This window comes from Notolepis coatsorum, assembly GCF_963971535.1.
Source record: "Notolepis coatsorum genome assembly, chromosome: 19".
NCBI classification, from domain to species: domain Eukaryota; kingdom Metazoa; phylum Chordata; class Actinopteri; order Aulopiformes; family Paralepididae; genus Notolepis; species Notolepis coatsorum.
The window spans coordinates 36,414,484-36,486,572 of record NC_140183.1 but is presented as its reverse complement, the minus strand read 5'-3'; the positions used below and the strand labels follow the sequence as shown (position 1 = coordinate 36,486,572).

The 72,089-nt window shown below is 42.7% G+C and overlaps 1 protein-coding gene across 1 annotated transcript; it reads right to left on the bottom strand.

Annotated features, from left to right (window-relative positions):
* Positions 1-15,490: 15,490 nt before the first annotated feature.
* Positions 15,491-63,515, bottom strand: LOC311245852 (cathepsin K-like). The gene is given in 9 exon segments (XM_084335865.1): positions 15,491-16,286; positions 16,660-16,768; positions 21,051-21,216; positions 22,491-22,685; positions 22,687-22,716; positions 27,092-27,241; positions 32,748-32,870; positions 62,592-62,718; positions 63,353-63,515. Coding segments are annotated over 8 exon segments (999 nt in total). The 5' UTR covers position 62,718; positions 63,353-63,515; the 3' UTR covers positions 15,491-16,186.
* Positions 63,516-72,089: the final 8,574 nt, after the last annotated feature.

The following is a 72,089-nucleotide window of genomic DNA, read 5'->3' as shown; positions in this document are numbered from 1 at the left end:
CTATGCTTGCACCTCATGGTACCAAAGCACCTCAAAGGCGCTAAAAACAAAATTACAAACATCTCAAAACAAACTGGTCAGACTACTGCTTGACCTTACTCCTAGAACCCACCTCACCCCTGCCCACTTTGACAACCTAGGATGGCTTAGAGTAGACGACAGAGTACAGCAACTTGCAATGGGCCTGGTCTACAAGATACACTACACGACCAAGGTACCCATGTACATGTCAAAATACTTCCCAAAGGTCAGTGAATACCACGATCACAACACCAGAGGGAGCTCCACAAATCATGTTAAACCCAGATTCGGCTCAAATAAGGGACTAAACACGTTTCGCAATTATGCCACATCAATGTGGAACGCCCTACCCAAAGCTGTAAAGGAATGTGGATCACTACCCACTTTCAAAACCTCTCTCAAGGGACACCTACGGGAGACTGCAATTCAACACTGGCCCCTGTAAATATCCTAACCCAACCCCCTCCAATGTACAGTCATTTACCTAGTATGGTTTTGTCAATAGTCCAATGTACAATTTTGTTTGTTTGTACAGTGTCTCCCCCCCCCCCTCAATGTACAGTTTTGCTTGTATATACAGTGTGCCCCCCCCCCCCCCAACCACCTCCAATGTAGATTACCCAGTATGGTTGTCAATATCCCAGTGTACCCAACCCCCCCCCCACCCAACCTCCTCCAATGTACAGTTTCTACGTCAAATGTATATACTCCCTTTTCCTGACTCCTTCTGTATCACAAACAGTACTGTATTTGCAAATCTGGTATGTCATAAATGTATAGATGTAGCAGTACTGACTATCTGTATGTCATGTATGTCATATATGTCCTGATGAATTGAAAATGGGGGACCCTGATGTAAACAAGACGAAAGTCTTTCTCTGGTCTGCATCCCCTTAACAATTGTGTGTATTGAGCTGTACTGTATTGTACCCATTCTGCAATCTGTTAATAAAGTTTTCAATCAATCAATCAATCCCCCCAGAGCAAGATGGCAGCATCCCCCTTGTTTGTGCTGAGAACTGAGAAGCCGTCGGTCTTGCTGAGTTTGTTATTTGAACCGAAGAGAATAGACTCTGTTTTGCCCATGTGTAATGATAGTTTGTTATCAGTGAGCCATATGCAGATGTTGCTTAGTTCTGAGCTGAGGGTTTTTTCAACCTGTAACTTGTTCTTGTCAGAGACCAGCAGGGCTGAGTCGTCCGCAAACAGGAACAAGTTGCAGTCATAAGCTGACGACATGTCATTTGCATAAATTAGGAACAGTAGCGGTCCTAGTATGCTTCCTTGTGGAACACCACAGCTCACTGTGAGGGGGGGGGGGGATGGGGTACCGGTTACCTCTACCATCTGTTCTCTCCCCTCCAGGTAGGATTGCATCCAGCTCACTGATAGACTATCAAAACCAATTACTTTTAGCTTGTCAATCAGAATGGTGTGATCGAAGTGGAGTGGGATGTTCTGAAGCCAGATTGGAATTCGTAGATTAGATTTTTTTCCGCAAGGTATTTTTCTACCTGTTCGTATACAATTTTTTCCATGACTTTCGAGATGGAGGTAAGGATAGAAACAGGGCGGTAGTTGCCTGGGTCTAATTTACTGCCTTTTTTGTGCAGTGTTACTCTCGCTATTTTGAAGTCCTTGGGGACGTGTCCCTGTTTTATGGAGAGGTTTATTATGTGTGTGATGACTGGGGTGATGGCGGCTGCTGAGTCTCTGAGGAATTTGGAGGGGATGTTGTCATGGCCAGTGGCCTTGTTAGGTTGGAGGGCGCTCAGTTTTTTGAGTACCTCATCTGTTGTTACCATTTCCAGTTTGAAGTCGCCTTTGTGGACCCCTAGGTTCTTGTAGTATGCTACTATGTGTTCTACCCCATAATGCCCTGAGTGGGAGGGTAGTTTGTTTACCAGTGTTGTGGCTGTTTGTGAAGAAAATGTTTAAGTAATTGGCTACATCCAGCTTGTCTGTGATGAGCGTGTTGTCCGTCTTTATGTTTATGTTTATGTTTGAGAATCTGGTTTTAATTTTTTTTACTGCAGCCTAGTTGATTATTGAGTAATTTCCAAAGTTCACGTGGTTCGTTTTTGTTTTCCTCAGTTTTGTCATTGATGAAATATTTTTTTGCAGTTTTGATCATGGAGTTTACGTCATTTCTTAGTCTGTTTCTTTCCAGTTTGAGTTCAGTCACGTGGGCTTGGAGTTCACTGCTTGTGCTTTTGGTAAGCTTTGACTGACTTTTACGGAACTCAGAGCATTTTTTGTCTCTGGTTTTCATAGCGGTCAGTATTTCAGTGTGCATCCACGGCTCAGCGCGATTTTTTACCCTGGTGGTTCTTAGGGGGGCCATGTTGTTTAGTATTGTTGAAAATTTGGTTTTGAAACCAAGCCATGTTTCTTCAACCAGTCATTGAGCTCATCTGACCAGTCCAGACTCTCCAGTTCAAGGTTAAAGGCCTCGCTAGAGTAGGTTTTGAGGTCTCTAGATGTGACTGTTTTGTGACAGCCAGCCTTTTGTTTTAGCTTTTTGCGGGTACAGAAGGGAGCATGTCTATGTTCCCCGGGTCCTATGTTCCCCGGGTTCTATGTTCCCCCCTTTGATTGATTGATTGACAATTTTAGACCACCAGCCCTGATTCCAAACTCTAACCTTAACCAGTTCGAAAGAGGGCCTAAGCTTAACCAGTTCGAAACAAGGCGGACATTAATAATTAATAAAATAATAAAAATTAATAAAATTTCCAATCTATTAATCAATCAAGCGGGGAACATAGGACCCGGGGAACATAGGGATGATCCCGTACAGAATATCATATAATGATCACTTAACCCGCATGCTATAACCCCTTTATTGGAGATCTTGGACTTGTCAGAGGTCAGGATGAGGTCAATGGTAGTCTGAGTTGACTCACATACACGTGTGGGTTGGGTGATTAGCTGGCTGAGGCCGTGCAGATCACAAAACCTATTGAAGGATTTGAAGACGGGTGCATCTTTTTGTTGCATATCCGTGTTCCAATCCCCAATAAGAATCTTTTCTGCATCCTCAGCTCCAGCTAAGCACACATCCAACACATCATAAAAGCCATTTTGGTCTGGCGGTCTGTAAATTGTGCCGACTAGAACAGATTTAGCCCTTTCAAATAGAATTTCTACAAATACAGTTTCAATAGCCTCATGATCTAGGTCTGTACGGTTGATACATTTTCTGTCTTTATGAATGTATTGTAGTTGACTAGAGAATTTGCAATGTAGCTTGGTCCAGTTCCATTTAGTGCTTTGTATATAAGGAGGAGGTCCTAGGGCGGTTTGGACTAGTGGTCGGCGAGTATCCATGGACAGATATCCTCCACTCTGTTGATGCACAAAAGTCTTTTACTTTGTTTTCTGAACGTATCTCCCAGGCCTATGACCTATGTTTTCCCCTTGTACAGGCATCTCCCAAGCCTCATCATAAACTGATCAAACCATGGATAACCCCAGCTATTATCAAATCCCTAAATACTAAACGTAGATTGTATAAAAAATATCTTCTCAATCCCACTCCATTTTATCTTGCTCAATTTAGGAACTATAGAAATAAATTAAACCACATTATCAGAGGAGCTAAAAAGCATTACTACAATATGGAATTATCTAAAAACAAAAATAACATGACTCTCTTATGGAGAACAATTAACTCTATCCTCAACAAAAAAAATAAACGTAATCCGTTGCCTAATGAATTTAAGGTTGATGGGGTTATTATCACTGACCCGCAATTAATTGCCAATAACTTTAATAACTTTTTCTCAGAAGTTGGTCCAACACTGGCTGCAAAGATTCCATTTAGTAACCATAGTCCCCTTCAGTTTATGAATCCTCCAATCAATGACAGTTTTAACTTCTTGCCGGTTACAGAGGATGAGGTTCGGGAGATCTTGATCAACCTGGGGGACTCTTCTCCGGGTTATGATGGTATTGGAGGCAGATTACTGATATCCATTCAAGAATCCATTGTGAAGCCATTATGTCATATTTTTAATACATCACTGGAGAAGGGAATCGTCCCACTGGAACTTAAAATAGCTAAGATCATCCCTATTTATAAAGATGATGACCCAGCCGTCTTCAACCATTACAGACCTATATCCATCCTTCCTACCATATCAAAAATACTTGAAAAGCTGGTCTATAAAAGATTAATTGAACATCTTAATAAGCACAATATTATTTACACTCACCAGTACGGGTTCAGAAAGAAACATGCAACATATATGGCAATAACACATCTAATTAATGAAATATACAAAGCTAAAGACAGAAAGGAAAACACTATAGGTATTTTTTTAGACTTATCAAAGGCATTTGATACAGTCAATCACAATATCCTCCTGCAGAAGCTCTCACATCTTGGAATAAAAAACAATGCACTGCTATGGTTCACCAGTTACCTTAAAGATAGACGTCAGTCTGTATCCTATAATGGGATAAATTCTCCTTTTCTTCCTTTACTTTGCGGTCTGCCCCAAGGTTCAATTATTGGGCCTTTGTTATTTTTGTTATATATCAATGACCTCCCTAACGTCTCAGACAGGCTGTCGAAAATTTTATTTGCAGATGACACGTGTGTATTCTATTCACACAAAGATCCTGATACCATCATTAGGGTCATAAATGAAGAACTTAACAAACTATCAATTTGGTTTAAATGCAACAAATTATCACTAAACATTAAAAAAACGAATTTCATTTTTTTTTGTCTCAAATCTGTGATTTTTAACTCTTCATCTAAAGTAGTGATCAATGACATCCCCATAGCTAGGGTGTGTTTTACACGATTCCTTGGTGTTCTGCTTGATGAATCCCTATCATGGAAACCTCATATCACAGCCATAACTACAAAAATGGCCAAGAGTATTGGTATTCTTGGAAAAACACGTCACTTGCTGAGCACCGAGGTTGCCACAATGTTATATTACTCTATGGTTTACCCATATATCAATTACTGTAATTTAGTTTGGGGTAGTACGCATCAGACCAAACTTGAGCCCATATACCGTCTGCAGAAACGAGCTCTAAAAATAATCAGCTGTGTACATCGAAGTCATTCTTCTCAGCCTCTATTCCATAAGTTAGGTATCCTCAGTGTTTATCAAGTGAATCATCTTCAGACTGGTTTATTTGTGCATAGTTCTTTAAACGGAGCCCTTCCCCCTTTTTTTCATGACATGTTTGCCCACAATCACCAAATTCATAATTACCCCACACGTAGTTCCTGTTTGCTTAGACCACCCTTTTCCCGCACTTCCCAATCTCAGTTTTGTTTGCTCTACCGAGGGTCAAAGTTGTGGAACTCTTTGCCTCCACATATTTTGGAATTTTCTTTTCTGAAATTCAAAAGAGCACTGAAATCTCAGCTCCTAGATCACCAATATTTCCCATATGGACTTCCTTTACAAACTGTAGTCTGATGGCTTGCTGTATTTTGTTATTGTATTTTCGTTTTATTATATATTCTTACTGTCATTGATTGTTTTCTCTATACCAGAAATCGTATGGCATGGGGTGCCTACTTCGGTGTCTATGTAGGCCTGCTTGTGTGTGTTTGTTTGTTCAGGGGGGGGGGGGGGGGGGGGGATTTTATTTTATATTTTATATTTATCTTGATATAATGTAATTTTGCTTCCTGGTGAATGCCACATGCAAGCCCCTTGAGGGTTTTTAGGCAATTCTCCTACACATCCCTTGTGGACTATATTGTATTATATATGTAACTGTTTTTATATGTGTAAATAAACAAACAAACAAACAAACAAACAAACAAACAAACAGCGACTCCTACAGTTCGGTCGGGGCGCCTGCTCAGCGCGGATAGGATCTAAGGGGGGTAGTGTGATCCTTCCACACGTTACACCCTCTCAGTGAGAGTCCGTGCTGCCAGGTGAAAAGAAGCGGTTGATTGGCTAGACGTGTCGGAAGAAGCACGTGATAGCCTCCACTCTCCCAAACCGACTGTGGGGGGTAAGTGCGCAGCGACCAGGAAGGGGATTGGGAATTGGCATAATGACTAACATTGGGATGGGAGAAAATCGGAGGAAAAAGGAGGGGGGAAAAGATCAATAAAAAATAAAAAGGAGGAGGTCCTTGAAATGTATTCTAAATGTTACCGGAAGCCAGTGCAGGGTAGCTAATGTTTTATATCTCTGCTGTCCAGTGGCGGACTGGGACACAAATTCAGCCCGGGACATTCAGACACACCAGCCCACACACCGGCCCACGCACCGGCCCCGAAACCGGGCCCACACAACGGGCGTTATGAAACACTTGTCCAGTATTAAACAACCCAAGGCTGTGGCTAAGGAGTCAACATCAGGGAGACCAAATCTACACACCGCCCCTAGATGTGCACTCATGCACAGTGCACACACACACACACACACACAGACACACACATACATATACCGTTACTTCCCGTCATTGGCATATGTTTTTTTTTTTACTAACATCTTAGTGCCTCATTAGCCTAGGGATTAAGGATACATGAAGTATTAACTACACCATAATAATATTGAGGTTTTGATCCATAGAAAGTAGGGATGTCCGATATTATCGGCCTACCAATATTATCGGCCGATATCGGCATTAAAATGTGATATCGAAAAATATCGGTATTGGTTTTTAAAAAATAATATTTTATTTACATTTCTATAACCTTTATTTACCCAGGCAAGCAAGTAAGAACCAATTCTGATTTTATTTATTGTCAAAAGTATGCATAATGTTGTGTTAATTCCACAACAAGAGATATGTAATGTTAAAGGATAACTCCACTTTTTTTTTTAAATTAGCTTATTTAACATCTTCCCTGGAGTTAGACAATATACGCCTATACTACCTAAGGAAGCTGAAGCAGGCTGGCCTGCCACGAAATCTCCTTGTCAACTTTTACCATTGTGCGGTTGAGAGTGTGCTGACCTACGGTGTGTCTGTGTGGTTCTCCAGCTGCACAAAGGCAGAGCAAGAGGCTCTACAGAGGGTGGTGAAGGCGGCAGGCAGGATCATCGGGACTCCTCTACCAAACATCACCTCCGTCTTCACCTCCCGCTGCCTCCACCGCTCCAAATGTATCATCAAGGACCAGTCGCACCCAGCACATCACCTCTTTCAGCTCCTTCCCTCAGGGAGGAGATACCGGTCAATACATGCTAAGAGTACACGATTTAAGAACAGCTTTTTCCCCCAAGCAGTTAGACTGTTAAACACTCATTGACTGTCCCCTCACGTGCACCATGCACTTACCACTGCACTTGATAATCTCTGATTACCACCCATTATGCACTTTATTATTTAAAATATTCTGTTATGTACAGTGTTATGTGTTATGTGTTCATGTATGTATTATGTACTACGGTCTGTGGGAGCTCCCCTGAAATTTCGTTGTATACTGTGCAATGACAATTAAAAGTCTATTCTATTCTATTCTATTCTATTCTATTCTATTCTATTCTAAGATGCATACCTTTTTTGTCAACTCCTGAAAAGGGGGTCAATGTCAGACCTTGCAATCAAAAGTTAGGGGCGCACTGAAATTATGGCAAGGGTTATTAGCCCCCTAACTTTTGATTGCAAGGTCTGACATTGACCCCCTTTTCAGGAGTTGACCTAGAGCCCACCAAGGTCATGCATATCAAGTTTGGTCAATGTCAGACCTTGCAATACACTGTAAGGCACTGTAAGGCTACTGTCCTGCCTCACTTCCAGTGATGAAGCTAAGCTATGCTAACGGAGCGTCTATTCCCAAAGCTAAAATGCACGCACAGAGACAAAAAAGGTATGCATCTTCTTGTCTAACTCCAGGGAAGATGTTAAATAAGCTAATTAAAAAAAAAAGTGGAGTTATCCTTTAATTACCTGAAATTATTCCATTTCTTGGGGCGGGAAACCCTGCATATATCGGTATCGGTTGATATCGGTATCGGAAATTAAGAGTTGGACAATATCGGTATATCGGTATCGGTAAAAAAGCCAATATCGAGCATCCCTAATAGAAAGGTCTGTGCTACACAATTTCAGTTAGATTGGATTTATTGTCCTTTAATTTGGCACTCATGACATTAGTTGCTTGCCGTTTAATCAACATTGAAAGACCCCCCACTTCCTCCCAGACACCCATTCCAAGAGCCTGTTTTCTCTCTCTCTCTCTCTCTCTCTCTCTCTCTCTCTCTCTCTCTCTCTCTCTCTCTCTCTCTCTCTCTCTCTCTCTCTCTCTCTCTATCTCTCTCTGTGTATGTGTCTCTCTGTGTGTGTGTCTCTATCTCTCTGTTTCTTCCTCTCTCTGTGTGTCTCTCTCTGTGTCTCTCTCTCTGTGTCTCTCTCTGTGTCTCTCTCTCTCTGTGTGTCTCTCTCTGTGTCTCTCTCTCTGTGTCTCTCTCTGTGTCTCTCTCTCTGTGTCTCTCTCTCTCTGTCTCTCTCTCTGTGTCTCTCTCTCTCTGTCTCTCTCTCTGTGTGTCTGTCTCTCTGTCTCTCTCTCTGTCTGTCTGTCTGTCTGGACTGGGCTCTCTCTCTCCCCTCAGGGTCAGCTGTGCTGGACTGGGCGCTCTCTCTCCCCTCAGGGTCAGCTGTGCTGGACTGGGCGCTCTCTCTCCCCTCAGGGTCAGCTGTGCTGGACTGGGCGCTCTCTCTCCCCTCAGGGTCAGCTGTGCTGGACTGGGCGCTCTCTCTTTCCTCAGAGTCAACTGCATAAGAAGAACATCAGCAATCAATAATAATGGCTTGAATTCATACAGCGTTTTTCAGCCTTTTGAAAACACCCAAAGTAGTAGTAGTAGTAGTAGTAGTAGTAGTAGTAGTAGTAGTAGTAGTAGTTTATTCAGTCATCATCTCACACAATACAATATACCCCATCATTTAACAATATTTGATTTTACAGTGACTGAAAAGGTACAGACTGAAGCATAATGCTTATATATGCCTGTCCTATATTATTAACAAAAATTTAAAAAAATTGGCGGCTACGTGGCGTAGTGGGCAAGGCGCTCGCCACAAATACTGGAGACGCTGGGCTCGCCTGTTCGAGCCCAGCGCTCCACATTGCTTTCAGTTTAGCTGGTCGTTCATACTAATACACATTGGCCGTATTAGGGGGTGGGAAACTGATGGGTGGGGATCGGGCGTTGTGGACAGCGACTCCTACAGGTCGGTTGGTGCGCCTGCGCAGTAGAATCAGGAAGTGTCGGGGGCAGCATGAGCCTCCCACGCGTTACTCCTCGCCACTGAGAGATCGAGCTGCGCAGGTGAAAAGATGCGACTGCTGTTACCTCAAGTACCGGAGGGGACTCGTGCTCTGTATGACTTAGTCCACATTGCAGCCGGCTTGTGGGAGGCAAGAAACAGCGTTCGTGACAGGGGAGGGTTGAATTGGATGATACGAAATTGGGATGGGAGAAAATGTAGAAAATGGGAGAAAAAGTGGATAAAAAATTAAAAATTAAAAAAATTAAGACTCCAAAACAGTATTCTAAAAGAAAATAGCAAAAGAAAACAGTATTATTCACCCTTGTAGTTTTCAAAAATAGCTTTACAACCCATTTTCTTAAAAACCAAAAGCGAATTACTCATTCTTAACTGTATATCAGCATTGTTCCACAAAGCGCTTCACAGAAACCATCAAGCATTCACACTCACACAGTCATACACTACTGGTGGTTGTGAGCAGCATCAGCAAACACAGCTGCCCTGTGGCAGACTGACGGAATCATGTCTGCTAATCAGCGCCAACCACCATCAACAACCTTCATAAATACATTCAACATTAATGGAATAGGCTAACTACCAACTTAGCTGTAGCAGTTAGCTGTTATATGCAATCACATTTGTTTAACTACGAGTAGCACATTTAGTATAGTATTGCAGTTTATCATAACAGAATATAGCAAAGCATTACAGTATAGTAATATAGTAGTATATATATATATATATATATATATATTCTTTCATTTATTTGCATTTATTTTAAATTTGTTGGACCTTATGGTGTTCTTGTTCTGTTCTTGACTTATTATTATGTTTCTTCTTGACTTGTTTAAAGAAGACATGTACGGCCCATGGGGACATTAACGTGTGTTGTCGGGCCTTACAAATAAATTTGATTTGATTTGATTTATATATATTATAGAATAATAATATATTAAAATAACAGTATATAAAATAATATTGTATATTACTGTATACCAATATAATATAGTCTAGTTACTTTAGTATAATATAGTATAATTTAGTTATAGTATAATAAAATAAAAATAATACAATTATATAGAATAATACATGATATAATAGAACAGTGTACTATAAATATATAGATACATGTGTGTGTGTCTGTGTGTATAAATGAATGAACCTCAGTAAATATGTAATTTAACTGATATACACAACATTTATTTATTTATGTTAATTTAATTGTGTTTATGTTTTAATTTCTGCAAAATAAGTATGTACATTTTGTTTGGTTTGGTAAACATTGCGCTATGAACAGTCTATCAGTGTACTGTATGTGTGTAGGGGCAGGTACAATATTGAGCCTTCTCCTTCCTGTTCCTTTCGGCCATGGAGTTTAGTGGATCATATTAAGTCAATATGTACTGAAGACACTGTTGGACTGTAACAATTCCATGTACAAATAAATAAAAATTAAATGAAATGAAAATGAAAAATAGCTTGATCATTGATTGATGGAGTAATATGGGGTTCTTAACCTGATAAATCAAAAGGATTTATCTTAAAATAACGTATATTTTTACATCTATGCAAATGCATATTGTGGTGGAATTTTAGCAAAAAATTACCCAGTTGGAACTGTGAACGAATGCTTACTTGAATCAAGGATAGAAGCTGATAAGCTAAATGTATTATCTGTGTACAGAGTCTCACTTCAGTTTACAAGGTGCAGCTGAAAAGAGTTTAAATGCAGAGACAGGATACCGCATACCGGGGGTGGGGGGCAAAAATGCAAACCTGCCATTTCTAACTGGAAACAAGCTTCCTGTGTTGCCCTGGCAACGGGCAGTTTTATCATTATATTTGACGTAGCAGGATGTGTAGGGGACTGGAAGTAACACCTGTGTATCTCCTTGCATCTTTACGAAGAAATATAGAGCAGAAAAACGTAGGCAATTTCCACAGAAGTGCATTGTAGACATTTTCTGAGCAGGGTTAAAGAGCAAATACAATTTTTTCCTATCACAATATGTAATATTTGTAACTTGAAGTAATAGAATAGAAGTAATGAATACAGAAACAGTTATTTAACAATATGTAAAGGAGTAGTTGCATTTATTTTACATTACATTATATTTACATTTATACTTTGGCCCTTTGAGGGCTACCATGCTGATGTGGCCCTCTGTGAAATATAGTTTGACACCCCTGCCCTAACCCTATCAAAACAGCAGTCAAAGTGTATATTTTCAGCACTGTTTGTTTACCAATGGATTTTAAAATCTTCACGCGATGTACCGGTAAACGGACGTTTTAGACGTGAGGACAGGAAGCCGCCATGAAATCACTGTAGTCGTATTAACGTATTAACTAAATCATTTGAACAAAATAAAAAGCAGCAGCACTATTGCATAACTGAGTCATGTGTGCTATGGGGGGGGGGGGGGGGGGCGGCAGTATCGGATGGGTATCGCGGTATCGTGCCATCCCTGGAACTGATACAACTGTGTTGTAGTTGTTTATTGTTGGATTGTTTCATCCATGCAACTATGTTGGTGGTTATAGTCAACGGGGTAGTAGTTGACCTAGTTGTTAGCTTAAGCTAGTTAGCTGTGGTTATTTACAAACATGTAGATGAGACTAATCATATACAGATCGAGAACATGGCTAACAGTTGGGAATTCTAAGGTACATCTTATTTAAGCATGTAAAATGGCAACTAATCAATTCAATCAATTAGATTACCAATATTATATCAACATGAAAATTTGGAAGGGAACATAATAGTATTTTATTTTAGTATATACTATTATAATATTAGTAGCCGATTAATTTGCAGCCCGTCCTAGGTTCTGATTGGCTCTCTAGGTTAGCACTTTAGCTTCTGATGCTGTGGTGGGCACTAGTCCTAACATTGCTAACTAAACTTTTAGTCAGAGAAAAAACGTCACGACGAGTCACAACTATTTACGTCCACGTGCTGTAAGGAACATTGTCTTGTAATAGAATGACTGAAATCACTGCAAGAGCTAGTATAGGCTAGCTAGCCCTCATGAACCGGCAGACACCAACAGTAGAATATGCACTAGGCTACTGCATGCACCTGTCATGTTACTGTTGGTTCCTTCCACTTGAACTTCATCATCATTAGCAGCAGCAGCGGGTAAACATGTCTGTAATTTTAGAACATTGTTCTGCGTCTTTTACTAGCAATTTTAGTTTTTTAATTCTAGCTTTTTCAGCTCCACCCTTTCTTTTTTTGCATTCTCCATTTCTGCGCTTCTAGGCCTACTCGCGGTTGGGAGGAAACGTGAATCTCATTCACTGATGTCTCATGTCTCATTCAAGACTCGCTAACAAAAGCATGTCTTTCACTTAACACCAAGAAAACAGTGTGTATGATGTTCACAAAGTCACCAGTAGAGGTCACTCACTCTAATGTGTTTCTGGGAGAGGCGGAGCTGGACATTGTACATTAATTCAAGTATCTTGGGGTCACATTGGACTCTACATTGACCTTCAAAAAGTCATGTGAAGAAAGTGACAAACACAGTCAAGTTTAACATCGAAAACTTCAGGCAGATCAGGCCCTGCCTGCCAGTTAATGCTGCAAGGATGTTTCTGCATTCAATGATTTTATCACACATCGAGTAGGCCTATTGTTTTATCAACTGGTCTCTTTTATATGTCACTACTCTTACACCAATATAATTACTCTACAAAAAAGCCATAAAAGTATTTGATAGGAAACCAATTTCATTTCATCACTGTAATGTTTTAGAAAAACATAACATGCTAAGTTTCGAGAATTTCCAAGTTTTCAAATATACTTGCTTCATGTACAAGGTTCTGCATGGACTTGCCCCTCCCCCATTGAATGAGTTCATCCAACAGAAAGCAGACACTGGCATTACCACCAGGGCCATCAGTAGAGGGGACTGTAAGGTGCCTTTTCGGTATACTACCATTGCAAAAACTGTGTTCTCTGTTAAAAGTGGTAACTACTGGAATAGCCTACCAGTTGTGATTAGAGAGTGCCCTACATACTCCATGTTCAAGACCCATCTTAAACTGCATCTTAAGGCAAACCAGAACTGTGATCATTTTTAATCTGATTTAGTTTATGCAACTTGTTTATTGTTTTATTGCCGGCCCACACACTGGCCCACACACCGGCCCACATAATGGCCCACACACCGGCCCACATACGGCCCACACACTGGCCCACACACTACACCGGCCCACACACTACACCGGCCCACATTAGTGGCCCACACACTGGCCCACACACTGGCCCACACACTGGCCCACACACTGACCCACACACCGGCCCACACACTGGCCCACATACTGGCCCACACACCGGCCCACACACCGGCCCACATACCGGCCCACACACTGGCCCACATTAGTGGCCCACACACCGACTCACACACTGGCCCACACACCGGCCCACACACTGGCCCACATTAGTGGCCCACACACCGACCAAAAAGTAATTTTTTTTTTTTTTTTTGACCAGCCCACTTTGGTCCCGGCCCATCGGGATTCGTCCCGAACGTCCCGATGGCCAGTCCGCCACTGCTGCTGTCCCTCCTGGAAATATCACAACTAATGGCTCAGTTCCGGTTGAGAGAGTCAACAGCTCTGTGACATGGACCACACACATTGACAGTGTTGTGAAGAAGGCACGACAATGCCTCTACTTCCTCAGGCGCCTAAGGAAGTTCCAAGTCAGTCAGAAGATCCTTAAGAACTTCTACTCATGTACAATAGAGAGCATCCTGACTGGCAACATCACCTCCTGGTTTGGGAATAGCACTGCACAAGACCGAAGCAGACTACAAAGAGTGACACGTTCAGCCGAACGCACAATTGGAGGGGGGCTCCCCACCCTCCAGAACATTTACAACAAGCGGTGCAGGGGCAAGGCTAAGAGAATCATTAAAGACTCCAGTCCCCCGAACAACTGCCTCTTTGAACTGCTGCGGTCAGGCAAGCGATACCGGAGTCTCAAGGCGAGCACAGAAAGACTCAGAAGAAGCTTCTATCCCCAGGCCATCAGGCTGCTCAACGAACAATGAACACTACACAACAACCATCAAACGCACATAGCACACACATCCACACGCACACACTCACTTTAAACAAACACACTGTAGCACCCACTCCCCACACTTTATAGCACACACTCACTTTAAACAAACACACTGTAGCACCCACTCCCCACACTTTATATTTATTGATGAAGGATTGCACTACAACTCGTACACCTTACTGTAAATTGTACCTAAATTGTACCTCATCCCATTTCTGCTTTGCACTATATAGTATTGTACATTATTACACTGCATAGTATTGTATATTATATGGTAACTCAGTTACGTCTATTCTGCATCGAACATTGTACATATGTCTATACTGAACACTGGGACCTCATTTTCTACTTCTAATTTACATGCTATACTATGTTATTTGATACTATCTTGTCTAGCACAGTCTCTGGAGCGTAACAGTAAGAAGCATTTTGTATGAAAGTATTCTGTACTTCTGTATGACAACTATTAAAGAAACTTGATAAATACCTTATATATATACCTTTCACTTATAAATACCTGGGTATCTGTTTAGATCATACACTTTCTTTTTCTCAGCATGTGTTACATCTTCAATCAAAAATAAAAGCAAGACTTGACTTCTTGTACAGAAATTGCTCCTGCATTCTCCCATTGTTGACTATGGCGATGTCATTTACATGCATGAAAGCAAGGGTGTCTTTGATCGCCTTAATGTTTTGTATCACTCGGCAATTAGGTTTGCTACAAATTGATCCCCCTCACTACTTCTAAGGACTATATCGCAGAGTTGTTTACACACTGCAACAGTCACCCAGCCTTTTAACTGCTTCATGTATTATACCTTGTCATTTTATTTGGTTGTTTGTTTTATGTGCTTTAATTATTTCCCTTACCTCTGTGATGTCTCTTCGAGTATCTGTCTCTTTAAAAAGAAAATGCCAGGCCATCATTGTAAATTATGTAAAAAAAAGAATTTGTTCTTAATTGACCTGCCTGGTTAAATAAAAATTTATAAAAAAAATGTTTGTGACATTCTCAGACAATGGAGCAAACTGGCCAGCATTATTTTGACTTGATATTTCAGAAATCTCCTATTTTTGGTGCCTTTAAATCAACTAGAGAATAAAAACATTTGGTGGTGGTGTTTACCCATTTGTTTACATTTGGATCACTGATAACTATTAAAATATTCAAATGACATGTTCAAAATTCTAAAAAGTTTAATTTCATTTCATAGAACACATACGGTTACGGTTTAATCAGAAAAGTACCACAAAAAAAAAATCAAGATGCTGATGAACAACAGAAACCTAAAATTCACACCGCTTTGCATCAAAAAAGAAAAGAGGAACTCCCATTGACCAGCAATGTTACCTGATGCACTGAGTACAACCTGTGTAGAGTGCTGTGGCTCTAATCAATACATTTTCATTTTCATAACCAGGGCTATATCTTTGGTACATTTTGGCTGTGGCTTTTACAGTATGTTTGTCAACTCTACCAGAAATATTGGCAGATAACCAACCAAGTGCTCCGTCGATCTTTTTATACAAAAACATTTCTTTTATTAACTGGCTGGGGAAATTTGAAATTCAACAAACAAAAATTATATTTCATGCCTTGATTAAGTTCCCTTGTGGATCAGACTACAATTGTCTGGTAGTTGTGAGATATAACCTCCAAATCAGTCATGTGAAAGAACACTTAAAGCAAAGACTCAACAGTACTTTCACCAACCCTGTGATTGGTTAGTTTAATGCACTGTACTTTTCCCAAATAAACAGTGTTGTATTTTCTTCTTCTTGTCGAGTGTGGTCAGCATTGTGTAGTCGAGGCAAGGGTCCTTTAGTCCCTGTTTCCGTCCTCCCTTGTGCTCTCAAGCCTTGATACTGGTCTTCTCACACGATGGGGTAGCTGGCGAGGTTGGCAATCCCACAGAGGTTACCGCGGTTTCGCGCCATCAGGATATAGCCTTTGTGGCCCCAGGTATCACTCCAGCTGTCAGGGAAAGAGAGAGGTAGTGACAGAGATGGAGATAGAGAGAGAAAAAGAGACATAGAGAGAGAGAGAGAGAGAGAGAGAGAGAGAGAGAGAGAGAGAGAGAGAGAGAGAGAGAGACAGAGACAGAGACAGAGAGAGAGAGAGAGAGAGAGAGAGAGGAGAGAGAGAGAGAGAGAGAGAGAGAGAGAGAGAGAGAGAGAGAGAGAGAGAGAGAGAGGTCGCCAGGAGTCAAATGTCTTTTCAACTCATCAACTTGTCAGACATCGTATCAAATGTTACGGGCAGAGCTGAAAGTAGACAAACGACCTGTCCCATCTCTGGTGAACACATGTGCCACCTGATGCCGTAAAGACTGGGAAATATGTCCCACCTGTTCTTGACAATCCAGAATTTCTTGCCCCTGGCGTTCACTCCATAGCCCACTGCCAGCACAGCATGATTGATGTCCTCTGCGTTACAGTTGCGATCGTAGTAAATACCTGGGAGAGATAGAGAGAGAGAGAGAGAGAGAGATAGATAGATAGATGGAGAGACACAGAGAGAGAGACAGAGAGACAGAGACCCAGAGAGAGAGAGAGACCCAGAGAGAGAGACAGAGAGAGATGGAGAGACACAGAGAGAGAGAGAGAGAGAGAGAGAGAGAGAGAGAGAGAGAGAGAGAGAGAGAGAGAGAGAGAAATGAGACAGACAGATAGACTGTTATGTACCAGGAGCCTGATCACTCCTGTGTCACTGTGCAGGCAGGCCTGATCACTCCTGTGTCACGGGGCATGCAGGTGAGGGCTGCCAATTAGCCAATTAGTGCTGATTGGTTACCTGCTGGGAGCTTTAAAGCCAGCCCTAGTAACACACATGCAGTGTCTGTGCTTAGAGGAAGAGCTGTCAGGTTCTTCCAGTCCTTGTCCGTTGGGTTTACATTAGTACATTAGTTTACATTTACATTAATAGTTCCTTGATATAGTAGCACTTTGAGTTAGAGGACGGGGTTTTGGTGTTGGTTTGCACATAGGTTGCGTGCCCATGAGCCAGGGTCGTAACATAGACACACAGACAGACAGAAAGCGAGAGAGAGACAGACAGACAGAGAGAAAAGGAGACAGGCAGCATGAAGAAAATCAGAAAGGATTTTTGTAAATGTGTTGATACGCAATCTTTACCAAGATATTTACAAAGGCACTTACGAACACGTTCGAGAATGAGGATCATTGTCTGTATGACTGATGCCACGTCCCCCTCTGTACACTATGCCAGGCTCTGTACACTATGCCAGGCTCTGTACACTATGCCCGGCTCTGTACACTATGCCAGGCTCTGTACACTATGCCAGGCTGTGCACACTATGCCACTTGCCTACGTTGCGACACAACACAAAGACAAATCTTGCTGTCTAGTCCATATTCAATGTGATGATATACCCGCATATGCTCCATCATGTCTGGCGAATTTCTCACTCAAGTTGAAAGATTTTCTACGCAAGCAAAGGCAGTTCGCACTACCAAGAGCGAAGCTGCGTCAGTTCATCGTGTCTTTCCATAGACTTTAAATGGGGGCCTCTAAATTTCAATTTGTGTTGTATTTGAACATTATTATGCTCAGGTATTGTACAAAAAGTTGTATAGGGAGGTGTAGTGGTTACGTGACGTCATTGTTGTTTCCGGCCGGTCCACCTCGCTTGAAATTGCAATGTATTTCCCCATTGCCCATTTCTAAATCGTCTCGTTTAAAACAAATAAAGCATGAACATTTGCATGGTGTACCTTTCTGTGCGTATTCATCCACAATCTATAGCTCAACATGAAAATATTTGCAATTAATCATAAAATAATTACCGGTACGTAAAATTTTATTTCAACCAAAAATGCTTAAACAATAATGTTAGTGATAGAAGGGAACTCATTTTGTGCAGAAATGGAAAGCTTGCCAATGTTCATGAGGCAGAATTGTTACAATATCCGATAATCCATTTCCCCAATGATGAATCCCTAAACGGGTGGACCTCGCGGGCGGTCCAAAGTGACGTCAGACTACACCTCCCTGTAGTGGTCAGACTAACCATAACCCTCCGTGAAGATAAGGGGAAAGCTCCCATAAAACCTTAACATCTTAAGCCATATTTTCAGAAAATCCGCCTAAATGTACATACCAAAGTAAATGGAAGATTGCTCCACTTCTACAAGGTAAGTATTCCCAGTGTCAGAAATAGTGTGTATGTTACTATGCTTCAGTAAATTGTAATGAAACAAAGGAGAATATAAATGATTATTATTACGGTATATATATATCAGTTTAAGTTTAAGTTTATTTGGATCCCCATTAGCCACAGCAGTGCTGGGGCTATTCTTCCTGGGGTCCATAACACATAAAATACAGTTACAGACGTATACACTCACAACATTTACATGTCATACAGACAATTAAAACAACAATAAAAACCCTTATACACTCATAACATTTACATGACATACAGACCATTAAAACAACAATAAAAACCCTTATACACTCACAACATTTACATGTCATACAGACAATTAAAACAACAGTAAAAACCCTAATCAAATTCATAATTCAATATAAAAATACAAAATTATACAATATTTTAATAATATATCCCTATCAGACACATGCCTTTTCATCCATATATACCCATCTCTTTATCAGACACATACATTTTAATTTACGTACACACTATCTATTAGGGAATGTCAATTTCTTTGGTTGAAAATGTTGTTTTACCACGATTTTGAAACGGCATTTACTATTCTCCTGCTTAATGTCTGGGAAGAGAGTTCCATTCCTGCATACCACGGAACATGACAGTTCGCTTCATTGCATTCGACCTCACTTTTGGAAGTGTAAAACCTCGTGCAGAAGCATGTCTGGTGGAATGGTTGTGTCTGTCAAGACTTATTGATAAATTGTTATATAAAATTGAGGGGATCTTTGTAACAAAAATATTCCTAGTGAATACAAGGAGTGAGCAGAGTAATTTATGTTTGACAAGTAACCAAGTTAAACAACTGTGCATCGCTGCAACATTAGTTCTGTACTCACAGCGAAGCGCTATACGTGCTGCTTTGTTTTGTACCATTTGTAATTTTTTCAGTTTACTCGTCGTTACATTTGACCATACTGCAGGACAATAGTCAAGATTTGACAAAACCAGAGCTTGAATGACCTGTTTGATAGAATTTAGTGGTAACAAATGAGCACATCTTTTAACAACAGAAATCCCTCTTCCCATTTTCACTACTATATTGTTTATATGGTGTGACCATGATAATTTACTGTCTAATGTTACCCCTAGGAGTTTAGTCTCCTGGACTTGATTAATTACCACATCACTTATCAAAAGTTTCAAGATCAGTGGCGGTTGCTGACCAAATTCTTTGGGGAAGCACAAATTATTATATTATATATTAAATTTTATTTTTAAAACATCCCCCAATGTGTGTGTCAGTGGTGGCTGGTGAGTTAAAAAATTGGGGAGGACGGGAGAGATAAAAAAGAATGTAATAAAGAAGAACAGACACACAGTGTGGTTATGAAGACAGCAGACAGACACTACAGTTAAAGACAACAGGCACTAGTAGTAAATACCTTGGAGTAACTATTGACACACACGCCTCACTTACAAACATCACATCAATAGCTTAGTCAAGAAGGCAAATCAAAAACTATTTGTTTACAGCCAGATCAGACCATTTCTCACCCTCACTGTTTCAAACACATATCTACATGCAATTTTTCTTTTACCAATATCTTACTGTCTCCCAATCTGGTCCCTCACAACAAAGATTGGATTATACGCTCATATTTAGCTAATAACACTTACGTTGGTAAACAAACGTAGTGCTGAAAATATACACTTTGACTGCTGTTTTGATAGGGTTAAGGCCCTCCCATAGTCGGACTCAAAGCGGACTCCAAGTGCGAAGCTCCAATTTTCTAACACGTCCGCGCCGCTCACTTGGTGTCACACAAAACGCTGCTCTGCGTTTTGGTTGACATCGACCTGCATTTAATGTGACACCGATCTGCATTTTACTCTGAACACTCGTTCCGTGCCAAGTGAGAGTAGGGCAGGATCATGATTAAATAGGTAGGATTGGTCCGGTAAAACGTTGGCAGGTAGATGGCGCTAAATTTAGTTTTACTGTCGCTAATCGTCATCCATTCCAATTCATATACATTTGGACGATGTCTTTTTTCATCATCTGAAGAAACTTGAGAAGTTTTAATGGCTTTTCTAAATGAAGTGTGTAAAACTGCCAGTTTTATTTAGAAATATTGGAAACGGAGATAACCTAGACTCTTTATTTTGACATCAAATGACGACGACATGACAAAAGTCTAAACAGCGTGGGAAAAATTGTGTAAACTGGCGCGAGACATGTAGGAAATTGGTACGCGGAGGTCCGCTCGACTATGAAAGCTCAAAGAGTCCGCGCGGACCCCCGCGGAGTCCGGCCCGCGTACATTCCGCTCGACTATGGGAGGGCCTTTAGGGTCTTTACTCTTGGCTACATTTGAAAAAGAAACGCAACCTTACTTAATACAGACTGTATTGATCTATTTATGACGTGAAATAAATCTCAACCCGGTACCGGGCCGATCGGGCTTAAGGGGTTAATAGGAAAGAATAAGAGCAAGAAACGTCTTTCCAGAAAGGTCAGGCGTGCAATGGGTGCCGAGTCTGCTGACGTGCCAAATTTGGCGATTGACAATAATACAGGGAGAGAGTACAGTGTGTGAGTGGCTCACCTCTCTGGTAGAACTGAAAGGTGCCCAGGGCGGCGTCAATGCCCACAGACACAGGACCCACTTTATACAGCGCCACAGCGAGGGCCCGTTCATTGCCTTCCTCAATCTCCTTGTAGCCTTTACACTGGGCAGTCATGCCTGACACATTGTAGCGGCACTGCTGGTCCTACAGATAAGAGAGAGAGAGGAGAATCAATCATTAGTTTCGATCAAGGTCAACATTGATTATTTGTGTTTGACTTGGCTCAACAACTTTATTTATTACAGAGAAGTGCCATTTAGAAACATGTTGTCTTTGTTGAGAGGGCTTCCTATGCACAGAACATTGTGACTTATTATTGTTCCCATTGTGATGCATACAAATATGCTTTGTTATTAGAGAGAAGGTTTAGTTCAATATTCAGTTTCTTCCCTTTAGTAAGTTGTTATTGGATATTCTATACATATTCAAATGTCATGTCAATCTAATTTATTTCACTCTATGAAACATTTGCTTCTGTATGACATGTTACATTCATGAGGCTCATATTATTGGTTGTGGGGTTCTTTAAAGAACCAATCCAGATGTTTTTTGACCAAAAACATTTTGGGTATATTCACAGATTTCTTTACCTATTAGGCTACAGCTCACAAGATGCATCCACAAGTATTTACAAACATTTCAATTACGATCAAAACGGAATAGAAAAAATACTAGAGTCCATTATTGTGTTAGGGATGAGCATGAGTAATCGATTACTTCAGTAGTCGCCGTTTCAACTGAACTCGTTTTTGAGGGTGCTCGTTTTCTTCTTTTTTTTATTCAGTTAACATCAAATACGTCCACCAAAAGTGCCTGTTTGTGCCAATGAAACAGAAAACTTGCTTTGAAATATCGCTCTGAGATCCCGTGAGGCGTGAGTTTTTGCAAGAAGCTGGAAGCAGGAAGCTGTGGAGCATGGATACTACACTTAACGTTACCTTAGCGTTAAAATAAAAAACAGCAGTTTGTGTTTGTGCATTTCCCACTTGTGCCAACAACATGCCGCCCCCTTTGCGTATCATTCACTATTGATACGGACATTCCATGAGTGGAGAGACTGACTGTTTTGACTGACAATACGCATTAAGTATCGGGTGTATTACTGTGCATTGTTATGTCCGTGGAGCGAGACATAATACAATCGGTAGCGCGCGCGTGTGTGTGTGTGTTTCCACGCAATATGTCCTGATTGCTGCTGCCATACGCTTTAAGATGCATTCTAAAAATAGATTGAAGTGTTAGTGGGTTCCTGTTGGTTCACAGACATGAGACTTAGTGTGAAACGGCTGAAGTTTTCCCCCTTAATACTGGACAAATTCCAAATCTTTGTCCCTATTAGTCATTAGTCCCCAAATTAAGGTAAAATATGGTCCAGATTTTAAAAATACTTGAATTTCGCTTTAATACACATCCATTACCTCGCCAAGATATGGGTAGGCATCCTCTGAGTCAATGCCTCCATTCTCTTCCACATATTTAAAAGCATTGGTCATGTAGCCGCCTCCGCAGCCGCTGTTCTCAGTGACACAGTCCACCAGGTTCTGAGGGCTGAGGTCCACCAGTTGCCCTGTGGTCTTGGCCAGCTGGCCCTCGAGGGCCCCTGACGAGTGACGAGCTGAAGGCCCAGCAGGAACCACAGGAGCCCTGTATGTGGGAGAGAGGAAGGATAGAGAGCAAGATTGAGAAATATGTCTTCTGTTGTTCCACCACAAGGGGACACTCTTGGACCAAGATTTAAAGGGGAAGCTTTTTATTTTATCAGTTGGAGCCAGAGAATATCAGTATTGTGTTATATTGTGAAATATAATTTCTTATTCATTTGATTCATTCATATACAAAGCCAACCTTAATGTATTTGATACATATTTTCATTCATACTGTAAGACTCACCCAAAGCTACCAAGCATATTTTCATCTTTATTTTTTATAACTTTCTCTTCCTCTCCCTCTACTCCTTATCCAATAGTCCCTGTTTTAATTATATTTGTATTGTATAGTCCTTGCATAATATTGTTCGTTGTGTTAATTTATTTAATGTAATAATAATAATCATGTATAATAATGTATAGTACATTAAGTGTACCACACTGGTTATCTATAGTGGTCGGTTGGGTGAGAGAAGGGACACAGGTGATTGATTGAATGAAAATTGTATTAACAGATTGCAGAATGGGTACAATACAGTACGGCTCAATACACACAATTGTTAAGGGGATGCAGACCAGAGAAACACTTTCGTCTTGTTTACATCAGGGTCCCCCATTTTCAATTCATAATGAATTGTAAGTAAGGGTGCAATTAGCACCGTGCAATCCATTCTTTGTGGATCTAGCCCACAGTGGAAGAGAATATGCATATATCTTGTAATACATTATTTATTAGTTCAGGGAATATTATGGTGGGCTGCCACAAACACGTCTATGTAGGAAAGGCTCAAAACCTTTTTAACCACCTTCTCAAAAAAATATTTGAATCATCCCCAAGGTATACATTGACTGTCCCAAAATATACATGTATATTTTTTTGGTCTAGACTCTAGACTCAGGTAATATGATACTATTCGTATACTCAATTGAGATGAAAATTCAATTGAAATGAGGAAAAAGCTGACTAATGAAGACAAACGGAGAGAGTATAACTGATGCCTTCTGAAATAGAAAAGTTAGACTGTGTGCCTGTTGACCAAATTCCAATAGTGTTGCAACTGTTTGTTGACAGACTCAGTTACAAGCTAAAAAGTCAACCTAAGCAATCAAACACAATACAAATAATAATGTTGCTTGTGCACGGCCATCTTCACTGTGGACACACTATCTCTCTTTCTCTCTCACACACACACACACACACACACACACACACACACACACACACACACACACACACACACACACACACACACACACACACACACACACACACACACACACACACACACACACACACACACACACACACACACACACACACACACACACACACACACACACACACACACACACACACACACACACACACACACACACACACACAATCTCTCTTGCTCTCTCCCTCTCTTTCTCTCTTACTCTCTCTCTCACACTCTGTCATCTGCCAATCAGAGCACAGATGAGCACTCCCCTGCCTGCATTGATTCATTTTCAAAAACTCTGCTACAAGGACTTTATGATTGAAAGTATAGAAAGAAACATTTTGTTCATGAAAAGACAATGTAGGTAAATGTTATGCTAACTGTGGGAGCTTACCAGCCTGCTCTTATGATCTACCAGTAAAGTGTCAAAATGTGTGACAGAGTGGAGAGGCTGTGAATAGGCCTGAGGGAGGTTCCACCCACTGAAGATCAAAACTAGAGGTATTACAGCCAAACTGTTCTGTGTAGGTTCATAATATTTGACAAAGGTATTTTATTTGATTCCTATTTTCTTTCACTGTCTTCATTCTGGTTGTATGTAAAAATGCTAATAAAATTATGTTTTGCGAAAACATACAAAACATACTAAACTACTGGTAAACTACTGCATTTAAAAACAAAGGAATCAGGTCATTATGAGTATATAATATTGTATGACGTTTGTTATTTAGACAATTTTGGTTTCATAGCTTCATCCTTCTCAATTGTTAAATCGCAAATGTCATTTGATTATTGCTCAACTCTGATCCCGTAACATGCCCAGGGATGTTGGAACACCGTTAATTTCAACACAGACTGAGTTTCACAGTTAAAAAATATCTGCTGTGATATGCTGAGTCTTTGCACTTTGACTGTAAGGTAGACACCATGGCCCTCATTTATCAATGCTGCGTAAGCACAGACATGTGTGTAAACCGTGCGTATGATAATTTCTAAGCAAAGTGTGGATTTATCAAAATTAACGTGTGCTTGAGATTGTGCGTATATCTACGCACAGCTCAGACCATGCGTACATGTCACCAAGCGGTAGAATATGAAGACTGCAACAGACGTGGAAATAAACGTTCATGCCATTAGTTTCAACACTGACGTGTTTGGACCCGTAATTCATTATAGTTCATTGTAAAATAGAGACATGAGTGTAATTATTGTCAAACCCTATAAATAGCATTTAGAATAGGTCTTTCCAAATGAATGCAGCATGGATAATCTTGCGTTATTGGAAGACTTGTCACGGATATGGCAGTCTATTTGCAGAGAGAGTAGAGTCTGCTACCCGGGACACAAATTGGAGCATGAAACAACGCGCACGAATGCCATCACATGCACATTCAAGTCCTCTCCACCCTGGGATTCTTCTCAGCGTGAGATTGGAGATCGCTCTGGCTTTTCCCATCGGAGCAATATAATGTGTGCCCATGTATAGCTGCCAAAGCTCCATCAATCAGTTATGTGAATAGTTATGTGAATAGAAAGAGATTCTACTCGGTCAATGTACAGATAATCTGCTGATAGTGCAGAACAGTTCTGTGGACCTTTGTGTCCATGGAGACGCTGTTGAAGACACGTGGCTTATTGGTGAGCGTTACCCATTCAGGCCTAATTTTATTTAATTCAATTGTAATGTTATTACTGGGGTAACTGTAATTAAAATATCACCATGCAGGTGATCAGGGTTATCCACTGAAGCCATAGTTAATGACTCTGAACGACCCAACCGGAGCGCAATTATAACGGGCTCACGCGCCGCACAAGAGCCATTTAGAGCGCAGTTGGCCTGCTTGTTTGGCACGGGGGGGCAGACGCAGAACACCCACCTCCAAACCCGATTAAATATTGTTTGAAATAAAAAACTAAATACTATTATTCTGTGTGTCATGTTTCCAAATAAGATTGTTCACAACGGAAAATGCTGTATACGTTCAATTAGACCTCCGTGATCAATCTCGCTCTGTGAAGCTTCTCATAGTTCGCTTAGTCCATTATTTCACATTTCATGGGGGCGTTTCATTACCATATATGGTTAATTAGGGGCGGTTCTGTATGCAAATGATTACAATCATGCACGAGCATAGACGGTAAGAACATTGGTATTTATCAACATGGAGTGTGCGTACGACCTGTGCACGCACGGTTGATAAATCCTGAGTTTTCTGTGCGTAGAGACATTCTAAATTCCGTGCTTAGGAACTTTCTACGCATTATTGATAAATGAGGGCGCATGTATATCTACTCTACATTCATCCACTGAGATGAGAACATACAGTATGAACCATGTATCTACTCTACATTAATTCCACTGAGATGAGAACATACAGTATGAACCATGTATCTACTCTACATTCATTCCACTGGGATGAGAACATATGAACCATGTATCTACTCTACATTCATTCCACTGGGTTGAGAACATATGCATCTTGGACACTGAAGATCATAAGTAAGAACAGGCTTTCATCTGACTTTGCATATACTGGAAACTGTATCAATTTCTTTAGATGTTCAAGAAATGTCTGTCAATGAAATTCAGCTTTTAAAGATTTGATGTTTGGTTTGATTTACCTTTAACACGTTGAGTGCCACGGGTCCGGTGCCCCGGAACCCCGTTGCGTGCCACCACCCACTTCAATGATAGAGCTCTCATATTTGCGAACGCATAAACTATATCTTAAATTATGGCTATGTGTATAATATGGCCGTCGCTTATCAATGACTTGTTTGCAGTCAACATTGTCGGAACGGATTGTTTTTTTAATCGGTTCATTTCCGTTTTATACCATTTTGAAAAACGCTCGCTTCTTGAAAGTTTCAGAAAATTTCAGAAGATTCTGTGATAATCGCCCTTTACTGGAATACACTGGAATACACAAAACACGTTGTCATTTTTCTGCCTATTTATGAATCGTTTTCAAATAAACGCTAGATTATCGATAGTATATGTGTACTTATGCACGCTATAGAAGGGGGCTGAAAATCGATTATCTTATTTCCTGATCGCACACACACACAGACACACATACGGCACATGCTGATATATAGGTGACATTTTTTTTCTCTCCATGCGTTTCATTCAATCCAATCCAAAGGACCTTTTGCCCTTTGCCCTCTGACCTGATTCTTGACCGGGGTCACCATGCCCTTCTTGCGGTAGTCGACGGTCTTGGGCAGCTTCTCCAGCTTGTCGTAGGATACGGTATAACTCCTGTCTCTGTTGATGGGTACCTGGAGGCCGGTCATCTTCTCAACCACCTCCTCTGACGTCTGAGAGAGAGACAGAGAGAGACAGAGAGGAGAGAGAGAGAGAGAGAGAGAGAGAGAGAGAGAGAGAGAGAGAGAGAGAGAGAGAGAGAGAGAGAGAGAGAGAGAGAGAGAGAGAGAGAGAGAGAGAGAGAGAGAGAGAGAGAGAGAGTATGAGCAGTGAAGTGAGAGGGTTAAAGAGATGATGCAGACGTGAGACACAGATGAGAGAGAAAGATGGAGAGATTGAGTTGAGAGATAGCAGGATTAACAGAAAATAGATGATATGGCTCGTTAGGTAGCTGGTTCATTTTGTAGTGTAGTGTCACAACAACAACTTTACCAATGGACTGTTATTCATTAGTAATCAAGAAATGCAGATAGACCATCTTTCATTTCAAGCAAGTGCTACATAGTCAAAATGAATGCTGGCCAGCTGTTCCCACATAGACGTGAAATTGGCAGGTTATTCAGAATACTTCATCTCATACAGGCTCCATACACTAATAAATTGGAACAAACCATTAATAAATGCAAGCTAAACAGTAAGAACAAATATATATATATAAATATATATATATATATATATATATATATATATATATATATATATATATATATATATATATATATATATATATATATATATATATATATATATATATATATATTCATGAGTCCCATATACCACCCAGTTTTGATATATGATCTCTGCTACACAGAACTGGGTCTCTGCCTTCTCATGCAACAACAACCATCAGTCACGACCTGAGCTGACGTGTGTCACTGACTGGACTTGATTTAATGGTCAGGAGCCCAATGCACAGGGAATTGTTGCTAGAACAGTGTTTTGATGTGTGAGTTAAAAGATACAGATGGTAGCAGACAGTGTGCATCCGCTAAAAGCCACAACTTGAAAGCTTTTTGAGTGAAAAGGGATGCACGGCGACACGACAGGGAGACACATTTTAGATAAGTCTACAGTACATGCAGGGACGTTGGTAAACCCTAACTAAACTCTGTTTACACACCTTTTTAAGCTGCTATAAGTCTTCATGATTTAAGCATTACATCACGCGCATGAGTGTGTTATAGGAATTAGATCATGAAAAGTATAATAAACAAAAAAGTGAAAAAAAAATAAAAGGAATTAGATCATGCCTAGGGGTGTTTTTTTTTTATCTCCGCGATTTTTCTTTTGTTTCACAATGAGTCATGACAAATTAATTACATAATCCATGTGTATGTAACAAACTAACATATTCCAGTTTACTATCTTTTTTGGAGGATTCGTTCAAAGGCTTTTCATACTTCCATTTTTCTATCTATGGCGGATTGATTTAGACAGAAAAAATTTAGTAATTCGGTTGTGGGAGGGATCTGGGGTCACGTGGAATGTGTTATACTAAATAACAACCGGCAACTTCACTGTTTCAGCCAATCAGAATCAAGAAATTTGCATGCCATTTTATAATAAAAATTATAGTAGCTATATTTTTGTACAATTCATAGTACACTGTAGATGATTTATGCAAGCTGAGTGCATTGCTTCTCTATAACCACACACCTCAGAGTATATTATTCCACTTATACCATGGCCACTAGCCAAACACAAAAAATACATGCCATTTATTAATATGTGTATACTGTGGGTATACTCTAGTGGGCATACTGTGATGTATACTGTCATGTATACTGTGGGCATACTGTAGTGGGTATATACTGTGATGATTCTGTGTAGTTTCATTTCATATCTCCTAGTATATGTGCTACAGTACTATGTTATAGTGACTATATTAACATTAGCTTATTCAAAACTTGCAATGTCACGAGCTACTGTTGACTTGAGCCGGGAAAATGAATGACGTCTAGCATCTATAGAACTGTAGCTTGTTTGTGCCAGTCCAGATTTAATTTCCTCTCGACCAAGATCGATTTGCAATTGAAACAGTTGTCCTATCGTAATTAGCATATATATATAGCTGGTTAAGGATTGGGGGTGCTTTGCTCTGTCCTTGAAGCATTGAAAAGTAAGTACTACTGAACATGGCAATGTTAGTTTTAGTTAGGCCAATTAGAGGGAAATAGTATCAACGTTATGCCTGGATGTCTGTGTATACCTGTGTATCACAGACTACACTACTGATCTTAGTGGGTATGTGGTGTATACCTGTGTATCACATAGACCAGTGGTTCCCAAAGTCGGGGTCGCGACCCAAAGGTGGGCCGCGAGCAGCCACGGGTGGGCCGCGAGATGATTTAAAAAAAAAAAAAAAAAAATTACTTTTTTTTATTTTTATTTTTATTTTTTTATTTTTTTTTGTCAGGCCACTGAACTTAGAAGCAGGCCAGGACAGTGTTTCTAGTTGTATTCTAAAATTCTATTCTATTCTATTCTATTCTAAAATGTGACTATATGGTTTTATATTAACTTAATAAATAAACAAAAACGAAAAATCGACTTATTTCAACGAACATTTCAAACTAAATAACAGATTATGCACATAAAACGCTGAAAACAACCGAAGCAACAATAGTATTTTAATGAGGCTATTATTATTATCATTATTATTTTGCAACAAGTTAGCCCTCTCATAAATAGCACATATAAATGAATAACTAACTTGAACTAACTTAATAGGATTGAAGTGATATTTGGCTTAAAAAATCTATCACCTGGCAAAAAAAAAAATAAAAAAAAAAGCCATTGGGCCGCGGCTCTCTGACGCCTTATTTTCTGGGCCCTGGCCTGAAAAGTTTGGGAACCCCTGACATAGACTACACTACTGATCTTAGTGGGTATGTGGTGTATACCTGTGTATTGATAGATCCGACTTGTTTTTCAATGTGTACATAATGTAAATATCTGTAGATGACAGCATCTACTCTGACGGATCTATAGATCCGAAAATGGAGGCAGCCAGAGTGTGTGTTTCAGAGCAGCAGGCATGGTGTTAGAGATAGTGCTCAAGGTCATCGGCTGAGGTGATTGCTATGGTAATGAGATAGGGTGGGGCATTTTGAACCGTAGTTCGATTTGGGTCAGAAGTGCCGTTGCCATAGTAAGTCATGAGAGAGAGAGAGAGAGAGAGAGAGAGAGAGAGATAGAGAGAGAGAGAGAGAGAGAGAGAGACATTGCGATACTTGAAGACGGTAAGCTGTGAGTTCTTCAGAAGACTAATCAGACTAGGACACGATGCTGAGACATGTAGACGTGGACAGATACCTCAGGAGCTAGAGGGTGGGGGGAAGGGACGTGTGGCCCCACCCTCCGGTTGCCACGAGCTAGCTTTGGCTAACAGGGAAGGCTTTTTGGATAACAGCTAGGCCGCAACAACCACCGAGCGGGTAACAGGAGAGATCATTAGAATAATGAATTTAGTTTCTTCAAAGACTTTCAAACTGTTCCCATCTTGTACGGGTCTATGTTTATGAAAATAAACATCACGATCTAAGGAAAGAGATCACGTTCCCAGTGTCGAATTCTTCTGAGTCGGATTGCATTAACGGGGTTGAAACAGTTGTACAGCCAGTACGGGGAAGGTCGACTTCGGAGTAAGAGATAAACACAACGCAGAAACTTCACGGAACCACAGGTGACGAGTTGATACTGGCTGATTATGACAAAATCTATCACTGTGTATCACATAGACCAGCGGTTCTCAACAGGGGTGCCGCGGAGAGCTGCCAGGGGTGCCTTGAGATTAAAAAAAATATATTACATTTTTGGATTACAGACAATTATCACTAAAGTGATATCTGTTGCAGCTGCACTGTTTTCCATGAAAATACCATATTTGGATAAGTTTGACCATTTCTCAAAATCTGAAAATCATTATGAAACTTGGTGTTAATAAAACACAGAAAAGGATCACCAAGTTACTCTGGATAAAAAAAACCTGTACAGACAACATTGAGACAAAGCTTCCTGACACATCTCCATCCAAACTCTTGGAAGAACTCATTGAAATCTCATCTGATACCACCTGGAGAGCTAGTTTCAGAGTGTGGTGCTGAGTACCAAGTATCTCATGATGCAGCAGTGCTAAGGTGTTGATACCATTCAGCACCACATATCTGTGTGAAGCTGGCTTTTCATCCATGACAGCTCTGAAAACAAAATATAGGGCCAAGTTGAGCCTTGAGGATGACATGCGTGTTGCCTTGTCAAAGATCTCCCCGCGTATTGACCGTATTATTAGCCAGCAGCAGCAGACCTCGCATTGAGCTAGACATTTCCACTGAGTGAACAAGTGCTTATTTTCTGTATTTATTTATATTTTTTGAGAAATGGTAACTTGGTGATCCTTTTCTGTATTAAAAGAAATACATGATTTTCTGTTTTTGAGAAATGGTCAAACTTATCCAAATATGCTATTTTTATGGAGAACAGTGCAGCTGCAACAGATAGCACTTTAGTGATCCTTTTCTGTATTTAAAAAAAATATACATGATTTTCAGTTTGAGAAATGGTCACACTTATCCAAATATGCTATTTTTATGGGAAAGTGTGCAGCTGCAACAGATAGCACTTTAGTGATAATTTTCTGTAATTTTATTTAAAGAATTATGCTATTTGATTTACTACTACAAGCAGTGTAATGTCAACAGTACTAAGCCATTTAGACCTGAAACACCTGTTAATAATGCATTATATAGCCTGCATATACACACAAATGTGTTTCCCGGTTTCTTAAATAAACATTATTTTGAAAGCAAGCACTTTTGTCATCATTGTAGCAAAAAAGACAGGACCGGAAAAGTCTTTATCGTATGTAGGGGTGCCCTGGAATATTTTATTGAACACAGGGGTGCCTTGGCAGCAGAAAGGTTGAGAACCCCTGACATGGACTACACTACTGATCTTAGTGGGTATGTGGTGTATACCTGTGTATCACATAGACTACACTACTGATCTTAGTGGGTATGTGATGTATACCTGTGTATCACATAGACTACACTACTGGCACACTGCACTCTCCATGGTGCTGAAAACTTTGTCTCAGATTTACCAAATTTGTGATTTGGAAAAGGTAAGTGTCCAATAACAACTATTAAAACATAATTTCTATGTTCTGTTCTGCAGTGTTTCTGCTGCTTAGCCATTGGCCTATTTACCTACTTAGCCTGTGCAAGTGAAATTAGTTAATTAATCGAAATGCTTAAATTTAGATCAAATACTTTATACTCCATTATATAAACCTTATTCTTACATATTGTATTCAGTATTACTTTACTGTCCCACAAAATCGACACACTGCCCTGCATTTGGGCACGCTACAAGATGAAAAGGGAACAGCAAACCATTTGAAAGTAAAACATGGCATATTGAGAATCTGTTCATCTAAGTGCTTGAGGGCAAATCCCTCCACTTAGAAAAACAAACTAAACAAAAAACGATGTTTTATGAAATATATATAGCTATATTTTTGTATGGCCTACATACAAAAAGAGTAAACAACGCACCCCCTCCCGCCCTCTGTTTTTTTTGTTCTTCTCACAAATCACACCCTGCCTACAAGCCACTCACCATGTCTCCCAGGTGGTTCATGCCCAGCTCGTAGGAGTGCATGCCCAGCGCCGCTTCCTGGTTGTGAGCCTCAATCATGCGTGTGTTCTTCTCCCAGATGGCTCTCCGGATCCCCTCCTCATCCTGACACACAAACACATGAACGTGTCATTACAGTCTCATACATACGATTTGTTCTCAATCTCATTATTACATCAATAATGTATATGTGAGTCTCCTGTGCTAATCAATAAAGGTTGTTGTCTGCAGAGCAGCTCATACAGACACAGTAGACGCATGGCATGTTTAGAGCAGCTCATACAGACACAGTAGACGCATGGCATGTTTAGAACAGCTCATACAGACACAGTAGGCGCATGGCATGTTTAGAGCAGCTCATACAGACAGAGTAGACGCATGGCATGTTTAGAGCAGCTCATACAGACACAGTAGACGCATGGCATGTTTAGAGCAGCTCATACAGACAGAGTAGACGCATGGCATGTTTAGAGCAGCTCATACAGACACAGTAGACGCATGGCATGTTTAGAACAGCTCATACAGACACAGTAGTAGACACATGGCATGTTTAGAACAGCCATGTGTCCTCCATGTTGGAGGAAACCACGTTTGATACAGTATGTGCACAACAACAGTTGCTGCGTGTTGATATCATCAACAAAAGTGTAATAATTTCATGTCTTATAACTGGATCTTATAAATAGGTTGCAGTAATATTTACCACAGCACAGAATTTAAGCCTTTTCTTTCTAAAGTTGCTAACCTTTTATATAATTATATGGTTGTTACCAATTACAGGCAGCCATGTTGGAAGGGAGAGACACACTCATATGCAGAGTTGAACAACGTTCCATGTTCCATCTCTGCCCAAAAGAGGAAGTAAACTAGTCTGTGTACTTATACTCATATTATTAAATAAATAATTGTTCACCCAATCTTTTTGAGTCTACTTCACAAATACAAACAATAATTAGTTTAAATAGTTAGAAGTGCTATAGATACAATTTTGAGTTTATGTACAGTCATTTTCAAAGTTTTGGCAGGTCAAAAATGTATGTTGTTGTTTACAAGTTGCATGCATGTATCCCCCTCCCTACTTCCCATTTCCCAATGTGGAATGCACCTGATTGGATAAATGACATGCTGGTGCTCTAGTGCAACATCAAGTGACTGAATGTTATCTATAGCATGTTTAAATAATTCCACTTTACGGTGTCTGTGCAACCATGTTTAGTCCCTTGTGTCCATGTGAAATGACAAAAATGACATAACTTTTCTGATAACTATATCACTACATAACTGATACATGCTCAGACAAGCTATACTACTTGGTTACTTGTGATGTGTATGCAATTCAAAGTTATTGCCGCACTTTCTTTTAGGGATACACCGAATGGGAAATTCTTGGCCGAAACCGATACCGAAAATAGAAAACAGTTGGCCGAAAACCGAAAGCCGAAAGGCCGAAAATGATTCATAGAATAGATATTTTTTTTACCAATGTTGTGGAACATTATGATTATGGAAAAATATGATTATGGCAAAACTTAACTTAAATAATAAATAATCACTATTATGGGTCCATAAAACATTTATTCAGCACTTCTGAATGCATACAGTACATTAATTCCATCTTTTCTCTGGCTGCGCAGCGGACATCTGTGCTCTACTGAGCGCACCTTTCTAGTCCCCAGCTGAATGTGCTCGCTTGACTCGGCACAGTAGACGCGCGACAGACAGACAGCGTCAATGTGAGAAACACAATCCCCCCCCCTCTCGCTCTGAATAATATGCATATTAGATCACTCAGTGATTAACCGTGGCATATAGTAAATAAGGATATAAAGCATGTTAAAGACACATTTATTGGACGCGTTGAGCGCAGTTTACATAGAAACAGCGCGACTCCCGACAGGGCGACATCATCACAACAACACGCGAGGTTGTTAGGTTGTTTCTGTTTCGGTGACATATTTTCGGTGAAAAAACTCTTTCGGCCGAAAGCCGAAAGGCCATTTTTTGCCATTTTCAGCCGAAAACCTCCGGTGCCGAAATTTCGGTGCATCCCTACTTTCTTTCAAACTAATTTGGGTGCGGGGGTCAGTAAATCGTTACAGTTGTAAGGCAGTGCATGTATGACACGTAGGCGTGGAGGCAGACATACACAGACACTCACTGAAAAGCCTCAATACAGTTGCTTCCCACTGCAGTATCAGATCATCAGACCCACCAAAAATAGATTTCCCTACACCATAGAATCAAGAGGTATATTTGTCACATACATACCAGGGCATACAGTGAAATGCGGGTGGTCATGCCCGCATCGATTGTGCAAAATACAATAATAAAATAGGCATAGAAAAAAAAAGAAAATAAATAGGTAAGACACAAGATGTGCATGATAAAAAAAGACATGCTAAGTTCCTGAGAAACTGGTTCCTATGTACACTACTATACAATATACAATTTACAATTTTAACTCTCCTTAGCTTCTTGTCTTACAAGTTCTACAGTACATGTCCTAGTTTGCTACTACTGCCGTATGGGAGAATATATGACGAGAGTGACAGCTTACCCTACTTCACATTCTTTGTTCTAAAGGGACACTTTGACATTTAGGTTATTTTCTCATGCAGACACTTGTGGGGAAAGGTTTTAGGCGGACATGGTGGTCATGTCTGTTTAACGATCAGGCACAGAACACTACGTTATTGGAACCGGGCGGTATCCACTCCTGTATGGAAAACAGCCCACACATTTCATATTTAGGCTATTTATCATTCTTAAGCATGAATAATCCATTAGAATAGATGATAGACTTTAGAAACAAAATCTAAAACATGGGCCAATTTGAATTTACAGAAGAGACGTGAGAATTTTTTTAAGATTTGTTTCCAACGCTCATAAATATCATGCTTACACCTTTATAAAACTGTTATTTTGCAATTTTTTGCTATTTTGTTTTCAGAACATCACACAAATATTAGATTCAACTTTATTGTCAGAGAACAACAAAGTCTTATGGGCAGCCTATTAGTCTACAGGCTGCGTAAAAACAACACCCCTGATTTAGCAGTGGAGTGTGCATAGGCCTGCTGTTCTACACTCTTAACTAAAAGTGGTTATTTAAAACAGGCAAAAAGGATTCATGTATAATGTATTACTGTTATGTAATACTGTTGTAAATATTTTATGTTCAATGTTCCCCAGTTAAAGGGGGAGATTCAACTTCAGACAATTCATAAAACTTAGTTTAGTTCAAAATAGAAAATAAAGAGAGAGCAGTACAGATGACAAGTAGGCTACAGTATGAGGTAGAAATATATATTCACAATAAATGATATGCCAATATTAAATAAATGTGATGCTTTCAAGGCACAATTGCATTTCTAATGAATATTAGGTCACTGATTCTTGAGAGTCGGGACAAAACATGTCCTACATAGAAAAGTCTAATTTATATCAAAAATAAAGAAATTAATAATGATTGACATACTCACAAAGTTAAATCTAAAGGTATTGTGTATACTGATGTTATGTTTTAGCACATATATTTGTTTTTTGGGGGATATTTGTTTAAATGTATAATCTGTGGTTAGAAGCTCCCATGTTAATTTTCTTGTCCTCAGCAAGGGTCACATTATTGACCAGCCAAAAAAAGCTTGAAAAACCTCTCCACTTGTGAAAACATACATATCAAATCAAGGATAAGGGTTATAAATGTATAAAACAATGCATGCCATGAAACTCAAATAATATTTTCCATAGAAATCTGCCTATCAAAGTTGTGTCCTCAGTTTAGGTCAACTCCGTCAGACTTTTTCATAAACCTAATTAAATCAGGCAATAGCATGGCCAGCTCTATCCCTGAGGACCCCTTTTCCTTTCCCTGCCGCGTCTATACTTTCCGTAGCCGCATTTCTGCAGACCCCTCTCTGATTGGTTGAGCCCATTTCTGCAGACCCCTCTCTGATTGGTTGAGCGAAGCCCCTCTCTGATTGGTTTAGCTCGTCACGCGGCAAAAGGCGAGCGTAATGTTATCATATCAAGAAGATAAAAAGAAATGTACTACCAGATTCGCGTATAACGTTATTTCGCGTGACAACACAGCCAGCTGTCAGAAACTGTACATTGTAACGTTATATAACATAACGTTATATGTTATTTCGCGTTTTATTCATAACGTTATGCACATTGTAACGTTATATAACATAACGTTATGTTATTTCACGTTCATCTCATGCACCTTGTTGTGTATCCTGTTTCTTTTTCCTCATTATTATATTCAGAGTTAATTATATTGTTTACACTGTCTTTCTTCTATTATAACCCTGCCCATTTGATGTTCCCAAACATTTTGGGAACATCATATTCAGAAAGTATCACAGAGACTTCTATTGACCAAGGAATTAGTTATTAGTAAGACACAACATTTCAATCAAACATATAATAACATGTGTTTCATCATACCAACTGATCCTGGTGTGACAATACCCTAACATTTAGATTAACCCAGTTAATGCCTTAACTAGACAGTTACAATGTAATAGGCCTGCCGCGATAAGCAATAAATCGATTAATTGCCGCGATAATTAAAATGAATGCAATGATTTTGACGGGCGCGATTAATTGCTATTTGCGCGTTTGTTTTAATGAGGCGGACCCAGTGCCCCTTGTCAGTCACTGTCCGTGTTGGGAGGCGGGCCGCTGGCTTTACTACTCATACAAACAGAGTAAACACAGTTTTCAATCAATCAATCAATCAATAACAACATTAACGAGACCCTCGTTGTGTCTATTCTGCTAACGCTAACGTTACCTCTCATTGTGTATATTCTACAAGCGTTAACGTTAGCTAGGCTGTCTATGCTAACGTTAACGAGCATTAGGCTAACAAGCTGTAACGTTACCAGTCGCGTCTATTTGCTAACGTTAGCATTAGGTAATAACCGGTTTAAAATGGATGGTGATTACCTCACGTTGTGTCTATTCTACTAGCATTAACGTTACTCATACAAACAATCAATAGCGAGTTATATTGATCACGCTATGTACGATAGCCATGCTAAAACGCTAGCACAACATTAGCACCTAACCTAACAACAAGCCTTAACAAGTCAGCGATCTTTTTGCGAGACTAAACTCTCCGCTCGGTGGCAAATTGTGTTGATGTCGGTTTTGTTTAATCAATAAATGAGGCAGAATACACAGTGACTGTATCCTTTGTTTATTGCACTTGTGCCTGCTGCAAACATAATGATTATGAAATCCTAGAGACGCGTCTCTATTCAGTGGTCTGCAGTGTTTCACGTGACTTTTCTGGTACCCAAAAAGTACCTGAAATAATCACAACAATACTTCCGGTCCGGTCGGTGGGCTTCAAAATAAAAGTCTTAAACACCGGAAAAGACGGAGCGGTGGGCTTCAAAATAAAAGTTTTGGGAAATAAATTTCTCCAAAAAAAAATTCTCTAACCGGTCGCAATAATATCGCTTATCGCGATATTTTCGGGGGCAATTAATCGCCCAGCAAAATGTGTTATCGTGGCAGGCCTACAATGTAACATTTAGATTAACACAGTTAATGCCTAACTAGACAGTTAGAAGAAAGCAGGAAGCCGGACCAGCACTCTCACAATCAGAGAGGGGTCTGCAGAAATGCGGCTACGGAAAGTATAGACGCTTCCCTGCCTGTTGTGAATGCAACACTACCACACATGGTCTGGTAAATTTGATACTTTTTGATATTTTAGACAAACAATGTCAATATTCCTATGGTCACAGCTGGAACATGTCAACACCATCTCTCCGTTATTATACTTTTAAAAAACAATAGTGGATTGAATTCAAGTGTTTCAGTGAGATTATTAAGAGAGCTAGCAACTGCCAAAAAACTAGCTAGCTGCAGTGCACAATACAGGCTTGGAGGGAAAATGTCTGCCTTTTTGTCAACTCCGTCAGACATCAACTCCATCAGATTTTGTGTTTGACGGAGTTGACATGTAAGCTGACGGAGTTGACAAATCCATCAATAACCTCATAATATGCTATTATTATACTATTTTTGAACATGGTAAAGGATTTAAATGTTATTTCAGAGTTGTATCTGCACAGAAGTGTGCATATAATAGCATGCATTACAATACACTTCTGACTTTTAGAGCATGGGCAGGCTGTGGTCTGCTTATTGAATAATTGTCTTACTTTCCCAGCACATGTGTTAATACATAAATATAAATATATCACTTGTCTACGTGGTTGATTGATTGATGTAAAATGTCATAACCCAGTAGGGATACAAGACAGAAGAAAACAGTTATTCTTGTTCTTATACTGTTTACTTAGATCATCAGAGCAAAGGTGAACGGTGGTAAATTGTGGATATTTCATCTTAATATCTTTAAAATAATTCTTAATATAGGACTGGTCCATGTGTGTCTACTGTAGATTGCTACATCATCCTTTATCTAACTCTTTCCATCCATAGTGTAATACATTATGGTATGGAGTGATCAACACGATAATATTTTGCTAGTCAGTTGTCTCAATCTTATCAGTTGTCACAAGTGTAGAGTTCAAGAAAAATCAGGATCAGATAAAAATCAGATCAGGATATTCTAGATAACAATGCCAGACAGTGCAGGGATTCTCTCAGACAGGAAAAGCAACGAAGTAAAATGCGAAAAAGGCATTCAAGAGAAATAAAAACTATGAAAGAGAATATTACAAATGTAACAAAGCAACGAAACAACCTGATAAAAACAATAATGCGCAGAAAAAAGGCTACAAATACATCACCACTGGACTCTCCAGGCACGGAAACAAAGAAGATGCTATCAGGAAGCAAAGTAAGGAATCCGAAAATCCAAAAGGCCCTTCTATTCCACAACATCCCCAGAAGAGGGCTGAAGACAAACAAACAAACTCCTGGCCCACGGCGCCAAAAACCAGCACTGAGTGTGTCATCAGGCACGATTCTTAAAAAGTATCGTCTTCTTCAACAAATTAAAGAGTTTGGGTTAACCTACAAGTTAATGAGAGAAAAGGAGCAGCCTCAGAAAAAGCCAACATTAATACAGGGTATAACACAGACTGTTCAGGATTTCTTCCTGAACTCTGCACGTGTGACGACGGATAAGACTGACACAATCACCAGGAACAAGATCAAGCAGCAGATAATGATCCTGCTAGACTCCATGCTCAACCTCCACACTGAATTCCAGATTAAGAACCCCACTGTAAAGCTGAGCTATTCTTCATTCTGTGCTCTGAGGCCCTTCAATGTCACAGCACCAAAAGCATCTGATCGGAAGACATGTCTGTGTCAAATACATGAAAATGCATGCTTAATGCTCAAGGTCCTTAAAATGTCTGGTGTTGTGAAGTCAAACAAACTGGATGACAGTTTTCAATTAGTTTCTTGCTCTCCAGCAAGTGAGGCCTGCCTTCTTCGTGCCTGCTCACGATGTCTAAACAAAGGTACAGTTACAACCCAAGAGCAAGACAAAATCGATGTTCAATGGAGGCAGTGGGAGAGAGTTCAAGAAGACACACGCAATGGAATCGACATCAACACCAAGCTTGTCGAACACCGAGGCAGCCTTTCAGAGCTCATCAAACTCTATGAGCAAAAACTCAGAAAGGAAACCTAAACACATGTGTGTTCAGTGCGAAACCAGTCAAAAGAATACAGCAACACAATTGAGTCCTGTGATGAGAGTACAGCAATTGTCCATGTTGACTTTTCAGAATCCTGGAAATTCAAATATAAAGCTGAAGTTCAGGCCTGCCATTTTGGACAAAATCTGCCACAGATAACACTCCATACCAGAATGTATTACACTAAGGGTGGAAAGGCAGGGTTTTGCACACTGTCAGAGTCAAAGAGACAGGATGCTGCGGCAATCTGGACACAAATGGATCCAGTCCTAAAAGATATAAAGACAAGGTTACCACCGTGCACTTTTGGTCTGATGGTCCAAGCAAACAAGAACAAGAAGAACTTTTTTCTTCTGGGGTTTGAAAGGACAACGCGGAACTTCTTCCCCACTTCTCATGGTAAGGGCGCACCAGACGGCATTGGCGGAACAGTAAAAAGAACAGCTGACAACCTGGTCCTGAGAGGAAATTATGTGACGGATGGACACATATTCTTCAAAAAGGTCTCAAACAGTCTGAATGGTGTTCAGCTGTACCACATTGTGGAAGAAGACATGCAAAAAGATACAACACACTTCTCATGAATCCTCTCAAACCGGTTCCCTCAACAAGACAAATACACCAGATCATCGCACATAAGGACAGGATCCACAACAGACAACTATCCTGCTTTTGCAGCGAGATGTTGGATTGCCAGTGCTTCTGCCCAGCTACCTCCTATTACCATGGCAACCCAGGAGAACAGCAGAGTGATACACGGAGGGCAAGGAAGAAGAGACCTCTGGCCATGTTGTGGGAGGAGATGGAAAATGAGATGGAAGAGGGTATGGAGATGAAAGATGTAATGGAGGAGTTGGACGAAGAACCTTTGAAAGGTCCTGAGGGTACGTTGACAGTAACGACTGTTAGCAGCCTTAGTAATGGAGACTGGTTAGCAGTAGTATATGATGACCACTGGTGGCTAGCCAAGACCATCGATGTGGATAATGAGCAACAAGATGTGAAAGTGGAATTTCTGCATCCCCATGGTCCAACAGAAAAGGTTCAGCCCAAATGTGGCAAGAAGGATGTCTGTTTCTGCCCAGTTCAAGACATCATATAGTGAAACTAATCAGAAATGCAGAAGGAAAGGAAGAGGAGAAGTGGGTGAGAAAGTGGAGATCAGGAAGTGGTGTAGAGGAGGTAGATGAAAGCAGGGACGAGAAGAAGGCGTCCTGTTCTCCATTACTGTTTTTGTTGTTGGAAACGGTGCATTTTGTAATAGTTGGAAACAGTGTATGTAAAGTTTGTTGTTTATTACAATTGAGTTAACAAAATGTTCAGTATAAGACAAGGAGTTATTAGTTCTTATTATTGTCACTTCCATCTGTTTAAAAAATTTAGCAGAGATGCAAATCCAATTTTGTCAACTCCGTCAGTTTCTCGTCAACACCGTCAGATCATTGTCAACACCGTAAGATGTTTATTTTTGTTAATCTTGGGGAAAATACAAATTCCTTCTTCAGTTTATGTTGTTTAAGTAATAAAGTAGCATTAGATCTTCATCCTCTTGTGTCTTATTTACTTAATGATCTTTTTTTATCATATCAAAATTAAAAACAAAGTTTGAAAATGCTAATATTTCTAACTCTGGGTTTTCAGAATAGTGTGAAATTACACCTGAGGTTTATATATTATATTTTATTGCATACCAGAGTAACTAAACACTATTACAACATACCTCAAAACTTTAGATTCTTGTTGGACTGGAATAATTAGAATTATATACTTTTTTGTGTGTCTGACGGAGTTAACACAAATCAAGTTTCAAAGGGAATGAATGAATGAATGAAAACTTTATTTAACAGATTGCAGAATGGGTACAATACAGTATGGCTCAATACATACAATTGTTAAGGGGATGCAGACCTGAGAAAGACGTTTGTCTTGTTTCCATCAGGGTCCCCCATTTTCAATTCATATAGACATTTATGACATACACAACATACATGACATTTATGGCATAGGGACATATAGGTATTTAGTACTGATACATTTGTGACATAAGCTGTATTCAAATATACAGTACTGTTACCCCTAGATCCTGACAGAGTATATACATATGATGGGGAGGGGACTGTACATTAGGAGGGGGTGGGTGGGTGGGAGGGAAATATACATACGGCGGGGAGGGAATATATACATGCGGTGGGGAGGAGACTGTCTATTAGGAGGTGGTGGGGGTTTTGGGCATTTACAGTGGCCAGTTTCGAATTGCAGCCTCCCGTAGGTGCTCTTTAAGAGCGGTTTTGAATGTGGGCAGGGATTCACATTCCTTTACAGCTTTGGGTAGGGCGTTTCACATTGTTGTGGCATAATTGCGAAACGTGTTTAGTCCCTTGTTTTAGCCAAATCTGGGTTTAACATCATTTGTTGAGCTTCCTCTGGTGTAGTGGTTGTGGTATTCACTGACCTTTGGGAAGTATTTTGACATGTACATGGGTACCCCGGTCGTATAGTGTATCTTGTAGACCAGGCCCATTGCAAGTTGCTGTACTCTGTCGTCTACTCTAAGCCATCCTAGGTTGGCAAAGTGGGCAGGGGTGAGGTGGGTTCTGGGGTTCAGGTCAAGTAGTAGTCTGACCAGTTTGTTTTGTGATGTTTGTAATTTTGTTTTAAGCGCCTTTGAGGTGCTTTGGTACCATGAGGTGCACGCATAGTCATAGTACCCTTGAATGAGTGCTCCTGCCAGAGTCTTCAGGGTATTCTTGTTTACCAGAGAGGAGATCCGGTACAAGAATCTAGTTCGTTGGTTGACTTTTTTTATTACATTGGATGCCATTTTGTCACAGGAAAGATTTGCCTCTAGGATGGAACCCAGGTAGGTAATTTCGTCTTTCCTTGTGACAATATTGTCACCCACTGTAACTGAGAATCCGTCGGTCTTGCTGAGTTTGTTATTTGAACCGAAGAGAATGGACTCTGTTTTGCCCATGTGTAATGATAGTTTGTTATCAGCGAGCCATATGCAGATTTTGCCTAGTTCCGTGCTGAGGGTTTTTTCAACCTGCAATTTGTTCTTGTCAGAGACCAGCAGGGCTGAGTCGTCCGCAAACAGGAACAAGTTGCAGTCACAGGCTGACGACATGTCATTTGCATAAATTAGGAACATGTGAAAATGTTGAAAATGTTTTTCTATGTAGAGCCCGCACCTTTACATGGTTAAATAGCTCAGACCTTTCTCTACATGAATATATAACTCTAATCAATATAGTGTGTATTCTCAAAATATAATATTTAAAAAGTGTTTTGTCCCGACTCTCAAGAATCAGTGAGGTACAAAAATAAATTTGCTGGATTTAACGTGACTTCCTTTAATCTAAGGTTAATTTGGTACAATAATACAATAATTGAATGCGGGTATAAACCACGGCCACTTCCCATCTTCTATCCGAATACAGATAAAGATACAGATAATGAAGTCTCCGCACACCCAGGGCACGAAATTAACTTTTTGACTCACCGGCCAGTGGCGGGTAGATGGGAAAATTCTACCCGCCAAGCATATTTCTTACCGGCCAAAAAATATACGCATTTTTGTGTCACATATATATACATTTTTTTCAGTACATTTCAAGTAGATAAGCTATTATGTTGAAGAATACACACTTAAAGAGGCCAGAGTTAAATTTGTACTATCGCTCTCTCTCTGAAGTCTAAACTTCACAACACACAATCTAAAACCCCTCCCTACCTCCCTCTCCCAACACACACACACACACACACACACACACACACACACACACACACACACACACACACACACACACACACACACACACACACACACACACACACACACACACACACACACAGACAGACAGAGAGAAAGGGCTCCTTAATTGAACAAGTAGAGAGAGGGATGGACCTCAGCTCAGCTGTTTTCTGTCTGAGCAGGATTGAATTAATGAATGAATGAAAACTATTTAACAGATTGCAGAATGGGTACAATACAGTACGGCTCAATACACACAATTGTTAAGGGGATGCAGACCAGAGAAAGACATTTGTCTTGTTTACATCAGGGTCCCCCATTTTCAATTCATATTGACATTTATGACATACACAACATACATGACATTTATGGCATAGGGACATACAGATTGGCTACTTTAGCTCAGAGGCTCTGGTTTAGCTTAGCTAGCGGCTAACGTTATTTTCCCCCGACGGAAATGAATGACTAGGATGCCAAGCTTGTTAGAAGCATTGGAATTTACACTGCACATAGAAACAGCGTGGGAAAAAAAGCTGGGACTGATTTAGTTCACAAAATGCGACCAAAGCACTCTGGAGCTATGCTATATGTCTTCACATGCGGAAGTTTGTCACGTTTCACAAGCGGTTGTTGTTGGGCGTATACGTAGCTACCTTGGGCTACTTCTGATTGGTGAGCAATGAGAGCACAGAACTTCTGATTGGTAAGCATGACTGGCACGCAAGAAAGAAACTTGAATCAAACTCGCTGTATAACGTATCCCAAATCGCAGGCTTTGCGATTTGCTAAAAGGTGACTGTCGTAAGACCAAAACACACGCAGTTTTAATTATTTGACATGACTATTTTCATTTTGTTACCCACCACGTGGCGTACAGACCTCTCAGTGTCACTCGCCAAACCTAAAATATGCCTGCCATTGGCGGGTGGCGGGCTGTAATTTCGTGCCCTGCGCACACCGTAGTAGAATAACGTTAAGCCTAATTCTTAATCTGTCTGGATAAGGATATCTGCAGAAAAAAGCAGTTGATTCCATAATTGGAGAAGAGTTGGAAATGAGTTCAAGGAGAGTGTCATAATTAAGAGGTACATTGGCAGGAGGAATGACCATTGTTGTGAAGGATCAGATTAAACCGAATATGTATATTTATTTATATATATATATTTAGTTGTATTTGTATATCGTTTGATATCCCCTGTATATTCCTTGTACAATATGCATTGAATATCCCCGTTTCTACTAAACAGCCCATAATAGTTTCATTCTACCATTGGACTAGAACCTGGCGCCAGGTTGCCATACCCCTAGGTTCAAGTTCAATCGTGCCGCCTAACATGTCGAGGCAGCCCCCGGTTCCGCGCAGTAATATGCCGGGCGAAATACGTGTGGTACTATTTGTTCATAGCGCATATATATATGACGCTCGTAAAGTAGAACTTTCTTTTAGTCCAGTTCTTTACCCTCCAACAGAGTGACAGACGCAAAAGCCTCCCCACGAAGCACGTGCGGTGTAGTAGGGCCTACTTGGCCCAGAATAGGTGTAACTGAGGGGTACAATTCCCTGACTGTATTACTAGATATGATACTTACTACCACTACCTTTGTACTTAATATTCGGCCACCCAGTACACGGCATAAATATATTATCATGAACACTCTCACGTAGATGAAACGGATCCAACACAAATGTACGAATTAGAAACAGGTCTTTATTTCCTACACAGCGATGGTGTGTAGAATAAGCACTTAATCACTTAATTACATTTATGAATTGAAATAGTATGCACTTTTATGGCAAGGAGTATTCGTCGGTATATCAATAGATAATGTCCAATCTCTGAAGGCGCAGGTGGTAAATATACGACCTGGAATAGTTAAGGAATAACAGCAATGATACTTTAATGATTATAGGCTGGATACACTAGAGGGGGTTAATCCGGTCGCTTGTAAGCCGACAGGAGTAGGAGGGGGGGGGGGGTAGAATCCAGCTGCCTCGTCCGGCCAAGGGTATCCCAGGAGAACCCACTGTAGTGCCGTTCAATGCGCCGGCGATCCTTGGACCACAGATGAAAGCAGGTGGACTCTTTGTGGGCCGGCTCTCTCCGGTCCACGGGGGAGAGATGTGGAGAGACCTCGTCTTGCAGAGCGTCTCCTCACCTTGCGTCCTCTCCAGGGGGGGGGGTTCCAACACACGGTAGTGTCGGGGGTCTTTATCCATAGAATAATCAAAGTATCCAAAGCATAATCCGTGCCTGGGAAGGCGGGCTGTCGTCGGTAGAATAATCCGGTATACAGGTCCACTCGCTCGTCGACTCTGGGGCTCCTCGGGTGCAGCTTCACATAGGGTCAACCACCCTGGGTAAGCAGCCAGTTCTCTGCCCGAAACGATGGGGTACTGACTACGGTAGTATTCTCACCGCACGAAGCACTATATATTAACAGACTATTATTAGCTTAATAGACTACGTCCAACTCGACGATATAGTGCCAAATATGACTATTCAAATATTAATATACACAATGTCTCAATACCGATGGTAGGCCGAACTTGGCCTTACTCCCACACGTGGCATCGCGGGGAGGCTTTACGTCTGTGACTCTATTGGAGGGTAAGAAACTGGACTGAAAAGAAAGTCCTACTTTAGTAGCGCAGTATATATACGCACTATGAACAAATAGTCCCATTAGTGGTGCGGTAGCCAAATTCCTACGCGGAACTAGGACTTGTTCGTACATGTCGAGCGGTACGTTTGAACTGGGTCTGAGGGGTATGGCAGCCTGGCACCAAGGTCTCGACCAATAGTAGAATGGAGACTATTATGGGATGTTCAGTAGGCTAGAATGGATATTCAATGCATATTGTACAAGGAATATACAAGGGATATCAGGGAATATTAGAGAATATACAAATACAATTAAATATATATATATAAATAAATATATATATTCGGTTTAATCTGGCCCTTCACAACAGCCACCCCCTGAATAGGTCCCAGACCTAATCAGTTAAACGGAGACAGATTAATCGCGTTGTCTATTTACACATAAGGGTTTGCTGTAGGGGTCAGTCAACTTCACAAAGTCATAGGGTTGTAGGGTCATGGTCATCATCGATTGTGTCTGGGAGTCGAGGCAGTTCTATGAGCCTTGCCACGGGACGGGTGTAAGTGCGACCCTGGACGAGCACTTCAGCTGCTCGGACCTTGCCGTCGGCACCGGTGATCACTTTGCTTACGCGGCCGGCCGGCCACATAGCTCTGGGCAGTGATTGATCAATAATCATGACGACTGTTCCTTCTGTCAAATTGTCTCTCTCCTTTACCCACTTCTGGCGGGTCTGTAGAGACGGTAGGTAGTGCAGTAGGAAACTGTTCCAAAACTTGTCGGCTAATACTTGGCTGTACCTCCACATTCGTCGGCCGTTCGCTTCTTCAGGCCGGTACATTGTCTGGGGTAATGTGGGATCTAGCCGCCCCATCAGGAGTGTGTTGGGGGTAACTGGGTCGATATCCGCCACATCACTGGAGACATATCCGAGGGGCTTCGAGTTAAGTACTCCCTCAATCTCCGTGAGGACTGTCATTAGGACTTCTTCCGCCACAGTCTGGGCCCCAAGTACTGCGTACAGGGCTGTCTTTATGGAGCGCACTTCTCGTTCCCAAGTGCCACCGAAGTGGGGTGCGTTTGGGGGGTTGAATTGGAAATCAACCTGTGCTGGAGCGAGGTGGGTCTTAAGTTCTGGGCCCATAGCTTGGAAGCTCTCTCTCAGCTCTCTTTCGCCGCCTTTAAAGTTTGTCCCATGATCGGACAATAGGGTAGACCAGGGGTGGGCAATTATTTTTCCCGGGGGGCCGAATGAGCAACTGAAAATATGTTGGGGGGCCGGGCCAAAATTCCAAACTCAATTATGCATAATATACATTTTATTTCTATATAAAAAGCAGTAAATGGCATTGTTTTGAAACTTTTGACCCCTGGTAAGAGTGTATGTTATTATTTGGCAATTAAAAGGTGCGGTTAGCTTTCAAAAATATAATTTATTCAAATAGAATTTATTTCCAAAATGATAAACAAAATGTGAAACATTAATAACAAAGGGCATTTTGAGTTTCATATACTATTGAAACAAGGATTTTCTTAGCTTTCTAAAGACATCACATCATCTTATAGCAAAAATAAACAAGACATGTCACTGAACTGTGTAAAGAAAAGTGTCCCAGTTTTGTAGCCTTTTTTACTTTACATGCCTATATTAAACATTTAATGTTTTCAGAACTGTGCAAAAAAAAGAAAAAAAAATATCAAGTGTCCCATTTCACTTGTTATATTTCCACATTTTAGTGTTCTTCAGTTCTTTTTTTTTCATTCAGTAGGAGAAATCCAGTCTCTGTTGAGCTTTAACAAGTCCATCAAAGTCAGGTTGCATGTCTGAGGTGGAGATGCGAAGCACAGCTGCCAGATGTTCATCAGTGAGAGAGGATCTGTACCTGGACTTGGTAAATGTCATGACTGAGAATGTCTGTTCACATATGTAGGTGGATCCAAAGAGAACCAACATCGTCTGAGCATGTCTCCTAAGCGTATACTGTGCGTGTGAACGTTGACATAAAAAAAAAAAAAAAAAAAAAAAAATCAAAAAAAATATTAAAAAAAAAAAAAAAAAAAAAAAAAATTTATTTTTTTTTATTATCATGTAATCTTTCGCGGGCCGGTCAGCATCATCCCGCGGGCCGGATCCGGCCCGCGGGCCGTACAATGCCCAGGTCTGGGGTAGACGGTCTTCCTTTCCGTGATATGAATCTACGGAAGGCCATAAGGAATGAGTCTGTGCTCATGGTCGGGAGAAGCTCGATGTGTATCGCTCTGGTGGTCATGCATTTGAATACAATACCCCACCGCTTCTCGGTTCCTCTTCCTTTCTTTATGTGCAGCGGGCCAAAGCAGTCCATACCCGTTGAGTGGAATGGCTTGTCACCGATTCGGAGGCGACATGGAGGAAGGTCAGCCATCCTTGGTATGCTGGGCTGCGCGCGCCACTTGCGGCAGTCTAGACATGTTCGTTGGAAGCGTCGTACCGCCTCTCTTCCTTGTAGGATCCAGTAACGACGTCTGATTTCCGCGAAGACTCTTTCTGCTCCTGCGTGATGTACATCCTCATCGTATTTCTTTATAATCAGCTCTGTGACCTTGTGTCGGCTGTTCAATACGATCGGGTATTTAATGTCATCCGGTAGATTGGGGGCTCTGCGTAGGCGACCACCCACTCTGATGAGGGTGTGAGCGTCGCTCTCGGGGGCCAGGTGAATTAATCTGCTGTCGGATGGGACGGGCTTTCCTCCCTGTAGACAGGCCAATTCATCGGGGAACGAGTCTCTCTGGGCTCGCTGCAGTAGAAGCAATTCTGCTTCCTCGTAGTTAGCCGCTGACATATCAGCGGGGGACTTGCACTCTGGGTGGTACCGCAGGAATGTTCTTTGTTGTGCACTCTCTATGGACGTGCAATAGTTTATGTTAGGGTCGGTGGAGGCTACGGTGCTCAATCCACAGAACACAGACTTCTTAATTTCCACCTCCTCTGGACTTGCTTCCCTCGGGATAGGCATGGGCCACTGTCCTTCCGGGAGTCTTAGGAATGCGGGGCCGTCACTGTAGACATTGCGACGGGTGAGGTCATCCAGGGGCATCCCCCGGGTGATGACGTCAGCTGGGTTCTGTTTTGTATCAACGTAGCGCCACTCTGTTTCTCCGGTTAACTCTTCGGTTAAGTCTTGAATCTCGGTGACTCTGACTCCCACGAAGACTTTGTACTTGCATGAGTCCGATTTGATCCAGGCGAGTACCGTCGTGGAATCTGACCACAGGATTGTTCTAGACACCGGTATGGTGAGCTCACGTTGGATGAGCGTGGCTAGGTGCGCTCCGGCTAGGGCTGCGCAGAGCTCTAGACGTGGGATAGATTGTTGCTTGCGTGGGGCTATTCTCGAGCGGGCGAGGACAAATGCTGTGTAGATCTCTCCCCCCTGGTCTTGGGCCCGCAAGTAGGCTACTGATCCGTATGCGACCTCTGAGGCGTCACTGAAGACGTGTAAGTCCATTTTACATGTCTCTGGCCTCACCGTGGGTGGGAAGTAGCTTCGGCGCATATTAACGCCTGGGAGTGAGTGGAGCTCCATCTCCCACTCTCTCCAGGTGGATGCAAGGTGTGCGGGAATGGGGTCGTCCCAGCCCTGGTCCTTGTCCCACAATGCTCGTACAATCATTTTTGCCGTGGTGGTGTACGGTAGAATACATCCTAGCGGGTCATATTGTCGGGCGAGTGTTGTGTACACACTCCGTCTGGTGGTCGGCGCCGCCGCCGGCCTTCCCTGCTCCGTAGTCAGGGGCTTGTGTCTGTAGTGAAGCGAATCTGTTTTGAATCGCCACACCAATCCCAGGGTCATCTCCTGGGCTTCTCCCGGGATTGTAGCCATCCAGGTCTCGCTGCTGGCTGCCTTGTCCTCGGAGGAGAGGCTGCGCAGTACTTGCGGATCGCTGCTGGCCCACTGCCTGAGATCAAAGCCGCCTTTGATCAATGAGGCGCAGAGTTTAATCAGGAGAGCCTCGGCTTCTTCCTGGGTTGAAAGGCTTTGTAGACAGTTGTCTACGTAGAAGCTGTTCTTTACGCTGTGTCGGACCTCTTCGTCCGCTGCTGGGTCCTCTGCTACATGTTTCTGTAGTGCAAATGTCGCACAGCAGGGGCTGCACGTCGTTCCGAAGGGGAGGACTTCCCATTGGTAGATGGCTGGGTGCTCATCTCCTGGCTTCTCTCTCCATAGGAACCGTAACAGGGGCTTGTCCGCCTCTACTAATCTCACCTGCAGGAACATTCCTTTAATGTCCCCGCTGATGGCCACCTTTTCCTGGCGGAAGCGGAGTAGAACGCCGAGTAGGGAGGGGCCGAGTGTGGGACCGGGCAGTAACTCTTTATTCAGATTTTGGGATCCGATCTGGTAGCTGCAGTTAAATACTATGCGGTCTTTACCGTTGTGATGGACCTTGTGGTGGGGCACGTACCACGATTCAGTGGTCTGGTCAGCCTCTTTAATGTCCATCTTTGTGACGTGTCCCGCTGTGATGAGCTTCTCAATCTCAGCGCGGTATACACTCTCTTGGGCGGGGTTCTTGGCTAAGCGCCGCTCCGTGTTCAGCAGGTACCGTTCTATGGCGTCTGTCTTGGCGTGGAAAGTAGGCATTCCTTCTCGCCGCAGGAGTGGCGTGGCGTATCTCAACACGCCTTTGACCGGGACTCTCTTGGTCCCTGTCTCGAGGAGGTGAATGGCGTAAATGTCATCTTTAGAGCGAATGTCTTTCTTTCCATTCTTAAAGGGCATTTGTTCCAAGCTCCATAGCCGCTCTACGTGTTGCAGGAGTGCGGTTTCTCCCTCTGTGACTCGGGAGTGGAGACATCTAGTGGCTGTACTTCGGTTGAGAGATTTGGCGAGCGGGCCTTGGAGAGTCCATCCCAAACGGGTCTCGACTGCTGCAGGACAGCCTCGGGTCCGGTATGAACCCGGTCTATCGGGACAATGAGGTCTGCATGGTCGGAGCCTATCAACAGGGTCGGCATAGCATTGTCTATGAGCGGGATCGGTAACTTGCGCAGATGTGCATATTTCTCCATCAGCTTGGCGACGGGGTATGTGTACCGCGACAGTCCTATTTCTTGGCTGGTGAAAGCGTCTGCAATCTGGTACCGTCGCTCAGGCTGGCCGCTTGCTGCGATAGAGAATGAGACATTCTCGCCCTTTATCGTCTTCAAATCTCGTCTTATTGTCCGAATTGTCATTTGGGTTTCGCTTCCCCGCAGCCCTAGCTGGGCCGCAGCGGAGGCGAGCAGCAGGGTCTTCTCTGACCCGTCATCGAGGACGGCGTAAGTGTCCAGGACTTTATTCTGGTGGCTTAGTGTCACACGCACTACTTTTAGGAGTACTCGGGCTCCACTGCTGCTGGCGGGATCGATGTACATGACGCTCGCTTTGCGGCTGGATGGTGCAGGTGAAGGGCGCCGTCTGTTACTGTCGTGAAGTATGTCCAGATGGGCTCCATCGCACTTGGTGCACCTTTTCTTTAAGCGGCATTCGGCTGCCATGTGTGAGCGCGCACAGCGAAAACAGCGCTTGTTGGACTTTATCCATTGACCTGCTTCCTCCGCGTTCAGCTTGGGGAAGGAGTCACATTGCGCTAGCCAGTGTTCTTTCTCACAGTAGGGGCACACTATCTTCCACTTCTCCGTTCTGGAGGGGGTACTGTGGCTCCTGCTGCTCGGTACTGACTCCGATTGGTGCATCACAGTCACCGATCTTCTTCCATCATTTAGTCGTCTGGTTCCTTCTCTGGAGCCAGGGGTGCTCCGTCCGAATGTATCTAGCCGTAGGCTGCTGACTTCTCTCGCCAGGAAGTCTGCTAGATCGAGGAGGTTCGGTTCGGGGCCATTCGGGTCTCTGTGGTCCCTCTGCCGCCTAAAGCGCTCCTGACGAGCGGGCGGCAGCTTCTCCAGGATCCTTTCCACATTTGAGTTGGCGTAAAGTTCATACTTCCCCTTCTCTCTTTGCGCTCCCAACATCCCTACCAGGGACTGCACTCTGATGGACAGGTCGTCCAGTGCTCGATTGTCTATTGCTGGGGGTAAGCGGTCGATGTGTCGGATCTCCTGGATCACGTAATCCCATATGCGCCCATACCTCTGGTCCAATGCTACCAGCGCTGCTGTGTATGGGGTGGTGGAAGTCGCGTAGGCGAGCGCTATATTATGTGCGCGGGGCACCTTTAAGTGCTGCAGTAGGATGGCGTATTTGTGGCGTTCATCCAATACATCCACCAACATGGTCTCCAGACACATGCGGAGTTCTGTATACTGGGCCCGGTTCTCTTGGGTGAAGTCGGGTACCATAGGCGTGCCAATGTATGACGCTGACTGTGGATACATCGGCGAGCGTTGGGGGGGAGGCCTCCTAGGCGAGTCTCCTCCCGCTCCTTGGTATGGGCTGGTACCGGCAGTGTACCATGGCCCGCTTGTCCAGGTGCTGTTCCTCGGTGCGGGTCGTGCGTCGTGCTCACCCGTGTATAGAGTCGGGGGTCTGTAGCGCAGCTCCGCGGGAGTATAGCCTGGGCTGTACCGGACCTCCTGGTCCGGTAGAGTACTGTGCTGTCTTCGGGCGCGGTTCTCCTCCTCTTCCTCTTCGTCTTCAGTTAGGTCATCCAGTGCTTGTAGTCTCTGGTTTAGCCTCTCCACAGGATATGCTGCTCCTTCCCGGTTGCTAGGTCTCGCTTGGACCGGTGGGGGGAGGTGGTCTGTGGGGGGTATAGACCTCGTCTGTTGGTCAAGTTCAGGGTTGTTTACTCGGCTAGGGGATGCCGCCCTGGAGGTGTGTCTAGACGAGTTCCTGGAGCCTCTGGCGGAGGGAGAGGGTGTTATCCGTCTGATCAGCTGTTCTATTAGTTGCGCTTGCTGTCTGTCGCGCTCTGCGTCCCGTAGAGCACCAGCAGCTGCTCGCTGGCTGTCTGCTCGGTCTCGGGCCACATTCTCTTCCATCTGAATGAGTCTTATTTCCAGGCGTATGTGCTCTTCTTCGCTCCGTTGCTGTAGCTGCAATCGATCGCGTTCACCCTGGAGTCTATCGCGTTCAGTAGAGGCTTTCAGGCTGACGAGGAATGCCTGCTGTAGGGTCCTCTCTGCCTCGCTGGGAGAAGGCGGTTGTATAGGGGAGCCTTCCCTCGGGGTACTCCTTGCGGAGCCTTGGAGCTCTATCTCCACGGTGCTCTCCCCGTCTTCTTCCGTGCCGAGTTCTCTCTCGGTAGCGTTGTATTCCTCCCGGGACTCATCGGGGACTACTTCTTCAGTACTGGCGGGGTGTGAAGTCATGTCTGGTTCCCACTGGTCCCCACCGTGAACTTGGTCAGTTACATTAGAGCCCGTAGGGGCCTCTATGGTCGGGGTAGTCTGGGCGTTGGGGTTAGACATACTTTTACTTTCTAGTTTTACCGCGTTTACTGTTAGTAGAAGACTAGGTTGTTGACTGACAGCGTAAGCCTCTAAGTACTGAGGGAGCCGTCGTTCGCGCTGCGGGCGTTGGTTAGGAGGATCGTTTCGTGGAGTGTTCATCATAGGCCATTTCAATATTAATAACACTATATTAATATTACACTAATTACCATCCGGCTCGAAGGACCAATTGTAACTGAGGGGTACAATTCCCTGACTGTATTACTAGATATGATACTTACTACCACTACCTTTGTACTTAATATTCGGCCACCCAGTACACGGCATAAATATATTATCATGAACACTCTCACGTAGATGAAACGGATCCAACACAAATGTACGAATTAGAAACAGGTCTTTATTTCCTACACAGCGATGGTGTGTAGAATAAGCACTTAATCACTTAATTACATTTATGAATTGAAATAGTATGCACTTTTATGGCAAGGAGTATTCATCGGTATATCAATAGATAATGTCCAATCTCTGAAGGCGCAGGTGGTAAATATACGACCTGGAATAGTTAAGGAATAACAGCAATGATACTTTAATGATTATAGGCTGGATACACTAGAGGGGGTTAATCCGGTCGCTTGTAAGCCGACAGGAGTAGGAGGGGGGGGGGGGGTAGAATCCAGCTGCCTCGTCCGGCCAAGGGTATCCCAGGAGAACCCACTGTAGTGCCGTTCAATGCGCCGGCGATCCTTGGACCACAGATGAAAGCAGGTGGACTCTTTGTGGGCCGGCTCTCTCCGGTCCACGGGGGAGAGATGTGGAGAGACCTCGTCTTGCAGAGCGTCTCCTCACCTTGCGTCCTCTCCAGGGGGGGGGGTTCCAACACACGGTAGTGTCGGGGGTCTTTATCCATAGAATAATCAAAGTATCCAAAGCATAATCCGTGCCTGGGAAGGCGGGCTGTCGTCGGTAGAATAATCCGGTATACAGGTCCACTCGCTCGTCGACTCTGGGGCTCCTCGGGTGCAGCTTCACATAGGGTCAACCACCCTGGGTAAGCAGCCAGTTCTCTGCCCGAAACGATGGGGTACTGACTACGGTAGTATTCTCACCGCACGAAGCACTATATATTAACAGACTATTATTAGCTTAATAGACTACGTCCAACTCGACGATATAGTGCCAAATATGACTATTCAAATATTAATATACACGATGTCTCAATACCGATGGTAGGCCGAACTTGGCCTTACTCCCACACGTGGCATCGCGGGGAGGCTTTACGTCTGTGACTCTATTGGAGGGTAAGAAACTGGACTGAAAAGAAAGTCCTACTTTAGTAGCGCAGTATATATACGCACTATGAACAAATAGTCCCATTAGTGGTGCGGTAGCCAAATTCCTACGCGGAACTAGGACTTGTTCGTACATGTCGAGCGGTACGTTTGAACTGGGTCTGAGGGGTATGGCAGCCTGGCACCAAGGTCTCGACCAATAGTAGAATGGAGACTATTATGGGATGTTCAGTAGGCTAGAATGGATATTCAATGCATATTGTACAAGGAATATACAAGGGATATCAGGGAATATTAGAGAATATACAAATACAATTAAATATATATATATAAATAAATATATATATTCGGTTTAATCTGGCCCTTCACAACAATAGGCATTGAGATATCGTGTAGATTAATAGTTGAATGGTCATAGTTTGGCACCATACCGTCGAGTTGGACGTATTCTATTAAGCTAATAATAGTCTATTTATGTATGGTGCATCGTTCGGTTCGAGTTCTACAGTTATCAGTACCCCCATCGTTCCTGACGTTATCTGGACGCTTATCCAGGCTGGTCAGACCCCTAGTGGTGATCGCATCCGAGGAGCTCCGGGTCAAGAGCGACTGGACCTGTATATTGGATTACTCTACCCGACGACGGCGAGCCTTCCACGGCTCTTGGATTATGCTTTATGTGCTTTGATTATTCCATGGATAAAGGCCAACACTGTCGAGTGTTGGAATTACCCCCCGGAGAGGACTACAGGTGAGGCGGCGCTCTACATGTGAGGTCGCACCACGTCTCTCCGTTGTGGACCGGCAGATACCGTTCCACAGAGGTCCAGCTGTGTTCGTCTACGGCCCCAGGTTCTGTGGGCACTGGGTCTAAGACTTTGGATTCTCCCAAGACACCGTCGGCCAGATGGGATACCGCCAGCGACTTCTCTAACCCCCCCCTCCTACTGTCTTACAACCAGCGGGACCCCCCCCCCCCCTTAGTGTATCCAGCTATAATTATTTAAGTACTATCGCTATCGTTTCCTAAATATTCCAGGTTGTATACTTACTCCCTGCGCAACCAGAGATTGGACATTCAATGTTGATTTACCTACGAATACTCATTTGCCATAAAAGTGCATACTTAACATTTCAAATCATAAATGTAATTAAGTGAATATTGTGTACACCCTTTGCTGTATTAAATATTCGATTTGGTCCATTTGTGTTGGTTCGTTTCATCAGGTGGGAAAGTGTTCATCATACTTATATCTTGTACTGGGTGGCCAGAAGTTAAAGTACATGAGGTAGTGGTATTAAATGTGACAGGGGAGGGTTGAATTGGATGATACGAAATTGGGATGGGAGAAAAATAGAAAAATGGGAGAAAAAGTGGATCAAAAACAAAAAAAATATCATATCTAACAATACAGTCAGGGAGTTGTACCCCTCAGCTACAACCATGGTTCTAAACAGGGGCTTTTGTAATTGAAGAGAGTGCTGCTCCTCCTCTTTCTGCTGACTACACAAAATAGTGGCCTGACCTCCCATTATATACCACACACACACACACACACACACACACACACACACACTTATGGGAGTACATGCACACACACACACACACACACACACACACACACACACACACACACACACACACACACACACACACACACACACACACACACACACACACACACACACACACACACACACACACACACACACACACACACACACACACACACACACACACACACACACACACACACACACACACACACACACACACACACACACACATACATACAAACAAACAAACTCTCTCGGAACACAGTGTGAGAAGAGCATTTATGCGGGTGAACACCAGAAGAGCAGCTGGCCCAGATGGGATAACAGGACGGATACTCAAGTCCTGTGCTAACCAGCTAGCCCCAGTGTTCACTACCATATTTAATCTATCCCTGGCTGAGTCCGTGGTCCCTGCCTACTTCAAGGTGTCCACTATAATACCGGTACCAAAGAAATCCTCCCCAACAGGTCTAAATGACTACAGACCGGTGGCACTCACGTCATGAAATGTTTTGAGAGGCTGGTTAAGGATTACATTTGTGCCTCCCTACCCAGTGATATGGACCCTTTGCTATTTGCATACAGGCCAAACAGGTCCACTGATGATGCGGTCTCTCAGGTACTACACAGTACCCTCTCTCACCTAGACTGCCAGAAGGGGGGCTATGTGAGACTGTTGTTCATTGACTATAGCTCAGCGTTCAACACCATAGTCCCCACCAGACTGGTGGACAAGCTGATCGAGCTGGGTCTGAGCTCCGCTCTGAGCGCCTGGCTACTGGACTTTCTGAGTGAAAGGCCCCAGGCGGTCAGGGTGGGGGGTCAGACCTCCAACACCATCACCCTTAGTATCGGGTCCCCCCAGGGCTGTGTTCTGAGCCCCCTGCTGTATTCACTATACACACATGATTGTGTGGCCAAGTTCAGCTCCAACTCCATAGTGAAGTTTGCGGACGACACGGTGGTGGTGGGGCTGATCTCTGACAATGACGAGAAGGCCTACCGGGAGGAGGTTGATGCACTGGAACGCTGGTGTCAGGACAACGGCATGGTGGTGTAGTGGTTAACACTGTCGCCTCACAGCAAGAAGGTCCAGGGTTCGATTCCCGCTTGGGGACCAGGTTTCCATGATGCCAGTTACCCAGTTGGGGTATCTCCCAGGCCTTTCTGTGTGGAGTTTGCATGTTCTCCCCGTGCTCGCAAGGGTTTCCCCCCCCGATAAGATAAACCCAATGGAAAAACATGCACTACAATAGATCGCTAACGCTGTGGCGTCCTTGACGAAGACGGACAGGAGCACTTGGATTGGTCCCCTGGCGCGGCTCACGTTGACGCCTGTCTGCTCCCGGCTGCCCTTGGGGGGGGAAGGACGACGGGATGGGTTAATCGCAGATACGAATTGCATGCATGCATCGCATGTGTGCCGATTGATGACCTCTCTCTCTCTCTCTCTCTCTCTGCTCCTGAACATTGGTAAAAAACCAAGGAGCTGATCGTGGATTTGAGGAGAACACAGCAGGACACACACACACCACTGTGGATAAACGGGGCTACCGTGGACAGGGTGAGCAGCTTCAAGTACCTGGGGGTCCACATCTCAGAAGACATGGACAACACACATAGACTCAGTCGTAAAGAAGGCGAAGCAGCGCCTCTACCACCTGAGACAGTTAAGGAAGTTCAGAGTATCGGGGAAGATACTCCAGTCCTTCTACTCCGGAGCTGTAGAGAGCATCTTGACTGGAAACATCACTGCCTGGTATGGAAACAGCAAGGCACAGGACAAGAAGGCCCTACAGAGAGTGGTGTGCTCAGCTGAGTGTACTACGGGTATTGCACTACCACCCCTGCGGGTCTTATATAACAAGAGGTGCAAATCCAGAGCCTGCAGAATAATGAAAGACCCTCACCATCCCAACAACAGCCTGTTCAAGCTGCTGCGGTCAGGCAAACGCCTGCGTACACCAGCAACTAGGACAGAGACTTCGGCTCAGCTTCTTCCCCCAGGCCATCAGAGTCCTGAACACTGAACTCTCCACACACAAGCATACATGAGCACACACACAACACACAACTGTATACGCTCACACACTAACAGTTTTTTATGACTTTCATTTTCATCAGCGGGGGGGGGGGAGGGCAACCCGTGTTACCAAGTAAACAAATCACGGAACGATGGCCAGTTATCCCGCAGCATCCTAGTACTAGTAACGTTAGCTCTCAGAAGGTAGCCAGAAGCCTGCAGCATCCTAGTGCTACTATCGTTAGCTCTCAGAAGTTAGCCAGAAGCCTGCAGCATCCTAGTGCTACTATCGTTAGCTCTCAGAAGGTAGCCAGAAGCCTGCAGCATCCTAGTGCTACTATCGTTAGCTCTCAGAAGGTAGCCAGAAGCCTGCAGCATCCTAGTGCTACTATCGTTAGCTCTCAGAAGGTAGCCAGAAGCCTGCAGCATCCTAGTGCTACTATCGTTAGCTCTCAGAACGGTAGCCAGTTAGCCTGCAGCACCCTAGTACTAGTAACGTTAGCTCTCAGAAGGTAGCCAGTTAGCCTGCAGCACCCTAGTACTAGTAACGTTAGCTCTCAGAAGGTAGCCAGAAGCCTGCAGCATCCTAGTGCTACTATCGTTAGCTCTCAGAAGGTAGCCAGAAGCCTGCAGCATCCTAGTGCTACTATCGTTAGCTCTCAGAAGGTAGCCAGAAGCCTGCAGCATCCTAGTGCTACTATCGTTAGCTCTCAGAAGGTAGCCAGAAGCCTGCAGCATCCTAGTGCTACTATCGTTGGCTCTCAGAAGGTAGCCAGAAGCCTGCAGCATCCTAGTGCTACTATCGTTAGCTCTCAGAAGGTAGCCAGAAGCCTGCAGCATCCTAGTGCTAGTAACGTTAGCTCTCAGAATAGCCAGTTAGCCCGCAGCAACACCAACGGTAAGCGTGTCTCATTTAATTTCCACCACTGAAGCGGGTTTTCCCGTCCTCCTGTGTGTAGACAACCAGCTCTGCGTGTGCTCGCTCCACTAGTGAGGACTGGTCTCGCCCTCTGCTGGCGCGTGCTGTGTGTGCACTACAACCAATGCCGTCCCTGTCAAAACTCTGTTTCAGTGTAATAGAAACTGAAACGCATCTGTGATTTTGACCGTATTGATTTTCAATACCGTCGGGATTTCTAAATACCCTGGTATACCGTAATACCGTCATACCGCCCAAGCCTACTAACAGTCACTTTAGCATGAACACACACACACACGCTGCACACTCTCACACTCAACGGTCACTTTACACAATGGAAAGGTCACTTTAAAAAATAAAAAAGAACGGGAGTGGTTCTTGTATAGTAAATAGATGGATATAGCAAGTTAGCATAAGGACACATAGTATAACTGTAGATTATAATAGTATAGCATTGTATAGTAGTGTACATAAGACCCAGTGCCTCATCCGTAGCTAACATTGTATTGCACTATCGCAGGACCTTAGCATGTCTTACCATGCTTTTTGTAAATTTTATGTCTTATTCTTATTACTTGTATCATTGCACAAATGTCTTATTCTCATTATTACTTGTATTATTGCTCTAACTCTAACTCTTGACTTGACAAACAAACCAGCACACACACACTCTTTTCTTCTGTCCCTTACCCTCCCTCCTGCACTGTGACCTCTAGCCTGAGGTGAGCACAGAGGAAAGGGATAACGGCACAGATGTTTGGAGAAGAAAGTGTGGCTGAGATTGGCTGAGGTTTTAATCCCCTCTCAGCCACACACAATCACACACACACACAGTTTCTGGAATCCTTACAGCTACTGTAAAAAAAATAAAGAAATAAAGGGGGGTAACCAGAAAAGGGGGGGGGGGGTTGGATAGAAGGACTCACTCACGTTGTTTTAGATGGGTCGTTTGTTTACACTGGCAATGTTTGTAATTGTTGGGAATAAGATCGATGTATATTTTGAGTAACGATGGGAGGAAGTTCCAATTAGCTTAGTATCCAACGACAGTCAAACTCCTCAAGTGCATAGGAATATACCCAGTTTAGATGATCCCATGGGATGATACCATGGGAGCGGGAATCGAACTGGGAACCTCCGGATTACCAAACGACTGCTCTACCTCCCGAGCGGTCGCCCCAGAAGAGGATTGATCAGTATCATCACACAAACATTTGAAAATGGTTTACCTGTTACCACTGAGAGACAAATTGCATAGTACAGTAAGAAGTAGCTTTGTTTCCCCGTGCTGGACTACTACCACGGGAATGTTGGGGTTTTGACCCATCCTCTTCTTATAATTCTAAAACAAGGAAGTAGTTTGTAGCTATCAATCTGAGCACTCTTCCTTACATCTCCTTGTTGAACGGTTCTTAATCCCATGGTTTCATATGAGATGAACATAGCAAAGAATAAAAACATGCAATGTAAATGTTTTCAAAAAAAAAGAAAAAAAAATTAAATTATGATTACTGTATCTATCATAGACACTATTAGCACTATTAAAGGCCCAATCAGTGATCAAAAAGTAAACAAATGGGTAGACCCACTACCAAAACTAAGCACTAACAATGGAAACAATCTCTAGTTGACTGACTGAGGTTTTAATGCAAAGAACACTGAACAGGTTATGTTTTTAAATTGTATTTGCTGTATTTTGTGGCTGTAAAATGGAAAAACAAATCTATATTTACTCATTAACAAAAGGTAAAATAATTCCAAATAGCATATTTTCCATCTACAGATCTGTTAATGATATACGTTTGTGAATATACCCCATATTGATATGATACAAATACATAAATAAATCAATAAAGCCTGGATTGGGGCTTTAACTGCAGTTGTTTGCGCTTGTATTACGGTCATTCTTCTTTTACTGTCAAAGTAATAACTTCCCCCAAAAAGTATTGTTTTGGGGTTCTGGCCATATTAAGATGTGAAGGGGTTCTTGAGGGAGATAGAGACACTTGAACCAAAGCAAAGTGGAGCAAATGTTTGAACTACTATCCCCCGAAGAAAGAGCCAGCGAGACTGAAGTGACTGGTGAGAAAACAGACGAGGCTGTGAGAGTCAGGAGGTAACACTTGAATGAGGATATAATGATAGACAGACAAACAGACATTGAGTCAGACAGACATTGAGTCAGACAGACAGACAGACAGACAGACAGACAGACAGACAGACAGACAGACAGACAGACAGACAGACAGACAGACAGACAGACAGACAGACAGACAGTGAGTCAATCAAACAGACTTAGAAATGTTACAGTGGCACACATAGAAAAACATATTCAAGAAGTGAGAGAAAACCTGGCTGAGAGGCAGAAGATTCAAGATTCAAGAGGTTTATTCAGGAAAGGAAAGACAGATGGACAGAGACAGACAGAAATACAGACAGAGAGAGGGAGAGAGAGACAGATAGAGAGACATATAGATACAGAAAGACAGTCATACTAGAGAGAGACATGCAGATAGATAGATCGAGTGAGAGAGACAGAGAAGGAGAGGGAGAGGGAGAGAGAGACAGATAGAGATATACATTTAAACAGAAATATACAGACTCAGAGACAGGTACACAGTTCTAAACCGTATAGAAATACAGACAGTCGTAAACTAACCAGGCCGTTGTATTCTTTTGTGTGGGTGATCTTCCATTGCTCCCAGTGGGCGTCTAGGGTGGCTTCGTCTAGAGGCTGGGCCAGAGCTGAGGCCGCGAGCAACAGCACACAAACACACAGTTGCATTCTGGAACAAAGAGAGACAACCTATAGCTGAATAACCAAATTAAATGGGTACGTAACATAATGCAGTGATAGCTTTGGTCAATCATATGTAACATGTTGGTTATTGTGTTGCTTTCAAACTGACAGTGGTGTTGAAGGTTAACACGAACAGTTGCATTGCATTCACTTTCAGTTCACATTATTATTACTACACAAGTACAAGAATACAGGCTATAATAACCAGGTGAATTCCTACTGGGGGCATTCAAGGGAAATGTCTATACATTGTAGTAGCCTATTACAGTATTATGCAAATCACTACGGTAACGTTATGTAATATGGGGAACAATCATTATCGGAGTTGCCTTTCATAAAAAGTAATATCCACACACCACGTTAATTTTGCGGAGCTTGCAGATACCTTGACGTGGCTCCTCCTTGAAGCATTATGACTCGACAGTAGCCATAGAGTTGTTGTTTTACGCGCATTGTGTACAGTATTTGAAATGTGAACTATATTGGCAGGATAAACCCCTTGCGCTGAATCTGGTTTTAATTAAAGTGGGTCATTAAGTAGACAAACTATAAAAAGTTAAACCAAATGCCTTCACTGAGAAATGAACGACAACACTGACACTGAAATGAGTTTAGCCTACCTTAGTTCAGGAATCGGAGAGGATTTGAGCCTGGTGGAAAGTATTTCTGACGCGTTCTTTCTTTTGCAATTGAACTAGGTCAGTGTGTGAGCATTTATATGGCTTGGACTTTGAGGAAGTAGGCCTACCCTACGATGGGAGTTCCAGGTCTGGGAGGGGAACAGTTTTAGGTTGGGGGAATTACATCTGGATTCGCTCACATCCCAAAGAGTGGGCATACCAGTAAACCAGCTGATGTCAGGTGTCAAATTTCATAGGCATCTGCAATACTTTTTCACTTAACCCTATTCAGCATGTTTCAGTCATTATGTATCTGGGTCATTCCTAGCTATTGGTGACTTTGCAATGTGCTAAGGGGGGGGGGGGGGGGGGGGGTAAATAACATGTTTAACCTTCATGTACTTGTATTGGTAGAGCTCAAGCACTCAAATAATAATAATTATGGGTGGATTGTTCAGCCATCGACCATGAGAGAGTTCCACCCTGTTAGGGACATATACATAGCTATTGCAAAGTGTTAATAATGTAAATATTCAACAACAAAATGGTAAATAATTAAACAATCTTGCCTAATAAAAAACATGTATGCTGTTGATCCTTTTCAACTGTGCAAATTAAACATTGGGATTTGAAAATAAGGGAGTCATGACAAACCAATTACATAATCCAACATATGTGTAAAGAAACAACATATTCCAGTTAACGGTATATTTTTTTAATGATTCGTTATGGCGTATTCAATACTTCCATTTGTATAAATTGCGTTAAGCGGCTGAGGAGGCTGAGGAGCTTGTCACGGCTCATGCGCGCGCTCGGCCAATCAGAGCAACGCGGAAGGGCATGTTGGCTGCCGAAAGTATTCACGCCACCCCCCCCCCCGCCTCCTCCTTCCCCCCCTCCCCGCCCCTCCTCCCAATGTACAGTCTCCTCCCCCTCATATGTATATATTTTCTCTTAGGATCTCTGATTAACAGTACTGTATATTTGCATATCATGTATGTCACAAATGTAACAGTACTGTATATCTGTATGTCATGATATATATCTGTATATTGTGTCTGTCGTAAATGTCATTATGAATTGAAAATGGGGGACCCTGATGTATCATAGCTGTCAACATTGGGATTTGAAAATAAGGGAGATTGTGTGTATTTTGTGTATTGTGTGTATTGAGCCATACTGTATTGTACCCATTCTGCAATCTGTTAATAAAATGTTCAATCAATCAATCAATACATACATGCCCATAAAATAACCTCTGACAAAAGCTGCTATGTAAACTTTCAAATAAACCTGAATTAAATGCTCTAATATTAGCTGTTATAATTAAATGCAAACTAGGTAGACAGTGAAATGATCTCACCTCAATGCTTGGGATAACTTCTCATAAGTTCTCAGCATTACCCACATTGCATATGGGCATTTCTAGGAACTTCGTTGTCACCTCCAGGTTGGACTCATCATAAATTCTTGCAAGAATGACAAATTCTTTGTCGTTTTTTCTGTTGTTTGATTCGTCGCACAACAATGAAAAAGGCTGAGCTTTACATTATGCTTGTAACTTCGTCATCAAACTCCACAGCTATGGCACCTGTTGAGCAAAATAGTCCAGTGATTTGATTTGATTGTCCTTTATATTTGCAAAACAGTCTATCTATAGATCCTTTTTTACAGCAGCCAGACCTCTTAACAGGCGCCTCCAAAATTGGCCATTTTAGTTTTCGTTTTTGAGGACTACATACTTTTATTGCAAACCAAAACAACATACTTTATACTTATAGCACATGCATGAGCCTGGTCTCTTTTGAAAGATGACATTCTGAAGTTTCTGATTCCAGAAAGAAAATTCACTTTTAGTGCTAACGTAATAGAGTACCATAGGTCTGAACTTGAGTTGTAGAAAAACGTATTACTCAAGTTTTTCTGTAGTAGTTAGTAGTATTTCCCAGAAGGTGGTATGGCTTAAAAAACTCCTGAGATCCATAGCCTGAAGCCGTATATAGTAGATGTTCAAATTTCATAAAGATCCATTCAGAAATGAGTGATTAGGAATTTTGGTAAACTGTGTACTCAGTTTTCTCATAGACTTCAATTCATTCGGCTGTTTTTCTCTTCCTGTTTTCGTGTTTTAGTTTTTTTTAGTTTTCTTTAAATTTAGATCCCGATGTGGGGTATCATTGGAAAGCCACACTCATTGGCTACAACCCTCCACAATCATTTTCGAGATCGGATCTATATTGACGGAACTGCTGCAGCCTGAGTCGGGAGTGGTATTTTGCACAATACCGTGTACTTTGCACAAGCCTCAAATACCGGCATGTAACTCAAGAACCGCTGAACGGATTTTGCCGGATTTTGTCACTATCGACAGGCAACAAATAAGCCTTCAATTCGATCTATATATTGTATTACAAAATATGCACACCGAGCCACTAGGGGTCGCCAAAGTGCCGGTGGGCAAATCGTCCTAAAAACGTCCCATATGTGGGACGTCACAGGCTAACAGAAAGCAGGGTAAACCTATAGGCTAGTTACTAGTATATTGTCTATTCATTAGTAACGTTAGCTGCTAGCTAGTCTGTGGCTAGCCTTAACAAAGCCATCTTACCTTTGATGAGCTGGGTGGCTTTCGTTTTCCCCACCGAGTACCTCTGAGCAATGGCAGAGTCAGGGAACATGTCTGCAACGCTCCGGTTAAAATCGTCACAAAAACTGTAGGCCACGTTGGCTTTTGCACAAAGCATAGACATTTTAACCTCAGCTTTGGTAACTTGATCTGCCTCTGAAGTGTTTCTCGTCACAAACTTCTTCTTTTTCTTCTTCTTATTCTATGGGTCGCAACCTTCTTCCGGTCTTCCTGTGCTAACGTTCTAATCTACACTGCTGCCACCTGTCGTCACGGAGGGGAATTGCAGCCTTTTTATATGAAGGGAAAAAACAGGAGATTTACGGGAGGACAGCGTGAAAGAAGGGTGAAATAGAGTCTCAGTCTCTCTCTCTGTCTGTCTGTCTCACATTCTTCAATTTTGTTTCAGGTACGTATGACAAGATTTCAGGTAATTGGGTAAGTATAGGATACTTTGTATTAGTTCAAGTTTCAAGTTCAAGTTTCTTTATTAGTTGTCATACAAAAATACAGAATACTTTTATATGAAATGCTTTTTTCTGTTTTGCTCCTGAGAGTGTGCTAGATAAAAAATAGATAAAGTATCAAATAGAAAGTCAAAAGTATGTACACAAGTGTAAACAAAAATGTTCAATATACATATATACAATATACAATACAGAGTAGAAAAAATTTGTAACTGAGTTACAATACAATATACAGTACAATGCAGAAATGGGATGAGGTACAACTTAGGGTAAGGTGCAGTGAGGTATGAGTTGTAGTGCAAATCTCTTTACCAATAAATATAAAGTGTGTTAAAGTGTCTAAAGTGGGTAAAGTGGGTGCTACAGTGAGTTGTTTATTTAAAGTGAGTGTGTACGTGTGGATGTGTGTGCTGTGAGTGTATTTAATGGTTTGTTACATAGTGTTATTGTCATTGAGCATCCTGATGGCCTGGGTATAGAAGCTCCTTCTGAGTCTCTCTGTACTGGCCATGAGACTCCGGTATCGCTTGCCTGACCGCAGCAGTTCAAAGAGGCAGTTGTTAGGGTGACTAGAGTCTTTGATTATTCTCTTAGCCTTACTCTTGCAACGCTTGTTGTAAATGTCTTGGAGAGTGGGAAGCCCACCTCCAATTGTGCGTTCTGTTACGAATGGCGTGTTTCGATAGCATGGTGGAGTGTGGAACCCAGTTGCAGCAGATAACGGAGAGATAACTTAACAGGAAGCAGGAGACGGCGTTGTGATGATAACAAGGTTTTACTCAAACAGAAAACAAGGAAACACGACTGACACACAGGTAACATTAAACAATGAACCAGCAAGTGTATGCTGGCCCAGAACACTTAAATACAAACACTAATTAGACACAGAGGGTAATTACTAACAGAACACAGGTGTGGTAGACAGAACTAACAGAATACAGAGCACACGGGGAAACAATAACAATTGTACAAACTGAGACAAACGAGACTAAAACACATTTACAAAACACAGACAGTAGGGACACAAGACTAACACAGTGGAAATAATAAAGACAACATAGACAACGAATAAATCAAACATAAATGGCAGCAAATAATGTTAATCAGGTGAGTGAGCTGATGCCAGATCTGCCACATATGGATCAGCCCACCGGTTGGCAATGTTGTAGTGTGAAGGGGTGTATGGAAGGGGAGTTGAGAAGGTCCGAAACCTGGACCAGCCGAACCGGGAGGAGGGTTGCCGTCCGGTCCCGCAGGACCGGAGGAAGCGTTACAGTACCCTCCCCTCGATGGACGACTCCCAGGCGGCCGGCCAGGCCCCCCAGGAACGGGCAGGGTGGGAGGGTGGAACGCAGCGCCGGCGAAGAGGGGCTGGGGGAAGGGGGGTTGAGGAACGGGACTCGTGGGAACTGGGTCGGAAGGAGGGGGTCGACGAGGAGGGCTGGAGCTGGGGGAGGTGGAGGAGGAGGAGGTGGATGAGCTGGAGGACCCGGCGGGGGAGGACAGGGAGGATAGAGGCGATGGCTCATCCTCCGGAACCTCCCAGGGAGGAGGAAACCCCGACCAAGGCGGCAAGGAGGACCTGCGGTCCTGGGAACCCTGCTTCCCCCGGCGGCTGTGACGCCGGGATCCGCGGCCCTTCCCGGACGTTCCCTTGCGGGCCAGGCGACTCCCCACCTAGGGATCCGGACCCGGAGCGGCCGCGGCGATAGCACCCAATGTCATCGGCTCGGCTGGGCCGGCCACTCCGTCCCACGGTGTCAACCCCGAGCGGCCGCTCGGTCGGCATCCATGACCGTAGCCCCCAAAATGCAGAGCGCGTAGCTCGTCCCGTCTCCGTTCTTCTCTACTGGGTTCCGAGGTGGCTGGTTCATTCTGTTATGAATGGTGTGTTTCGATAGCATGGTGGAGTGTGGAACCCAGTTGCAGCAGATAACGGAGAGATAACTTAACAGGAAGCAGGAGACGGCGTTGTGATGATAACAAGGTTTTACTCAAACAGAAAACAAGGAAACACGACTGACACACAGGTAACATTAAACAATGAACCAGCAAATGTATGCTGGCCCAGAACACTTAAATACAAACACTAATTAGACACAGAGGGTAATTACTAACAGGACACAGGTGTGGTAGACAGAACTAACAGAATACAGAGCACACAGGGGGAAACAATAACAATTGTACAAACTGAGACAAACGAGACTAAAACACATTTACAAAACACAGACAGTAGGGACACAAGACTAACAGTGGAAATAATAAAGACAACATAGACAACGAATAAATTAAACATAAATGGCAGCAAATAATGTTAATCAGGTGAGTGAGCTGATGCCAGATCTGCCACATCTGGATCAGCCCACCGGTTGGCAATGTTGTAGTGTGAAGAGGTGTATGGAAGGGGAGTTGAGAAGGTCCAAAACCTGGACCAGCCGAACCGGGAGGAGGGTTGCCGTCCGGTCCCGCAGGACCGGAGGAAGCGTTACAGCGTTCGGCTGAACGGGCCACTCTCTGCAGTCTGCTACTGTCTTGTGTGGTGCTATTCCCGAACCAGGAGGTGATATTGCCAGTCAGGATGCTCTCTATTGTGTAAAAGTTCTTAAGGATCTTCGGACTCACTTTGAACTTCCTTAGGCGCCTAAGGAAGTAGAGGCGTTGCTGTGCCTTCTTGACTACACTGTCAATGTGCGTGGTCCATGTCAAGTCCTCGGATATGTGGACTCTGAGGTACTTAAAACTGTTCACTCTCTCGACCGGTGCCCCGTCGATGCTGAGGGGGCTGTAGTCCCTGACCCCCGACCTCCTAAAGTCCACAATCATCTCTTTTGTTTTGCTGACGTTCAGGGAGAGGCAGTTCTCCTGACACCACCGCTCCAGATCCTCTACCTCTTCCAGGTACGCCCTCTCATTGTTTGCAGAGATCAGGCCCACCACTACTGTGTCGTCAGCAAATTTGATGATTGTGTTGTTGTTCCGCTGTGCCACACAGTCATGTGTGTACAGCGAGTGTAGAGGATGGGACTCAGAACACAGCCCTGGGGGGGCCCCTATGTTGAGAGTGATGGATGAGGAGGTGCAGTTATGTTTCAGGCATTCTATTGTCTTAATAACTGTAATTCATTGCAATACTTGTCTACATTTGAGGTAAGTATACACTTCAATCCATTTAAGGTTTTTGTTACATTAATCTCTCTGTCCAGATAGATTCCTCAACCTATCTCCATGTCTCTAATTGCACCGGCCTTTTGTTTAGTGCTTGAGGCTTGAGGCAGTACCTGATTGTCAACATAGCAGCTGAGATCTCTGTGAGGCATTTTGGCCATTTTGGGTTGTAGCACAAATTGAAGATGACAGGGAAACATGTCAGTGCAAGACGCACGATAACCTGCAGCTCATGTCTATTGCCTTTTCAGTAGTGGGCTTCTGTCCACTAAAGATGTAGAGAAGATGGCAGATACCATCATCTGCGATCCCAATGTGAAGGATTGCGCCTATGGTGTTTGTGGAGAGTGCCAATTCACTGCTGTTCCTTTGGTTAGGCCTGTGACAACAGATAGTATTGGTCTCACTCAGTGATCTACTGAGGTCAATAAAGATGAAACAATTTCTGTTGTGACAGTAAAAAAAGAGATAATGCTGACAGAGGATAAAGCAGTAGACCAGTTCCAAGATCGGATGGCAAGATTTCGGCAACATATCTTCAACATCCGGTGGCAATACAGGGTGTACAGGGAGCTCATTCATGTTGACTTCAGTGAGAATTATGGCTGCAAGTACACTAATGAGGTTCAGTCTGTCCACTTTGGGGGATCCCATCAGCAAGACACCCTCTGTACACATCCTCCCAGTCACCTCTGAGCTTTTGTTCCATCTCCCCTTCTCGGAGGCACGACCCATCGGCCATCTGGGCCCACCTGTACCCAGTGCTGGATATGGTAAAGGAGAAGTCCCCCCAGCTCCAGCACAAAGGCATTGAATGCAGAGACGTCCAGGATGTTGTAAAATACTGCATTCAATGCCTTTGTGCTGTGGATCTGTGATGACTTGTCGTACAGAACTTGTAAGTCGCTTTGGATAAAAGCGTCAGCTAAATGACTAAATGTAAATGTAAATGGTCCAACCTGGAACCAGGGCAAGCTGTACAGGCGTCGTCTGTTCCTGGAGGAGCTGGGAACAGCACTCTCGACTCCATAGATGCAGCAACGACAGCGCAGACCAAGAGTCGCTGCCAGGATGGCCGAAGCACGAGGGCAGACCAGTGCCAGTGCCAGTGGGGATCCAGGGCCCTCAACAAGGCGGCTATGTGTGCAGTGCACTACCAAGAGAAAGAAGGCCACTATCACCTGCTGCAAGTGTAAAAAGCACATTTGCAAATACCACACACATATACTGCCACTCCTGTTACAGAAACTGAACACACAGGCAGCTGGGTGGCGTAGCGGAGATTGCACTCGTCACCAATGCAAGAGACTCCGGTATCGAATCCCAGTCTCAGCATTGCCTTCGACTTGGGCCGGCCGTCGTACTGGCTCATTGGCAGAGTCAGCGGGTGGAAGTCGATGGGTGGGGATTGGACGTTGTGGACAGCGACACCTACAGGTCGGTTGGGAGACGCCTGTACAGCAGAGACACGAAATGGCGGGGGTAGTGTGAGCCTCCCATGCGTTACACCTCGCCAATGAGAGTCCGCGCTGTCTGGTGAAAAGATGCGACAGGCTGCCTCCTTGTGTGCCGGAGGGAACACGTCATGCAAGGCTTCTATCCTCTCTACAACCGACCAGTGGGGGGCATAGTCGAGCAACGTTCAAGACAGGGGAGGGGAGAATTGGATACATGAAATTGGGATGGGAGAAAAATAGAAAAATAAGGAGAAAAAGTGGATAAAAAAAAACTGAACACACACACACACACGTTTGAACGTTTTGTTTTTTGTTTGAAAGTTTTTTTTGTTGACAAATAAACATGTCCTTGTTCAAAGTGATGTTGTATTCATTTCTAGTGTGAAATAAGGTAATAGGACTCTGCACTACAAACTAGCAAAGGGTTAAGAGTAGGGTTGGGCATCACAGCTTATTTCGCAGGAGATTATTATTATTATTTTTTATCTTAAATTTTTTTCATACTATTCACATTGTCAGTTGACTTGATACAGTTTAATCTGGTTGCTGTACTGTAACTAGGGTATTAATTAATAAAGTTAAAAAAAAAAGAAAAAAAAAAAGTGCAAATATGTTACTTCCGGTTCCAGAAGTAAGTAGGTGCCCAACCCTAGTTAAGAGGTGATGTTATTAGGTCATGGGAGCAGGGGGTTCATATTGATGTCTGCATTGGCCTCTGTGTTATCAAGCAGACTTGAACTATACAGTACCTTTTTACTATGAGTAAATTTGGCATAGTTACTCATGGTCTCTTGCTAACAATAACACTGGCATTTATTGGCAGAATATTCTTTGTATCTGATATTACAAAAAAACTGAAAATCCATAAAAATCAGTGAGTAGTTGCTAATCATTGACATATGCTAGCCTGTAATAAACCCCCCCCCCCCCCAGAAAAAACCATTTAGCATGTTTTGATATATTGAAGTTATAAAACTAAATTTGTGTTTTCTTTTAACAATAATTTGTGATGCCATCACACG